Here is a 72,089-nt window from a genome sequence, read left to right as displayed (position 1 = left end):
CAAAATTAAAACTGATCCTGATTCCAAACCAGTTGCCGATCTTCAACAAAGATTAAATCCTAAGATGAAAGAGGTGGTAAGAAAAGAAATACAAAAGCTCCTGGAAGCTGGTATTATCTATCCTGTTGCTCATAGTGATTGGGTAAGTCCTGTGCATTGCGTCCCTAAGAAGGGAGGTATTACCGTTGTCCCTAATGATAAAGATGAATTGATCCCACAGAGAATTGTTACTGGCTATATGATGGTAATTGAGTTTAGGAAATTAAATAAAGCCACTAGGAAAGATCATTACCCTTTGCCTTTTATTGACCAAATGCTAGAAAGATTGTCAAAACACACACACTTTTGCTTTCTAAATGGTTATTCTGGTTTCTCCCAAATACCTGTTGCACAATCTGATCAGGAGAAAACCACTTTTACCTGCCCTTTCGGTACCTTTGCTTATAGACGTATGCCTTTTGGTTTATGTAATGCACTTGCTACCTTTCAAAGATGTATGATGGCTATATTCTCTGACTTCGTGAAAAGATTGTTGAGGTTTTCATGGATGATTTCTCCGTTTATGGGTCTTCTTTTGATGATTGCTTGAGCAACCTTGATCGAGTTTTGCAGAGATGTAAAGATACAAACCTTGTCTTGAATTGGGAGAAGTGCCACTTTATGGTTAATGAAGGCATCGTCTCAGGACATAAAATTTCTGAAAGAGGTATTGAAGTTGATAAGGCTAAAGTTGATGCGATCGAGAAAATGCAATGCCCTATAGACATTAAAGGTATAAGAAATTTCTAAGCCTCTTACCAATCTCTTGCAAAAAGATATTCCATTTGTTTTTGATGATGATTGTGAATAAGCATTTGAAATACTTAAGAAGGCCTTGATAAGTGCACCTATTGTTAAACCACCTGATTGGAACCTACCTTTTGAAATTATGTGTGATGCTAGTGATTATGTTGTTGGTGCTGTTCTAGGACAAAGAGTTGATAAGAAATTGAATGTTATTCATTATGCTAGTAAAAGTCTAGACAGTGCCCAAAGAAACTATGCTACTACTGAAAAAGAATTTTTAGCAGTCATGTTTGCATGTGATAATTTCAGATCTTATATTGTCGATTCCAAAGTTACTATTCACACTGATCATGCTGCTATTAGATATCTCATGGAAAAGAAAGATGCTAAACCTAGACTTATTAGATGGGTTCTCTTGCAACAAGAATTTGATTTGCATGTTGTTGATAGGAAGGGTGCTGAGAATCACGTAGCAGATAACTTGTCTAGGTTGGAGAATGTTCTTGATGAACCACAACCTATTGATGATAGCTTTCCTGATGAACAACTGAATGTCATCAATGCTTCACGTAGTACACCTTGGTATGCTGATTATGCGAATTGTATTGTTGCTAAATATATACCACCTAGTTTCACATACCAACAAAAGAAGAAAATCTTCTTTGATTTGAGACATTACTTTTGGGATGATCCTCACCTTTATAAAGAAGGAGTAGATGGTGTTATTAGACGTTGTGTACCCGAGAATGAACAGGGACAGGTCCTACAGAAGTGTCACTCCGAGGCTTACGGAGGACACCATGCGGGAGATAGAACTGCACACAAGGTATTGCAATCCGGTATTTATTGGCCTACTCTCTTCAAGGATGATCGTAAGTTTGTCTTGTCTTGTGATGAATGTCAAAGAATAGGTAATATCAGTAAACGTCGAGAAATGCCTATGAACTATTCACTTGTCATTGAACCATTTGATGTTTGGGGTTTTGATTATATGGGACCTTTTCCAAAGTCCAACAAGTATACTCATATCCTAGTTGCTCTTGATTACGTTACTAAGTGGGTAGAAGCTATCCCAACTAGTAGTGATGATAATAACACCTCTATTAGGATGCTTAAAGAAGTTATTTTCCCTAGATTTGGAGTCCCTAGATATTTAATGATTGGTGGTGGTTCACATTTTATTCATGGTGCTTTCCGTAAAACGGTTGCTAACTATGATGTCAACCATAGAATTGCATCTCCTTATCATCCTCAGTCTAGTGGTCAAGTAGAGTTAAGTAATAGAGAAATTAAACTAATTCTGCAAAAGGCTGTTAATAGGTCTAGAAAGAATTGGTCTAAGAAACTTGATGATGCATTGTGGGCTTATAGAACTGCTTATAAGAATCCCATGGGCATGTCTTCGTACAAAATGGTTTACGGTAAAGCATGTCATTTACCTCTTGAGCTAGAGCATAAAGCTTATTGGGCAATCAAAGAGCTCAACTTTGATTTCAAACTTGCTGGTGAGAAGAGGTTATTTGATATTAGCTCACTTGATGAATGGAGAACTCAGGCATATGAAAATGCCAAGTTGTTTAAAGAAAAAGTTAAGAGGTGGCATGATAAAAGGATACAAAAACGTGAGTTCAATGTAGGTGATTATGTCTTGCTAGACAATTCTCGTTTAAGATTTTTTTGCACGCAAGATTCTCTCTAAATGGGAAGGTCCTTACATTGTCAAGGAAGTATATCGTTCCGGTGCCATCAAAATCAACAACGCGGAAGGTAATTTTCCGAGAGTTGTGAATGGGCAAAGAATCTAGCATTATATCTCAGGTACTCCCATAAATGTCGAAAGCAATATAATTAATACCATAACTCTGGAGGAGTACATAAGGGATATTTACCAGCTTATTTCAGACTCCAAAAACGAAGAGGTATGTGATTCGGTAAGTAAACCGACTCCAAAACTTTTCCAATAGCAGTTTTTCTCCGTTTTGGAATATTTAGAAAAAAAAGAAAAAATTAAAGTAGTCCGAAAATCACACGAGATTTCCCGTTCTTCTTTTGCTTGTTGGGAGCTTTCCCGTGTAAATAGTTTTCTTTTTTCTTTGGGTCAAGGTAGAAGACCATGATTAAAATGATTAGTGGCTCTCATATGCATTTTTATTTATCTATCAGAGAGCCCTTATTACTTTGTCTTCTCCTCTGAGTTTGCTTGCAGATTCCAGCTTAGTCCAATGCACGAACAATCTTATTATTATTCACATCATTTGGTCGTGCAAGTGAAAGGCCATAATGACGATATATGATGAAGTGACTGAGCTTGGAAAAGCTGGTATGAACTTGACCTATTTTGTTTTTGTAAATATGACTAGCTGATCGTTCCTAATTCAGCATTGTTAAGAGAGAAACATGTTTGCAATGACAACTTAGAGATCATAGTTTCTGATGCCATGCTTAATTAGCTAGGAGCTTATAATGGTTTGTCTTGGATGCCAACATGAATTTCAAAATGATTATAATGTAGTATGATAGGATGATATCCTCCTTTGACTGATTCAAGTGGCTTGACTTGGCACATGTTCATGCATGTAGTTGAAACAAAATCAACATAGTCTCTATGATATTCATGTTTGTGCCGATTTATATCCTACTCATGCTTGCACTCAACATTGTTTAATTTCAATGCATATTGATGACTGTTGTCGCTCTCTAGTTGGTCGCTTCCCAGTCTTTTGCTAGCCTTCACTTGTACTAAGCGGGAATACTGTTTGTGCATCCACTTCCATTAACCCAAAGTTGTTCCGTATGAGTCCATCATACCTACCTATATGTGGTATCTACCTGCCGTTCCAAGTAAATTTGCATGTGCCACTCTCTAAATCTTCAAATAATAATCTATTTTTTATGCCCGAATCGCTCATGTGGTGACAAGGGGCGGTCAATATCTTCCATGCTAGGCGTGTTATCCTTGATACATGTTTATTCACTATAACTCACGAGAAAGGGGCTGGTAATCGGAATGCCCAGTTCCATGCTCCAATCAAATCAAAAATATAATTGCAAACAAAACTACCCCTGGATTGTTGTTGGTATGGACGGCACCCGAGGATTCAGTTAGTCGTGGAGTGTGATTGATCGGTGGTGGGGGAGTCAAAACTTCACTTTTCTGTTTGGGAATCGCCTATAATATGTGTAGCATGGAAGATGGTGAAAACTCTTGGTCATCGCGTTGACAATCAAAGCATACCACCCAAAATTATTTATCTCTGTTTTAAAAGCTTGACCTCTGGCACCTCTACAAATCAATGCTTCCCTCTGCGAAGGGCCTATCTATTTGCATTACTGTTGAGTCATCCTCTTCTTATAAAAGGCAACAATTAGAGAGCACCTCCATCATATTTATGCTTTGATATTAATTGATATTGAGTATGACTGCGACTGGATCTTCTTTGCCATGAATTACAATGTTCAGTTAGCCCTTGGTGTTTGAAGGTGCTCTGCATTTATGTTTTGCGGTCTTAGAAAGGGCTAGCGAGATACCATATGTTCATATTGTATCATGATTGTTTTGATTGAAGTGTTGACGTTTGAAACTTATCATTATTGCTTGCTAGTTGATTATGCCATTGATATGAGTACACCATGAGACCTAAATGTTATTGCTTATGTGGTTAGCTTATGATATTGCTGAAAATCCGAATATGAGTTAGACATAATTACAACAACAACATCAAACAAAGTTCGTAAAAGTTTTTCTTTTGTCTCTTTCAGTTTGTCAACTGAATTGCTTGAGGACAAGCAAGGCTTTAAGATTGGGGGAGTTGATACGTCTCCATCTTATCTACTTTTCCAAACTCTTTTGCCCTTGTTTTGGACTCTAATTTGCATGATTTGAATGGAACTAACCCGTACTGACGCTGTTTTTAGCAGAATTGCCATGGTGTTGTTTTTGTGCAAAAATATAAGTTCTCAGAATGACCTGGAAACTTACGAGAATTTTTTGTGGAATATATGAAAAATACTAGAACAAGAATTACCAGAAGACACGGAGCCACGAGCCCACAAGCCCAGGAGGCGCGGCTCCCCTAGGACGCGCCTGGCAGGCTTGTGGGGCCCACGTGGCTCCGCAGCCACCAACTCCAACTCTATATAGTCTCTGTCATCCCAGAAAAATCACGGGAGAGCTTTTGGGAAGAAATGCCCCAGCCACGAGGCGGAACTTGAGCAAAACCAATCTAGAGCTCCGGTAGGGCCGTCCTGCCGAGGAAACTTCCCTCGCAGAGGGGGAAATCGTCGCCATCGTCATCACCAACACTCCTCTCATCGGAGGGGACTCATCTCCATCAACATCTTCGTCAGCACCATCTCATCTGTAAACCCTAGTTCATGTCTTGTAACCAATCTCCATCTCGCGACTCCGGTTGGTACTTGTAAGGTTGCTAGTAGTGTTAATCACTCCTTCTAGTTGATGCTAGTTGGATTACTCGGTGGAAGATCATATGTTCAGATCCTTAATTTTATTCAATACCTCTCTGATCATGAACATAATTATGCTTTGTGACTAGTCACTTTAGTTCCTGAAGACATGGGATAAGTCTTGCTATAAGTAGTCATGTGAATTTTGTATTCGTTCGATATTTTGAAGCGTTGTATGTTGTCTTTACTCTAGTGGTGTTATGTGAACGTCGACTACATAACACTTCACCATTATTTGGGCGTAGAGGAAGGCATTGGGAAGTAATAAGTAGATGATGGGTTGCTAGAGTGACAGAAGCTTAAACCCTAGTTTATGCGTTGCTTCGTAAGGGTCTGATTTGGATCCACTAGTTTAATGCTATGGTTAGACTTTGTCTTAATTCTTCTTTCGTAGTTGCGGATGCTTGCGAGAGGGGTTAATCATAAGTGAGATGTTTTTCCAAGTAAGGACAGCACCCAAGCACCGGTCCACCAACATATCAAAATATCAAAGTAGCGAACGCGAATCATATGAACATGATGAAAACTAGCTTGACAGAAATTCCCATGTGTCCTCGGGAACGCTTTACATTATATAAGAGTTCGTCCAGGATTGTCCCTTGCTACAAAAGGGATTGTTCATCTTGCTGCACCTTTGTTACTATTTTTACTTGCTACGCTCTACGAATTATCTTATCACACAACTATCTGTTACCTATAATTTCAGTGCATGCAGAGAATACCTTGCTGAAAACCACTTGTCATTTCCTTCTGCTCCTTGTTGGGTTCGACACTCTTACTTATCGAAAGGACTACGATAGATCTCCTACACTTGTGGGTCATCAATCATCATCAGCATCATCCATTTATTCATCTTCTCCAGGAATGACATAGTCAACTCCGAAGGGAACAATCATGTATGATGGTGCTACATTCAGAGGGGTAGCATCCACCGGGGCTGATGAAGAATGTGACTGAGTAATCTTCAGGCATTTAGCCTATGAGGTTTCTGAGGCCATTGAAGCTTTTCTCTTTTTGGCTTCTTTCTCTTCCGATTTGGTCTTCTTCACATCTAATGCAGACAAAATCACTTTCTTCACTTTCGAGGGTTGTGGTGAAGGAAAAATTTCATCGGACACTGATTCAGTGTCAGGCCTGACAGTTTCATTAGTTGGAGTATCTTGAGAAATTTCCTCAGTAGCTCGTTCATCAGTTTCATCTTCCGCAGGCAGCTGAACAGTGTAGCTAGACTGAGGTGGTGTTTGTTGCTTTGGAGGAGCAGTTCTCTTGTTGTATTGATCAACAGCAGCTGTTGCAGCCTAGATGAATTTCACCTTGATGCCTTGACGATCAGAGTGAAGACTTGTATACTTGTTTGTCAGGGTTTTGAGTTCATCCTGAGTAGATACAAATCCTTTAGGCGTCAGCTTCAGGAGATTCTACTTGAGGAATTTCTCCTTTTTAACTTTGGCAGCCCTTGCTTTCTTGGCTTGCTGCTCTTTCCTCTTAGCTTCATTGATAAATGTAGCCACCATAGGGCTGACACCAGGGGGAAGCTTTAAGTCATCAATCGGTGTATTTGGATCTTCGTACCTGAGGTCAATGAAGTCCAGCAAAACCTTCGGGTCCATATCTAGAGGAATGGAGCTGCCAAAGGCTTGTGCAACCCGTTCCTGTTTGTTTCTGATGATTGCTTGGAGTGTTTCCTCGTAAAATTCTTCACTTCCTTCTGATGCAAAAGGAACATTGATGACTTTTCTAGGACTTGGCCTGATGCCTCTCCCAACAATCATTTTAGTCTTCACAAGAGTGGGTGAAGACTTTGCAGCAGAGCTAGTGGCATATGGTAGTGAGGAACTTGATTAAGCAGGTTGAAGCTTACTCAGCTACTTATGTTGTGGGGGTGAAGACTGTGGTGCTGTTGAAGATTTTGCTCCCTTTGCAGCCTTCTGAGGAAATTGCTCTTTTAGCACTGTTGTTGAGGTTTTGGGTTTCTTCAACAAGGTCTTCTTCTGAGGAATTATTGTAGCAGAGGCCTGAGTAGCTGAAGAAGTGGCAGCAGTGGCTGCAGTAGCAGATTCCAAATTGAATTTCTTCACAGCTGCTTCTGCCTTCTTTTGTAACTTAGACAAATATTTGGCTCTCTCATCTGGGTAATCCTCAATAGTTTCAACACTTGAGGGATGAGCGACTTTTTTATCACCCTGAGGAGACCTCTTGCAAGGTGGCTTGAGAGCGAATTTCTTCGCATATTTTGGAGTCACATATTTGTGCTCCTTCCACTCCTTAGGCCATCTACGCTAAATTTTCTGAAGCCTTATCTTGTGCTGCGTCGTGGTCACTATACCATGAATTTCCTCATCCGGAGTACAATAGTCAGCATATATATACTAAGGTATTTCAAATGTTGTGTCCTGTTCAAGCTTGTTTCCTCCTTTCCGCTTTCAATCATCCTCCATTTTCTTCATTTGAGGCTTTTGCTGAGGAATCTGAACACTTCATGATTCCGAAGACACAGGTAAAGTTTCTCCGAGGAATGCTACAAATGAGTTAAGTTGATGAGAACCTAAAGATTTTCTACCTGTGAACACGGTATAGGTGCGAAGAATTTGGAGAGGTTATATGCGTTCTCAAATTTGAAGAAATTGACTTTTTTTCAAAAGTTGAGGAATTTGACTAAGCATTCTGAACTTGGGTTCCAGAGTTGTGCAGATTCGTAAATTTGCACAATTGAGGAATCTCATGAAGAATTTTAGTGGCTTAGTGAAATTCATGAAGTGTTTGAGGAATGAGTGTGCATGGCTGATAGACTTTCTAAGAAAAACAGATTTCTCGAGCCTAAAGTGAATTGAAAATCAATAGAGGCAGTAAAATAGGATTTTATTTACCGTGTGCGAAGAAAACGAAGAACAAGAGGAGTAAAAGAGAGAACTTCCTCGGTTTAGATCTTCAGCGCCCTAACTTGGCAACTGAAATCGGCTACGACGGCGGCGGAAGATGATTTTCCAGAGTCGACGTGAGTCCGACGATGGCGAGGGCGAGGCAGTGAAGCTTTTCCTCACCGGCAACGAGGATGCTAGCGGTGGCGCTAGGGTTGAGCTTGAGCGTAGAAGACGAGAGGACGAAGAGTTTTGACTCACGGGGGTAAGGGCCTATTTATAGCTCAGGTGAAAAACTGTTCGGCCAAAACTTTCGGACCAAACTTCCCTTGCCCATTCATCTCCGCATGACACGTGGTGCCCATAACTGAAGCGGCGGAGTTCGTGGTTATCCGATCGTGAGAAGTGGGTCCAGTTACTGTGTAACGTTATAAAAACAATTTTTGATTTTTTTGGATTTTCTTGGAAAGTCCTCAGCTGACAAGGACTCGATGAGGATTTTGAACAAGTGTAAAATAGAACGCATATGAAGAAATGAGAATAGACTAGGTTGAGCTTAGCATAGAGGGGAGTCGGGTCTGATCACATTCACTTAGATGAAATATCAAATTGAGGACTGAGCTATAAGTGAATGTTGTTGAGGACATTGAAATCTCACTCTATATATATAGTGAAATGAAAACCATCAAACTTTTTCAAGAATTTGAAGTTTTTGAAGATTTGAAAATTTGAGGATTTTGTGACACAGTGTGAGATTGATGAATTTCAACTTTGAACAAAAACAACTTGAAGAATTTCAAACTTGGGTGGTGGCGTGGCCCACCGTATGAGAATGATGATTTCAGTTGCCGCGTACAATTGTCGTAGGGCCCTGAGAACCAAATTCTTTATTAATTTCTTCACACTAAGAGTGATATTCTTCATTGAATGAAGAAAATCGATTCTTCATGTGTTGCACATCTAAGTCCTCAATTTTGCATAAGTGTTTGGATGTGTGCATGTTTTCACAAAACATTTGAAGACTCTAAGATATTTAGCTCACACCGCAACTTACAAAACCTTCTCTCATCCAAGGGTTAGTTAAAATATCTGCTAGTTGATTGTCAGTCTTCACATGGTCGATGATGATATTGCCCTTGAGGACATGGTCCCAAAGAAAATGATGATGAATCTGGATGTGCTTAGTCTTCGAGTGTTGTACTCGGTTGTAGGCGATCTTGATTGCACTCGCATTGTCGCAGTAGAGGGGCACATTCTTCACGTTGATGCCGCAGTCTCTAAGGGTTTGCTTCATCCATAGGAGTTGAGCACAGCAGGATCCAGTAGCAATGTACTCAGCTTCCGCAGTGGAGAGAGAAACACAGTTCTGCATCTTTAAGGACCAGCAGACTAATGACCTTCCGAGGAAATGGCAAGTGCTTGATGTTGACTTGAGATCCACACGGTCACCAGCATAATTAGAATCAAAATATCCAATGAGGTGAAGATTTGAGACCTTGAGGTACCATAATCCTAGTTTTGGTGTGTGAGCTAAGTATCGAAGAATATGCTTCACAGCCTTATGGTGTGATTCCTTCTGTTTTGCTTGAAAACGTGCACACATGCAAACACTAAGCATTATATCTGGCCTAGATGCACATAGATACAACAAAGAGCCAATCATCGAGTGATATACCTGCTGACCGAAATCTTTACCATTTTTGTCAGTGCAGAGGTGGCCGTTGGTAGGCATAGGAATCTTGACGCCTTTGCATTCATGCATGTCGAATTTCCTCAGAACATCCTTGAGGTATTTCTCCTGTGATATGAAGATGCCATTGCGTTATGGACGAATTTGAAGACCTAAGAAGAATTTCATCTCCCCCATCATAGACATCTGATATTCTTCACTCATCATGTAAGGAAATTCATCACAGTAAAGTTTGTCAGTACAGCCAAAGATAATGTCATCGACATATATTTGGCACACATATAGTCCATTGTCATGAGATTTTGTGAAAAGAGTTGGATCGAGTGAAGCAGGTTTGAAGACTTTCTTCATGAAGAATTCCTTCAGTGTATCATACCACGCCCGAGGGGCTTGCTTGAGGTCATAGAGTACCTTTTTGAGTCTGAAGACTTTGTGTGGATGCTTCGGATCCTCAAAACCTGGGGGCTGAGCAACATATACTTCTTCCTCAAGTTTACCATTGAGGAATGCAATTTTCACATCCATTTGATATAGAGTAATATTATGATGATTAGCATAAGCAAGTAGTAGTCGAATAGCTTCAAGTCTAGGAAAAGGTGCAAAAGTTTCATCGAAATCAATTCCTTCAATCTGTGTATAGCCTTGGGCTACAAGTCATGCCTTATACCTCACCACTTTACCATCCTCATCTTGCTTGTTTTGGAATATCCACTTGGTGCCGATGATATTGTGCTTGCAAGGATCTGGCCGTTTGACGAGTTCCCACACATCATTTAGCTTGAGTTGAAGAAGTTCATCTTGCATGGCTTGAATCCACTCAGGTTCCATGAAGGCTTCAGCAACTTTTGAGGGTTGTGTGATAGACACATAAGAGGAATGCCCACAAAAGTTAACTAAAAGTGAAGCTTTTGAGCGAGTGAGAGGACCTGGCGCATTGATGTCATCGATGATTTTGTCAAGTTCTACTTCATTTGCAATCCATGGATGAGCTGGTTGAAGATTTTGTCTTGGCTAAGGAATTTGATCTGGAGCAATTTCCTCAGGTGCACCTGCCTGAATTTCATCAGTGTTGGGGACTACTTCTTCACCAATTTCTTCAGTACGAACGATGTCTTCAGTAGCTTTGAACTTGATAGCTTCCTCACGAGATAATTTGTCTCGCACAGGAGGCAGTTGCTCCGAGCCATTAGTTTCATCGAACCACACATCAACAGTTTCAACAACCTTGTTGAGATAGGTGTTGAAGACTCTGTAGGTGTGCGAGTCCTTTCCATAACCAAGCATAAAACCTTCATGTTCTTTAGGTGCAAATTTTGAGCTATGGTGAGGAATCTAATCCAACATTTTGCACCGAAGACTTTGAGATAACTTATATTGGGTTTCTTGTTAGTGAGGAGTTCATATGAGGTTTTCTCGAGGAATTTGTGAAGATATACCCTATTGATGATGTGGCAAGCAGTGTTTATTGCTTCAGGCCAGAAATGTCGAGGAGTCTGATAATCTTCAAGCATGGTCCGAGCCATTTCAATCAGAGTCCTATTCTTGTGTTCAACGACGCCATTCTGTTGAAGAGTATAAGGAGCAGATAATTCGTGATTAATACCAAGTTCATTAAGATAATCATCAAGACCAGTGTTTTTGAATTCTATCCCATTGTCATTTCTGATGTGTTTGATCTTGACGCTGAAGTTCGTCGAGGCCCTTGAGGAAAATCGTTTGAATACTTCCCGCACTTCAGTTTTATACATAATGATATGTACCCAAGTGTATCGAGAATAGTCATGAATGATGACAAAGCCATATAAAGATGTTGCATTGGTTACAGTGGCATAATGAGTAGGCCCAAACAGATCCATGTGAAGCAATTCGAACGGACGAGTAGTAGTCATGATAGTCTTCAAGGGGTGTTTGGATCTGGTCATTTTCCCACACTCACAAGCACCGCAAAGGTGGTCCTTGAGGAATTTGACTGATTAGATGCCAATGACATGCTTCTTCTCCGCCAGCGTGTGCAAATTCCTCATGCGTGCATGACCAAGTGTTCGATGCCATAGCCAGCGTTCTGAGGTTTTTGCTAGTAAGCATGTGGCTGGTTGAGGACCCGTGGAAAAATCAACAATGTACAAATCTCCTCTCCTAAAGCCTTCGAAGACTTTGGATCTATCAAATTCCATGATGACTACAAATCTGTATTTTCCAAAGATAACAACCATATCAAGATCACAAAGCATTGAGACTGACATGAGGTTAAACCCAAGGGATTCGACAAGCATGACTTTGTCCATATGCGTGTCCTTCGAAATAGCCACTTTGCCAAGTCCCAATACCTTGATTTTACCTTTGTCAGCATAAGTGATTTGCTTCAGTGGTGATGGAGTTAGTGGCATATTCATCAGCAAGCTTTTATCACCAGTCATATGGTTTGTGCAACCACTGTCAAGAACCCACTCGGTGTTCTTGGGTTTGTCATCCTGCAGATGAATTAGTACAACTTACCATCTCATATGCTTCAGACTTGAAGAATATCATTTCAATTTCATCAGACAGGAATTTCATCATAAACAGTAAATTTGAGGACGTGTGAAATGTTATCATTTCATCAATTTTAGCTTGCGTCCAATCAAGAATTTTCCTCTCGTCTCCAGAAAATTCTTCAGTTGATGGTTGCTACGGCGACAGAGATCTTCTGTCATCTCTTGAGCTTGCGTTGGTTTTTCCTTGAAGAGAAAAGGGTGATGCAGAACAGGAGTAGTAAGTATTTCCCTTAGTTTGAGAACCAAGGTATCAATCCAGTAGGAGAATCTCGTCAAGTCTAGAGTAACTGCACAAACACAAAAGAGCTTGCACCCAACGCTATAAAGGGGTTGCCAATCCCTTCAAGATTGATTGCAAAGTGAGATCTGAAGGCGGAAAGTGCAACGAAGAAAAAGTGTAAGGATGAAAATATGGTGTGAAGTAGACCCGGGGGCCATAGTGTTCACTAGAGGCTTCTCTCAAAATAGCAAATATTACGGTGAGTGAACAAATTACTGTCAAGCAATTGATAGAACCGCGCAAAGTCATGATGATCATACATATAGGCGTCACGTCCGAGACAAGTAGACCGATACTTTCTGCATCTACTACAATTACTCCACACATCGACCGCTATCCAGCATGCATCTAGTGTATTGTTCATGACGAAAAGAGTAACGGCTTAAGCAAGATGACATGATGTAGAGGGATAAACTCAAACCAATGATGAAAAACCCATCTTTTTACCCTTGATGGCAACAACATGATGCGTGCCTCGCTACCAATTTTGTCACTGGGTGAGGTCACCGCACGGTATGAACCCAAAACTAAGCACTTCTCCCATTGCAAGAATCATAGATCAAGCTGGCCAAACAAAACAGACAACTCGAAGAGAATTACAAGGATATGAAATCATGCATAAGAGAGATCAGAAGAAACTCAAATAAGATTCATAGATAATTTGATCATAAATCCACAATTCATGGGATCTCAACAAACACACCGCAAAATAAGATTACATCGGATAGATCTCCATGAAGATCATGGAGAACTTTGTATTGAAGATCCAAGAGAGAGAGGAAGCAATCTAGTTACTAGCTATGGACCCGTAGGTCTATGGTGAACTACTCACGCATCATCAGAGAGGTCATGGTGTTGAAGAAGAAGCCCTCAGTATCCGAATACCCCCTCCGGCAGGGCACCACAACATGCCCCAGATGGGATCTTGCGGAGACAGAAGCTTGCGGTGGCGGAAAAGTACTTTCGATGATCTCCTGATTTTTTCTGGAATTATTGGGAATATATAGGCGAAAGACCTAGGGCAGAGGTGGCCCAGGGAGCCCACAAGCCTGGGAGGCGCGGCCCCCCTGGCCGCGGCTAGGGGGCTTGCGGGGTCCCTGGTGGCCCCCTGCCTTGGTTCTCAAGCTTCCCGATCTTCTTCTGTTTCAGAAAAAAAAAAATTTGGAAGTTTCGTTCCGTTTGGACTCCGTTTAAAATCCTCCTTTGAAAGGGGTCAAAAACACGGAAAAAACAGGAACTGGCACTTGGCACTGAGTTAATAAGTTAGTCCCAAAAAGATATAAAAGGCATACAAAACATCCAAAGTTTGACAGGATAATAGCATGAAACCATAAAAAATTATAGATATATTGGAGACGTATCAAGCATCCCCAATCTTAACTCCTGCTCGTCCTCGAGTAGGAAAGTGATAAAGACTGAATTTTTGATGTGGAATGCTACCTAGCATAGTTGTCCTTTGCAACTTATTTCGTGTGACATGAATGTTCAGATCCGTATGATTCAAAACAATAGTTTGCTATTGACATGAAATCAATAATACTTCAAGCAAACTAGCAAGGTAATCTTGAACTTTCGAAATAACAAGGCCAAACAAAGTTATCCCTACAAAATCATATAGTCTGGCTATGCTCCATCATCCCCACACAACTTATTTAAATCATGCACAACCCCGGTATTGGCCAAGTAATTGTTTTCGCACTCTTACTTTCTCGAACCTTTTATAACTATCACGCAATACATGAGCGTGAGCCATGGATATAGCACTATAAGTGGAATAGAGTGTGGTGGTGGTTGTGAGACAAAAAGGGAGGAGATGGTCACATTGACTCGGCGTATCATAGGGCTATGGAGATGCCCATTAATAGATATCATTGTGAATGAGTAGGGATTGCCATACAAAGGATGCACTAGAGCTATCAGTATGTGAAAGCTCAAAAGGAGAACTAGTGGGTGTGCATCCAACTTGCTTGCTCACGAGGACCTAGGGAAATTTTGAGGAAGCCCATCATTGGAATATACAAGCCAAGTTATATAATGAAGATTCCCACTAGCATACGGTGGTGACGAAACGACATGCTCTCAATCATGAAGAACATGGTGCTATTATGAAGCACAAGTGTGGAAAAAGATAGTAGCATTGTCCCTTCTCTCTTTTTCTCTCTTTTTTGGGCTCTTGGGCCTCTTTTTTTTCTCTCTTTTTTTATTTGGGATCTTTGGCCTCTTTATTTTCCTCACATGGGACATTGCTCTAATAATGATGATCATCACACTTTTATTTACTCACAGCTCAAAGCTCAGAATGATGATGACTCTATAGGAAATGCCTCCGGCAATGTACCGGGATGTGCAACGATCTAGCTTGGCGTATGACGTTGAAACATCTCGCTAGCCATCTTACGATCATGCAATGGCAATATGAAAGTGGCGGCACAAGTCATGAGACGGAACGGTGGGAGTTGCATGGCAATATATCTCGAAATGGCTATGAAAATGCCATAGTAGATAAGTATGGTGGCTGTTTTGAGGAAGGCATATGGTGGGTTTGTGCACCGACGAGAATTGCGCGGCACTAGAGAGGCTAGCAATGGTGGAAGGTGAAAGTGCATACATACCATGGACTCACATTAGTCATGAAGAACTCACATACTTGTTGCGGAAGTTTTTATTAGTAATCGAAACAAAGTGCTAAACGCATACTCCTAGGGGAAGGGTTGGTAGGTGTTAACCATCGCGAGATCCCGACCGCAACACAAAGGATGAAAATCAATAGATCAATTATGCGCCTACTTCCTAACATAGCGGTTCACCATACGTGCATGCTACGGGAATTACTAAATTCGACACAAGTATTTCTAGATTCACAACACCCTACTAACATAACTCTCAATATTACTGAGTCCACGTCTCAAAACTAACTGAGAGGAATCAAAACTTCTCTTTCTACTCAATGCACATGAAGATGGAATTTTTTGTATCTTCTTTGGGTACCTATGACCTTTGGGGACTACTTTCATAGCACAAGCTAACTACCATGTCACGCACCGCCGTGCTCTACAAGATCTAAGTGAAGCACATAGAGCGAAATTATCTAGCTCAAAAGATATAAGTGAAGCACTATGAGCATTCTAGCAAAATCATGATGAGTGCGTGTCTCTCCAAAAAGTGTGCATAAAGGATGATTGTGACACAACAAAAAGAAAAGGCTCCTAGGATACAAGACGCTCCAAGCAAAACACATATAATGTGGTGAATAAAAATATAGCTCCAAGTAATGTTACCGATGGATTGAAGACGAAAGAGGGGATGCCTTCTCGGGGCATCCCCAAGCTTAGGTTTTTTGGTGTCCTTGAATTTGGCTTGGGATGCCTTGGGCATCCCCAAGCTTGAGCTCTTTCCACTCCTTATCTCTTTGTCCATGAGAACATCACCCGAAACTTGAAAACTTCACAACACAAAACTTAAACAGAAACTCGTGATAACATTAGCACAAGAAAACAAACTACCACCTCTTTAGGTACTGTAGCAATCTTGATTTCTATTTATATTGGTGTTAGATTACTATATTCTCACTTTTCCATGGCTAGTACCCCCCCCCCCCCGATACTATCCATAGTTTCATCAAAACAAGCAACCCACTCAACAAAACCAGAATCTGTCAAAAACACATCAGTCTGTAGCAATCTGTATACTTCGTATACTTATGGTACCTCAAAAACTATGACAAATTACGACTGCCCGGGAAAAAGGCATATCAACCAGTAGCAAAAAGAATCAACTCAAAACATCTTTCTGAATAAAAAAGAAAAATAATCTCGTGAGCGAAAAGTTTCTGTCTTTTTCCAGCAGGATCAAACAACCATCACCAAGACTAGTCATAAATGTTTTTCTTGGCTCAAACACAAAAAGAAACACAAAATACACAATCACAACAAAATTATGATGGTGTGGACGTAATGAAACAGAAAGAAAAATATAAATTCATTGGGTTGCCTCCCAACAAGCGCTATTGTTTAACGCCCTTAGCTAGGCATTGATAATTCAATGATGCTCACACAAAAGACAAGAATTGAAGCTCAACGAGAGCATCATAAAGCATGTGAACATCACATCTAAGTCTAACATACTTCCTATGCCTAGGTATTTTATAGGAAAAATTATCAAGACAAGCAATAACTGCCATATGCAAGGAAGAAGAAAGAGACAAGAGCAATCTCAACATAACGGGAGGTGATTTGGTAACATGGAAGTTTCTACCACAATATTTTCCTCTCTCATAGCAATTACATGTGGGATCATAATAAAATTCAACAATGTAGCTATCACAAAGGATATTCTTTTCATGATCCACATGCATGCAAAGTTGACGCTGTTCAAAAATAGTGGGATTATCATCAACTAAAGTCATGACTTCTCCAATCCCACTTTCAATCTTATTGCAAACATCATAATCATGATCATTGCAACAAGTAGTGGACATAGAAAAACTAGCATCCCCAAACTTAGGGTTTTACATATTTTTAGCATGATTGACACTAATAGGATTTATAATGAAACCATTGCAATCATGCTTTTCATTCAATCAGCCCTCGTGAATCACTTCATAAATTTCTTCATCACGATTTTCAGATTCACGCATCTCAAGCAAAACTCCATAGAGAAAGTCAAGTGCACTAAACTCACTAGCAATTGGTTCCACATAAGTGGATCTCTTAAAGAGATTAGCAAGTGGGTGAGGATCCATATCACTAGATTTTCAGCAAGCGAAGATGCAAGCATATTGAAGGCACATAGCACACAAGCAAAGGAAAGACAAACAAAAAAGGCAAACGAAGAAAAGGGCAAATATTTTTGTAAATTTTTGCTTTTCAGAAGTGGGGGAGAGGAAAACGAGAGGCAAAAAAGTAAATGCAAGAGATGAGTTTGCGACACTTACTTGTATGAGTTCTTGACTTGATCCTACCCGGCAATGGCTCCAGAAATTCTTCTGCTACTGCGACAAAAATCTTCTGTCGTCTCTTGAGCTTGCGTTGGTTTTTCCCTTGAAGAGGAAAGGGCGATGCAGCACAGGAGCACTAAGTATTTCCCTCAGTTTGAGAAACAAGGTATCAATCCAGTAGGAGAATCTCGTCAAGTCTAGAGTACCTGCACAAACACAAAAGAGCTTGCACCCAACGCTATAAAGGGGTTGTCAATCCCTTCAAGATTGATTGCAAAGTGAGATCTGAAGGCAGAAAGTGCAAAGAAGAAAAAGTTTAAGGCTGAAAATATGGTGTGAAGTAGACCCGGGGGCCATAGTTTTCACTAGAGGCTTCTCTCAAAATAGCAAATATTATGGTGGGTGAACAAATTACTGTCGAGCAATTGATAGAACCGCCCAAAAGTCATGACGATATCTAAGGCAATGATCATACATATAGGCATCACGTCCGAGACAAGTAGACCGATACTTTCTGCATCTACTACTATTACTCCACACATCGACCGCTATCCAGCATGCATCTAGTGTATTGAGTTCATGACGAACAGAGTAACACCTTAAGCAAGATGACATGATGTAGAGGGATAAACTCAAACCAATGATGAAAACCCCATCTTTTTACCATTGATGGAAACAACATGATGTGTGCCTCACTACACCTTCTGTCATTGGGTGAGGTCACCACACGGTATGAACCCAAAACCAAGCACTTATCCCATTGCAAGAATCATAGATCAAGCTGGCCAAACAAAACCAACAACTCGAAGAGAATTACGAGGATATGAAATCATGCATAAGAGATCAGAAGAAACTCAAATAAGATTCATAGATAATCTGATCATAAATCCATAATTCATCGGATCTCGACAAACACACCGCGAAAGAAGATTACATCGGATAGATCTCCATGAAGATCATGGATAACTTTGTATTGAAGATCCAAGAGAGAGAAGAACAATCTAGTTACTAGCTATGGACCCCTAGGTCTATGGTCAACTACTCACGCATCATCAGAGAGGTCATGGTGTTGATGAAGAAGCCCTACGTATCCGAATACCCCCTCCGGCAGGGCACCAGAACGTGCCCCAGATGGGATCTTGTAGAGATAGAAGCTTGCGGCGGCGGATAAGTAATTTCGATGATCTCCTGATTTTTTCTGGAATTATTGGGAATATATAGACGAAAGACCTAGGGCAGAGGTGTCCCAGGGAGCCCACAACCCTGGGAGGCGCGGGCCCCCCTGCCCGCGGCTAGGAGGCTAGTGGGGTCCCTGGTGGCCCCCTGCCTTGGTTCTCAAGCTTCCCGATCTTCTTCTGTTTCGGAAAAAATCTTTTTGGAAGTTTCGTCCCGTTTGGACTCCGTTTAAAATCCTCCTCTGAAAGGGGTCAAAAACATGGAAAAAACAGGAACTGGAACTCGGCACTGAGTTAATAACTTAGTCCCAAAAAGATATAAAATGCATACAAAACATCCAAAGTTTGACAGGATAATAGCATGAAACCATAAAAAAATTTAAATACGTTCGAGACGTATCAGAACCTCAAGGTGAGCAGCAATGATATCACAGCGATCGCGGGACGGCTCATTGAGTTCAAGGCCTCCCACAGGCTGCTGCCCTCGGATCTGGTGGCGGCCTTCATCTCGTGCCGGGTGCTGCAGCTGCAGGAACGGCCACACCGGATCTGCGACATGTGCCTGCGCAAGGACCCCTTTCGGATGTCGATCATGGAGCTACTGCCGAACAAGGTCGCCTCCAGGGTGAACGTCATCATCCGTTTCAGGCTGAATGAGCAGGCGTGGTAGTTCCGCATGGAGTCTTTCTATCACGAGAACTGCGTGTTGTAGGTAAGTTGTGTGTGACTGGAGCTGCTCTCGCTTCTTTTTCTTGTGGTGACTAACGCATGGTTCCGCTTTTTCTTCAATTTTTCGCCCGACACATGATGCCGGGTAGTCCAAACCAGCAAACTTTTGAGCCGGACCGTGTGGACTCCGACACCAAGGACTACTAGTAACACGGGGGCGATCCCCACCGGCCCCGAGGACCCGGACGCACTAGAGGTGCAGGACGAGGAGGAGGAGGAGGAGGAGGCCCCGACTAGCGCGAGCACTGGCGGAGCTGGGATGTCAAGCGGTGCCCGCATCAAGGGGACCATGCAGGACTGGATTGACGATGATGACGATGATGATGTGAACATAGTGAAGGAGCCACCTACGACAACGGGGCCGCCCCGGTGCCGCGAACGAGGAGGGATCACGGAGCTCCCGGGTGGGGGCCATCCAGTTACGTGCTAGACGTCCGGGAGCCAGTCCGCCATGGGGCAGCCGGCCCGCCGCAAGTCGGCGGAGGAATGGAGCATAGAGAAAGGGTCGGTCGAGGGACTGGTGTAGGATGGAAAGTTTATCTAGAGGGGGTGATTAGACTACTTGACAAGGTAAAAACTTAGCCTTTTCCCAAATTTTAGTGTGGGCTAGTTTTAGCAATTATGACTAGTCAAGTACAGCCTACACATTGACATCTAAGATTATATAGCAGCGAGAAGTAAAACAGGCAAGTGTAAAGTAAGCAAGGTTAGTGATATCAAACGCATGAGGTTGACACTGAGATTTTTGGCATGGTTCCGATAGCTGGCGCTGTCATACATTGATGTTAGTGCAGTGAGATTCCATGGAGAGCTCAGACCACAAGGGATCCACGAAGAAGCAGCCTTTCCTATTCCACCACCGCTTCCTTTGCACAGGACTAGACTCACTAACGGTAGATCTTCACGAAGTAGGCGATCTCCTTGCCCTTACGAACATCTTGGTTCAACACCACAACACGAAGTAGGAGGCTCCCAACCGACACCTAACCAATCTAGGAGGCACCACCCTCCAAAAGGTACTAGATGTGGTAGAATGATGAACTCTCTCTCAGATTTGGCTGGGGTAGGAGAGAATGATCTTGTAGAAAGCAACTTGGGGAGACTAGAAATCAAGGTTCAAATGGTTGGAATGGAATATCTTGATATCAACACATGGGTAGGTAGCTCTCTCTTAGAAAAATGGATCTGACAAGTGTAAGTGTGTTCTGAGTGCTTCCTCTATGAATGAGAGGAACGTGGAGGGGTATATATAGCCAGCACACAAATTCCAACCGTTACACCATGATTGACCAACTCGGTGACACCAAAGTTACAACCTCGATTGTACTGACTTACTAAAAAGGCAGTAACTTTGAATCTCGATGGAATTGATATACACAACTCGGTGGCACCAAAAATGTGACTAATGGTCAGATGACACAACTCGGTGACACCGATACTCAAACTCAGAAATTCCGATTTTGTGTACCGAGGAAACAAAAAGTTGGTGAACTCGGTAGCACCGATGCAGTTTCGGTTGAACCGAAGTGGTAGGGTTTGGCTAGGATCTATCTAGGTGTAAAATCGGTAGGTCCAAGTAGGAATTGTTCATGGCACCTATTTTGGATATTTGGCTTGGGATAGATATATTTTTTGGAAGAGCGGCTGAGTATTTTAGGTGGCTAACTCTAAGCACTTGAGCAACCAATTCATCGTAATACATCATCCCCTTTTAATAGTATTTTCTTTCCTATGGACTCAAATGTGATTTCTCACAAAGTGTAAAATGGAGAGTCTTCTTGCTTGAAGCTTTAGAAAATGTTATTCCTCCATGAAGGGGCATCTCTACTCAATCCTATAGCCAAAGCATCTTTTGAAGTTTTCAGAAATATACTTGGAAAAACTCATTAGTCCAATGATGCATATGTTGTGATTAATTACCAAAACCACCATAGGGAGCAATTGTGCTTTCATTCTCCCCCTTTTTAGTAATTGATGACAACATATATATCAAACCTTCGAAAAAAAGATATAATCAGTGATTAGCATCAACGCTTTGAGAGGTATTTGAAAAGCAAGAGCTCCCCCCTAAATTTGTGCATTATTTTAAATTTGCGTTTGAATGCAAATTCAAAATCGATTAGGAATATGGGTTACTCTTCCATGTCACATACAACTTGGTGGTGCGCATAAAAGACAAGAATGAATAGCAATGCACATAGCACCAAAAACAAGTGAATGATGATGATGTAGATAGCTCAAAGATAGTAACGTGGTAGCATCAAACAATCAAAGCGTATGATCAAACACACATCTAAGCAGATAATGTCATCCGAAAGAACAGATAAAATTTTGAAAGCCAAACAAGAGCAAAAAAGTCAAAATATTTCCCTCTCTCGAATCCCTATGAGCTATACACTTCTTCCCTTTGGCAACAAGTACCAAAAAGTTCAAAGGTCTAATATAGGTGTCTCTCTGGGCATGATCTCCTCCAATAGAAGATGTTGGAGTCAACAAGAGAGCATCGAAAAATGCTTCGATTGATGTCGCTGCAGTAGGAGCTGGAGGTGTAGACACTCGAGTTGGTGGAGGAGGAGGTGAATCTTGAGCTGATGAAGACTGTCTATCTTCTGGTACTTGCGCGGATGCTGATCTGGTTTGTGTCGAGAAACATGTGGTAGTACGAAGAGGTGAAACATCATCATCTTCATCTGAGCATGGAATCTGCAGTCAGCCAACTTCATGTTGAAGCCGTTTGACTATAGTGGTCAACTCCGTAACCTTCACATCCAGGTCATGTTACTTTGTTTCCAAGATCCTCTCTAGGCTCTTCTGGTTCAGCATGATCTCAGAAATATTCGTCTCCATCGCTTCGATGGTGCTGACCAAGAAAAACATCTCTTTCTCTCTAGTTTTGAGCGGTGGTGTTGGAGTTGGAGCATTCTTACCGATCTTTGCAGCAGCTGCCAATGTAGCTCTCTAGCTGTAGCTAAGTCTGGATGAGTGTCATCCATCACAACTTCATTATCCTTGAACTCTCGCTGTAGTGGAAAATGAGGACGATCAAAATGATATGCATGCTTTCCAATCTTGGCATTGATGAGCATCTCAATGTATGGTGCATATCCGCAAGATCTCTTCTGATCTGTAGAGGTTCTCCTGATAGTCTCAGCAATCAAATCCATGACTTTGGAGCGAGTGTGGGTGTCTAAATGAATCAACATATTGATGGAATAGCCTCTAATCATTTTTTCACCACCTGATTTGGGCATCAAGGTATGCCTCAATATAGTGTTGGTAGTGGTTATTCCAGCTTGCAAGAAATAGACAGACCCAAGCTTGTGAGATGGAAGGAAGTGATTGGCACTGTTTTGTACATATTGTCCATGGAGTTGTGATTTTTCTTTGGTTTTGAATACACATCCAAGTCCTCTGCTAGTGACTTTGGAGCACCAATGATATTAGCCCATTCTTCAACTATGGCTTCATATCTATGGCCATCAGTCATCCACACAATTGTGCCATCTGAATAGAAATGAACTGTGGCATAGAATTGCATAATCATTTCGTCATTCCATGCAGTCATCTCTCTGCCAACAAACTCTTTAATGTCAGCAAGATTGAAGTTCTCTCTCACATGAGAAAAGAAATCTTCATTGGCTTTGATATAATTCCAGTTAACATATCTCATGTCACTAACAGTTGGACATTTGTCATACAAAACTGCCTCATAAAAGTATGGTTGTTCTTTTGTATGAAATCTGGGATCAACTGCAGTTCTTCTCCTTGCATCATATGGATCAATAGCTCTCCACTTCCTCAGACCGACATCTCTTCTCTTTTGCATGTATTCAGCTATTGGATGAGGCTCATTGTGAAGTTGAAAGTGAGGCCTTAACTTCCTGAGAATTGGTGCATTCTCAACATCTTCCTCTGCGGAAAAGGCTCTGGAAGCTGTGCCTTTCTCTTTAGCAGTTGCACATATGTTCTTTGTAGTCCTCTTGGGAGCTACAAGCTTCTTTGGAGCAGAAGGCTTTATAGCATCTGCCATAAGCTTCCTTTTATTCTTTGGAGGAGGGGCTTAGCTGGTACTTCCTCTTCCTTAACAGAAGCAGTTTTAGCTGGGTCTTCATACATGGAATTTTGTCTACCAATGACTTGAATAGTCCTTTTCCCGACTCTCTTCACACCAGAGGATTCTCAAGGGAAAGTGTCATCCCTTGCCTTGCAGACTCTAGAGCTCTCATGTCATCAGGTTTTCAGTACACCTTCCTGAGAGTTTTCTTGACAACATGCTTCTCTTTTTGCTTTTGGAGAGCAGACTCAACAGGAACAAAGTATGAGTCTTCTTCATCAGAATTCAGTTTCCTTCTTGTCCTTGTATCTGCCTTGGGAAATCTATGGGAACTACGGGTGCCTGGATCATAAGGGGACCTCTCAGGACTTGTGCTTGAGTCCATATCAACACTATCCTCAGTGAAGTTGTTTTGGCTATCATCAGATCCTGACATCTTGCATACCAAGCAAACAGGCAGACCAGCAAATCAGCACACAAGCAACCATGTGAAATAGATATAGAGGAGCAGAAGGGTTGAGCATCACAAAACACACAAAATTCAAAATATGAATTCAGAAACTTTGGGTGTGATCTACTTCATAAAGAATGTTGGTAGCACCAGGTTGAGTTTTTTGGAGTCACCGAGACTAACCACTTGCTAAACAGAAACTAGGGCATTATTTTTGGTGTAATCGAAAAGAGCTACTTGGTATCGCCGAAGCGGTTCTGAGAAACCCTAAAACATAAATCGGTGGAACCAATTTTTCCAACTCGGTATCACCAAGATGCATGCTGCGGGAAATCAGATCCAAGATTCCTTCATTCTCTAATCTATGGAGTTTTCTTGTGGAATAGGAAGGTTGCATATTGTTTATTCGATGGGAAAGAACCTGATGCACGAGATTCAAATTAAGGAGCGCAAGTGGGTTCAAATTCGTACCCTAATTCGGTGATGAACTCGATAGACGCTGACGGTGGCGAGGATTCTATCGGCGGCGGAAAATAAAAATGGTGGAGGCGCTTGGCGATGCAAAGGCGATGACCTCGGGTCCTTGTGACGACAGCTTAGGGTTGGGGACAAAATGTTCGGGGAGTAATTTCAAAACGTCAGGTCCGCCAGAATATATACCCGTCACTGTTGGTATCATCGAGATTAAGATTTCGCTGCCACCAAATTTCTTTATTGTGAGTTGACATGGGAACTGAATGAAACCGAGATAGTGGTTTCGGTTGTACCGAGATTAAAAACCCAGATCAACTTTGGAATTCGGTGGAAGCAATATTGTGGGGTTAGTTACACCGAGATTCACAAAAAGGTTTTGGAGTGCAAACTTTGTAGATACGGAACTCCGAGTGCTCCTTCACACAGAGGGATCGAGAAGTGCTTGTTTAAGTTTGTTGATGAAGCATGAATAGAACTTGAAACGAGAAAGCATAGATAGCTAGAGAGTGGCCCTAGGCATAATTGTCTATCCAATTGGGAGAAGATAAATCAAAAGCCAAATAGCAACAATTGGATATCCTCGAATGAGAAAAGATATACAGACCAACATGCGCACACAATAAGATGTCAAATATAATCATGATGAACATGCACAAACATCCTAGCATCTATCAAGTAGTTTGGTGACGACGAAGTCATCTATATATGAGTATATTGAGTTAGGAGTCAAGTAAGAATACTTGATCATAGGTCATACTCAGCGTTTAAGCACAAGTGGGGTTACCACTTTTACATAAAGCATTAATGTGTTCATAACTTTAGGAAATGCTTATACTCAATGATTTTGAGTGAAGTTCCCCCTTGATATGACATCACCCCTAAGAGGTACAGACTAACCATGGGCTTGGTCATAGAAGACTTAAAGTAGGTGAAGTATTGGTGGATGCTCAATGTTGATGAAGACCATCTTGAGTTGGGAGCAATCCTTGTTGTTTCTTACTCTTCTCACCTACATGGGTTAGTCCCAATGCAAAAGTAACAAACACAAAGATATCTATGGACATGGAGTGAAATTCATGGGAGTTGATGTCCAAACATGTTTTAATTACGTTTTCCCTAGCTCACCTTTGAGGGAAGTTGCGACTCCTTGAACCAATGCATATGGTTGAGGTTAATTGCATATAGTTCTTGCCAAAATGAATGGGTGTGAATTTCGTTGGCGGAGTCACCCCTCAAAAACTTTCTAGTTCTTCCTCTTGGGGACCCACATCACTTTGATGGGAATCTTTCGAGTTGTGGTAGTACTAGATGAGGTAGTACTAGAAGTGTACTTGGGAACCACTCAACCTTGGCTTGGGGCTCTTCTTAAAATGAGTCAATGTCCTCTTGAAGCTTTCCCTTGCCCTTGTGATCTTGTGGTAGAAGGCCATCTTGTGAGCTTGTTCCCTTGGGAGGAGTAGGATCATACTTCTCCTCTTGAGGAACAAACTTGGGAATGGGATATGGACCTTCTTCGCAAACATCTCCATTGACATTGAAGTAGCGAACACCTTGCTTCTTCCGATGTCCTCCTTGCTTGCGCACAATTTCCTCAAATTGCTTACTTCTGACAAGACTCTTGAAGACATCTCTCTCTATAATACCTTTGAATAAAATGTTTTCTTGCTCAAGTGTAACTTCTCTAAGAGAATCATTAGTGGAGTCAAGAGAGCTACTAGCTACAACATCATTTGATTTAGCTTTAGCATTGTTGTTACTAGAAGAAGAAATTTTCTTGCCTTTGTTAATAGTGTTCTTAGGTTTAACTTGTGGAACAAAAGTAGACAAGAGTAATCGTTTGGCTAGATAAGAGGATCTCTTCTTTCGAGGACCATCATTGATTGCTTTTAGGAAATCATGATCTTGCTCTATATTTGTCTTCTCGAAGCATAGGTTCTCATGAGTTCTTGCAAGATCTCTATGATCTTCTAGAGTAGTTTCATGAGCGAACTTAAGAGTGTTTAATTATTTAGTTAGTCGTTCAATTTCTCTCTTATCATCGTCGTTTGATTTCTCTTGACTAGCATGAAAATTAGCAAGATCATTTTCAACATTATCACTAGTCTTACCAAGAAGCAATTCATCTTCTCCTAACAAGTCATCTTCATGATTATCAAAGTCAAAATATTCAGGGTATGATACCTTGGGGCCTTTTGCCATGAAGCTGTTTCCAAGCCCTTCATTTGGTTAATCAAATATGTCGTGGGAGTTGGAGGAAACAAGTGCAATGCCGGTAACACCTTCATCTTGACTATGGTCAGAGTTCAAGTGGTAGCATCTCTCGGATTGCTTGTCAAACTTGGATCCAGAAACCCATTCACCAACATGAGCTTGATGTCTTCTTCTAGAGCTACTCTTGGTGTATTTGTCCTTCTTCTTCGTTCCTTGCCTCCTCGAGAGTGTCTTCGTTCATAATGATCTTCTCTACTCCTTCTCTCTTTGCGAGGTGACTTGTCTCTTGAGATTTTTCTTCGAGGTGACTCTTCTCTTCATTTGTACGGAGCCGAGCACACATTAGAGTAGTGCCGGGGCTTACCACAGTTGTAGCAGTTTCGATCACGACTGGATGAACGCTTCTGATCATGTCTTAAGCTTGAGCTTCTTTCTTTGGTTCTATTCTTCTAGAACTTGTTGAATTTTCTGACCATGAGGCTTATATATTCATTGGTTACAAGGTTTTCACTTGAAGTAGCGGGAGCATTGAATGAAGCTTTGTAAGCACTGCTTGATTTGTTGTGCAACTCATATTTATATTTTAGAGACATTTCGTGAGCAACAATCCTTCCAATGACTTTAGTAGGCTTGAGATCTTTGTAGGTGGGCATCATTTGGATTAATGTGCACACGGTGTCGTATCTTCCATCCAAAGCTCTAAGTATATTCTTAATGATGAATTTGTCAGTCAACTCTTGGCTTCCTAATCCGGTAGTCTCATTTGTGACGAGAGCTACCCTAGAGTACATTTCAGCGACTCCTTCACTATACTTCATCTTGAACTTGTCAAGCTCACTATGAAGCACATCCAACTTAGATTCTCTGATAGAATCATTACCTTCGTGCATATCACCAAAGTATCCCAAATATCCTTTGCATTCTCAAGGCGACTGATTTTGTTGAATTCTTCGGGGCATAGGCAGTTGCATATGATGCCATGGGCTTGTGCATTGAATTGCAACATCTTCAATTCTTCCGTTGTTGCATCACGATCTGGTTCTCGCCCTTCTCCGAAGAAATCACCTTGCACACCAACACGAATAATGCCCCATACGACAAGATTATAACCAAGAGGATGCATTTTCATCTTATGCTTCCAACCAGCAAAATTAGTTTCATCGAAGTATGGACGTCTATAGTGACAACTTCCCTTACTAGACACCATACTCTCTTAGGTTGTGAAACCAATGCAATGGACACCAAAGCTCTGATACCACTTGTAGGATCGAAAGTTTCTCTAGAGGGGATGATTAGACTACTTGACAAGATCAAAAATTAGCCATTTCCCATATTGTAGTGTGGGTTAGTTTTATCAGTTATGACTAGTCAAGTAGAACCTACACATGAACATCTAATAGTATATAGCAGCGGAAAGTAAAACATGCAAGTGTGAAGTAAGGACAGGCAAGGAGATCAAACGCATGAGGTTGACACGACAATTTTTGGCATGGTTCCAATAGGTGGCGGTATCATACGTCCATGTTAGTGGAGACTTCAACCCATGGAGGGTAACAGTTGTGGGAGTCTAGGGAGGGCTCCACCCACAAGGGGTCCATGAAGAAGCGGCCTTGTCTATTCCACCACGGCTTCCATCCACATAGGACTAGCCTCACTCACGGTAGATCTTCACGAAATAGGTGATCTCCTTGCCCTTACAAACATCTTGGTTCAACTCCACAACACGAAGTAGGAGGCATCCAAGCGACACCTAACCAATCTAGGAGGCACCACCCTACAAAAGGTAATAGATGTGGTAGAACGATGAACTCCTTAGTCTTGTGCTTCTAAAGATAGTCTCCTCAACACTCAATCACTCTCTCTCAGATTTGGTAGCTGTAGGAGAGATTGATCTTGTGGAAATCATCTTGGGGGGCGCGAAATGAAGGTTCAAATGGTTGGAATGGAATCTCTTGATCTCAACACATGAGTAGGTAGGTCTCTCTTAGAAAAATGGATCTGGTAAGTGTAAGTGTGTTCTGAGTGCTTCCTCTACGAATGTGAGGTAGGTGGAGTGGTATATGTAGACAACACACAAAATCCAACCGTTACACCATCATTGACCAACTCGGTGACACCAGAGTTACAAACTCGATGGTACCGACTTTCTCAAAAGGAACTAACTTTGAATCTTGGTGGAATTGATATACACTACTCGGTGGCACCAAAAAGTTGACTAATGGTCAGATGACACAACTCGGTGACAACGATACTCAAACTCGGAAATTCTGATTTTGTGTACCGAGGCAACACACAGTTGGTCACATGAACTCGGTAGCATGGATGCAGTTTCGGTTGCACCTAAGTGGTAGCGTTTGGCTACGATCTGTGTATGTCTAAAATTGGTAGGGCCGAGTTGGAATTGTTGGTGGCACCGATTTTGGATATTAGGCTTGGGGTAGATATATTTCATGGAAGAGTGGCTGAGTATTTTTGGTGTCTAACTCTAAGCACTTGAGCAACCAATTCATCATAATACCTCATCCCTTTGAATAGTATTGGCTTCCCTATTGACTCAACTGTGATTTCTCACAAAGTGTAAAATAAGAGTCTTCTTGCTTGAATCTTAAGCCAATCTTATTCCTCCTTCATCAAGGGGCATCTCCACTCCATCCTATAGACGAAGCATGTTTTGAACTTCTCTAAAATATACTTGGAAAAACTCATTAGTCCAATGACGCCTATGTTGTGATTAATTACCAAAACCACCTTACGGAGCAATTGTGTGTTCAACCGGTCATTGCCCCGGCCGCCAAGAAGGCTCGGGCGGCTGTGCTAGCGTCGGGCGCTAGTCCACTGGCGAGGAGGACGCTGAGGCAGGGTGGCCGCCAGATTCCCCTCGGTTCAGGGTAACTTTTCTTCGGAGCTCATGCCCCGTTCTTTCTTTCATCATTGCCACATGGCACTGAGATCGTGCCCTTTATTTTTGGTAGCAAGGCCATTGAACTTCCGCCGCCGGCCTCGTGGGCCCTCGGGGGCGACGGCGTCACATAGGTGGTGGTCAAGCACGCGGTGACGATGCGTCTCGAGCAGGAGCACGCCCTCCAGGTGCATGCGGCCAAGGCGACGGCCGTGGCGGCTGTGACGTCCAGCTCGGGTGGCCCTTTTGCCAAGGCGATGAGTGGCAAGACAACACAGGAAACCACGGTGTCTCATGCCGTAGAGGCCTCACCAGCGCGTGTTGGTACGCACCAGGAGCCAGCCGCCGAGGTGGAGGTGCCTCACATTGTGGAGCTGGCGACTGAGGAGGTGTTGAGTCTGAAGTCTTACCACGGGCACCGGACGGGTCCAAGGCTAGGGGCGATGATGACACGGCCCTGGGTGTCTTCCAAGCGGCACCGGGGATGGCCGGCGGGTCCGGCCAGATGAACCGATAGATGTTTGCCATCATGGTGGAGTGGGCGACGTGATGGCACGGTACCATGTGGGCATAGCTTCCATCGCCCAGTCGGCAGTCAAAACTTCACGCTCGTGGACGAGGAGGTTCAGGTAAGCCGCGTGCAAAAAAAAATATTCACCTATTTTCTAGTGGGGGCGCGCAACCGCACCCACTGTGTGTAATCGGCGAGATTCGCGCCAGCTGTGCGGTGCATGGTAGCCGGGCCAAATTTTGTTCTTCTGGTCCTTTTCTTGCATTATTTTCTCAGGATGACACGGCGAAGCGCGACGCACTCTTCAAGGAGGCAACCACGATGTAACGCTAGACCAAGATCTCGTACCTCAAGGTCCCAAAAGAACTCGAGATGTAGGCAACCAAGTTGCAGAAAGTGCTAGGTAAGCCCTTGGATTGGTGGGTGCGTGTGAGCGCACACACTCGGTGTAGTCCCCGAGATTCAAGCAGGCTACGCGGCAGCATGGCAGTCGGGCCAAATAATTTTTTCCTTGGTGCTTCTCATGGAGCCGAATGTTGACCCCGAACTTCTTTGTAGAGGGGGACATTTCTAAGGCCGAGGTGGTAGAGCTGCGTCGTTCCCTTGGCGACCTCTATAGAAACTGTGACGAGGTTGCTGCCGACCGACCGGCTGGGGAGGGATTTGGAGGTCGAGCGGGCGGCTACGGGGCAGCTGAAGACGGAGGTGGAGCGGCTCACCGAGGTTCTTTAGTAGGAGATGGCGACCAAAGAGGCGACATCGTAGGCGATCCGTCACCAACGGGGTGGAGGCGGTAGCCGTTAGGGGCCGAGGTTGCTTGGCTCGAGGAGGAAGCTCGTCGGGCGACGATGACAAAGATGAGGGCGGAGCAGGAGGTGTCCGCCGCACTTCAAGTTTTCCATGAGGTGGATGAGCTCTTTTTCGGTGAGTTCCTTGTCCTGTTTCGTTGTATGTCGCCGGTTCTTTCTCTTATCATTTTTCTCCAGGCCAGCTCACTTCCGGAGACCCAGGCGCAGGCACAGCGGGCCATGGAGGTCCACCGGGAGGAGCTACACCGATGCCGACTGGGGGATGGAGGAGGTGGTCCATGCCTGCGAGACCTGACTGGCCTTCGTGCGGGTTCTCTATGACCGGCTTCACATGGCTGGCGGGAACTTCGTCCAGGACCTTTGGCCCGACTGAGCAGCGAGGATTCTCGTCAACCGAATCGCGGGGTGGCTCGAGTACGTCGTGGATCGGTTTGATGCGTGGAGGACGTCGACGGCGACGGGCGGTGCCCGGATGGCGCTAACCTTCGCCTTCTCCTGGTACTCGGGTATCAACCTAGATAAGTTGGCCAACATGTGGGTGGAGGCGTAGGTGGACCCAAAGCGACATGACGAGGCCATTGGCTTTCAGGCCAACGAGCTCGCCAGCTACACCTCGCTGGACACGTACTACCCCGAGCAGGGGGAGGACGGTGAACCCATCCCGGAGGACGAGTTCAGCACCCCGATCACCACCAGCGAGGAGGAGGTCGTGTCTAGATCGGAGGCGCTGCCGACGAGGCCGGCTAGGTGGACGCCCAAGGGATTGAGCCGCCTCCAGCGATGTTGAGGCATGCCGGAAGACCCTACCGACTCAAGAAGTGGAGATGCCGCAGCGCGGGACTCCGCCGGCTGGCGACACGGAGGCTAGTCAATAGGTTCCATCGGCCAACGATGCTGAGAAGGGACAGAAGACCCTGCCGGTTGGGGAGAGGGAGGTGGCACCGGAGGTTCTTGCTGTCTAGTTTTTATCTTCCTGCTTTCTTTAATCACGCACTTTGTTATAGACAAGTCCTCCCACTGGGGGTGTAGGTTTGATGTTATGCGGTCTCGGCATGGAGTCGCTCTCTTTATTTATGCGCTGCAGTTTATTTCAACTTGGTTGCCATCTGTCGGTTCTTTCGTCCCTTTTTCTTGCCTTAGTCGTTTTCCCCATGTGCCCATTCCCTTTGCTTTTTCTTGTCGGCCAGCTGGCTTGCAGACCGTGTTCCGGCGAGGAGTGGGCTGATGGAGCTGGGGTGTCGGTACTTTTGGCTCTTGCAAGTTGGGTTTTGAACGAGCCGAGTAGCATGGCTGGACCCGACCCACCCCTTGTCGTTTTTTCCTATCCACTCCGCCCCTTTGCTTGTGCGCCCACCGGCCAGACAGCTAGGTTGTGGACATTAGCTGGCAAGGGTTAGTCTGCCGGGTAGGAGGTGTAGTACTTTGACGAGTCGGGGGGGGGGGATTGGGTTGGCCGGCAGTCCCCGGCCCGGCTGAGCCAGTTCGGGGTAGCCGATAAAAGAAAATAACTAAGCCATAGATGGGAATGGAAAAGCAGTCCCGAATTCCTGCTCGAGGGCACCGACTGTTCATTGATTTGAAGGGAAGAGTACATACATACACTTCAACTAAAAAACAGGCGGACGAGCTCCGCGTTCCACGGGTGCTCCATCTCGGAGCCGAAGGCGTCCTTCTTGTTCTTTCTTGGATTTTGGGCATCAATCAAGTAGTAGGCATTGTTGCTCAATGCTTTGGTGATGATGAAGGGGCCCTCCCATGGGGCGAACAACTTGTGCTTGCTGGCTATCCGTTGGATCAGCTGGAGCACAAGGTCGCCCTCTCGAAACGGGAGGGGCTTGACCCCGCGACTGTGATAGCAGCATGGGCCCTGTCGATAGATGGCTGTTCTGGACAGCGCCAGCTCGCGTGCCTCCTCGAGGAGGTTGACACTGTCTTATCGGGCTTCTTTCGAGTCAGCCTCTGTGTAGATGGTGAGTCGTGGCGAGTTAAACTCGACATTGGTGGGGATGATTATTTCGGCCCTCTATACGAGGAAGAAGGGGGTCAAACCGGTCGACCGGTTGGACGTGGTTCGCAGACTCCATATCACAGTCAGCTGTTCCTTGACCTAGGAGCCAGACAAGCGCTCGAGCGGCTCGACCAAACTGGGCTTTAGGCCAGCCAGGATGAGGACCTTGGCATGCTCCGCCTGGCCGTTTGACTGTGGGTGGGCTACGGACATGAGGTCCAGCCGAATTCCTTGCTCACTGCAGTAGCGGGCAAGCACGCCCTTGGCGAAATTGGTGCCGTTGTCAGTGATGATGCTCTTGAGGAGGCCATAGCGACCGGTGATGTCCTTGATGAACGTCACGATCGTCGGACCATTAAGTTTCTCGATTGGCCTGTCCTCGATCCACTTTATGAATTTGTCGATGGGCACCAGGAGGTGAGTCCTGCCGCCTCGGGTGATTTTGAACAGGCCCACCATGTCCAGGCACATACGGCGAAAGGTCATGTTAGCGAGATGGTTTGCAGGGTTGTGGCTGGCTGGTGACTGTGCGCTTTGAAGCACTAGCATCCATTGCACTTGTCGACCAGCTCTTTGGCGTCTTTTAGGGTAGACGGCTAGTAGAATCTGGGGCGGAACACCTTGGCTCAGGGAGCGCAAGGCGGCATGGTGGCCACACTCGCCTTGGTGGATGTCGAGGAGGATCTCGCTGCCCTTGTCCGCCTCGACGAAGAGCTGGAACACGCCACACACGTTGCGCTTTACGAGCTCGTTGTTGATGATCATGTAGGACACAGAACATTGTTGGATCTGTCGGGCCTTAACCTCGTCGGCACGGAGTTGGCCATTTTTTATGTAGTTGAGGAAGGGTTTTGCCTAGGACGGGGTGGTGAACAATGTTAGCACAGCCGCCGGAAGTAGACTTGTTGGGACGGGGCCGATAGCCGGCAGGCCGGCTGCCGCTGCCCCGAGGTCGGGTGGGAGTGGCCCCGAGGGAGGATCGGTAGCCCTCGGGATGGGGGAAACAGTCCTCAGGCCGGCAGGAGCGGTCGGCAGCTTGGCGAGGGCCGAAGCTAGGGGGGCGGCTGGGGTAGCCCCCGATTAGGACAGGCAGTCCCTGAGTGGGTGGCGGCAGCCCCCGGGCTGCTGGTTCAGCCCCCGAGTCGGCTACGGCGGCCCCCAGGGCTGGTAGATCAGCCCCCGAGTCTGTCGGGGTGAAGATGGACTCGGACTCCGGAGATGGCGTGATGGAGGGTTTACATAGATTCTCCAGGGATATGCTGGCTGGGTTCAGCTGCCGGGTGGAGCTGATCTTTGCGAGTGCGTTGACGGCCTCGTTGCCGGCTCGAAGGATGTGGTGGAACTCGCAGCCTGTGAAGCCGCCGGTCAGCTTTTGGACAAGGAAGCGATAGATGGCCATGTTTGCGTCCCTGGAGTCCCACTTGCTAGTGACTTGTTGCACTACCAGGTCAGAGTTGCCGAAACAAATGATGCATCAAACACCAATCTCCCTAGCCTGCCGGAGGCCGTGGGTGAGTGCTTCGTAATCCACCATTTTGTTCAACACGGCAAAGTGGTTCTGCAGGACGTACTGAAGTCGATCCCCTTTGATGAGGAGAGGACGATGTCGGCCCAAAGGTCGGTGTGCATCTTCGACCTGTCGAAGTGCATGCGCCAATGGGTGGATTCGGGAGGCGGCGGCAGGTACTCCGGTTCCGCCCAGTCGATGAGGAAATCCACCAAGGCCTGGGACTTGACGGCTGTCCGGGACTCGTAGGTGATGTGGTGGTCTGCCATTTGGATGGCCCACTTGGCGATTTGGTCGGCCGCGTCCCAGTTGCCCATGATTTGTCCCAGGGGAGCGGTGCTCACCCCCGTGATCATGTGCTCCTGGAAGTAGGGCTTGCACTTCCAGGGCACTAGGAACATGCCATAACACATCTTCTGGTAGTGCGGGTAGTTTTGCTTGGATGCGGAGAACACCTGGCTCAGAGAGTAGACCGGTTGTTAGACCGGCTGGGCTCGGCCCAGCTCGGAGCACTCGACGGCCATGACGAGGCCGGCCACGCGGCTGGTCGTGGCGATGTAGAGCAGCATCGTATCCTAGTCTGTAGTGGCGGCCAGCACGGGTGTGGTGGTCAGCGCACGCTTGAGATCACGCATGGCCTCATCCGCCTGGTCGCTCCAGACAAAGTCGTCTGCCTTTTTCAGCAAGCAGCAGAGGGGGAGGGCCTTTTCTCCCAGCCGGCTGACAAAACGGCTGAGTGAAGTGAGGTAGGCGGTGATCTTCTGGAAGCCAGGCAGGTTTGTCGGCCGAGCCATCCGCTCGATGGCCCGGATCTTCTTCAGATTGTTGTGGATTCCTTGTTCAGAAACAAGGAAACCGATAAGCTGGCCTGTTGGGACGCCAAACACGCACTTCTCTGGGTTCAGCCAGAATTCGAACTTGCGCATGCTCGCAAACATTTCTTTGAGATCGTTTAGGAGCGTGGGGCTTTATTTGGTCTTGACCACAACATCGTCCATGTAAATGTGTATGTTGCGGCCAAGCTGCCAATAGAGGCATTACTGCATGCAGTGCTAGAACATGGCACCAGCGTTTTTTCAGCGCGAATGTCATCATGATATAACACCGTGAAGGGTGTTAGGATAGCTGTTTTGATCCGATCGGCTGGATTAAGCTTGATCTGGTGGTAGGCTGAATAGGCGTCCAAGAAGAAAAATAGCTCGCAGCCGACCATTTTGTCGATCAGTTGATCGATACGGGGTAGATTGAAAGGATCATTGGGGCATGCCTTGTTTAGGCTCGTGTAGTCGATACACATGCGCCAAGTCTTGTTCTTCTTCAGCACCAGGACCGGGTTCGCTAAAAAGTCCGGGTGGAAGACTTCCATGATGTACCCGGCTGCGAGCAGGTGGGAGAATTCTTCACCGATGGTCTTTTCCTTCTCCTCACAGAAGCGACAAGGCGGTTGCTTGACCGGCTTTGCATCCGGTCGGATGTGCAGGATGTGCTCGGCGTACTTCCTCGGGACTCTTGGAGTGTCCTTTGGGGTCGATGCGAGGATATCCCGATTCTCACGGAGGAAGTTGACAAGATCGCTTTCCTATTTTCGCTGAGGTCGACCTCCACCACGATGTACTTGCCAGAGGGGTCAGTCGGGTATAGGGGGACCCTCTTGGTGTCCTTTCCGGCGGCCGTGTGGAACTCGGCTTCCGTAGTCGGCTGCTTCAACTTTGAATCGAACGCATCCATCGGCTCGCAGGCGAGGGCCATGAGTTGGTCGATCTGTCACCGCTCCTCGGCGATGACGAGGGACTCGACCCACTTGGATCCGGCCAGAGCGCACTCGATCGACTTCTTGTAGTTGCCGGCGATTGTGAGGATTCTGTGCAGACCCAATAGCCTCATCTTCAGATAGGCGTAGTGGGGGACCGCCATGAACTTGGCGAGGGCAGGCCGGCCCAAGATTGGCTGGTAGGAGCTGGAGAGGTTGATGACCTCGAACGAGATTGGCTCATGGCGAAAGTTCTTCGACGAGCCAAATAGCACGTCCAGCCTGACCTGGTCGATCGCGGAGCAAGAGTGGCAGGGAACGATGCCATGGAGAACCGCCCTAGTCGGCTGGAGCTCGGACTCTAGGATGCCGAGTTTGTCCATGGTGTCACCATAGAGGATGTTGAGTCTGCTATCGCCATTGATGAGCACCTGCATAAAGCGGCAGGTTCTCCATTGGGAGATGAAGGTGGGGTCGAGGACCAGCGCGTAGCCGCCTATCATCCCCATCACGGATGGGTGATCCTCGCACCCCCACGTGATCGGCTTGTCCGACCAGTGCATGTATTAAGGGACTGGTGGGACGACGACATTGACTTCCGGCGCATGCCTGCATTGGCTAAGCATGTCTACGTCCTTGGTGGTGAAGACCATGTAGGTCGCGTACTACTGGGGGTAGTTGCCACTGGCGCCGCCCGCTCCGAGAGCGGGAGGCGGTGGTGGCACTGGTGGCAGCGCGTCACCCCGCACGATTTTTGTGAACCTGCTGCATTGGCGGGCTGTGTGTGTAGCCGTCTTGGCCCCGCTATGGAACTTGCAGGGCCCATCAAGCATAGCCTCAAAGGTGTACATGGCCTACCAGGGCTGCTTGCCGTCATTGTTGCGCTCGCACCAGCTGGAGCCCTGGTCGTCGGCCATCCGTCCATCCTCGATGGTCACGACTTGTCAGCTGCCTTGATAGTCATCCAGCTGGTCGATCTTGCATTTGCCCTGATCTGACTGAGATCGACCAGTTGCCGGGGTGGGAGCCGGCTTGGCCACGGTTGGCTTGTCGACGGTGTTGACGAGGCATCAGGAGCTTCATGGATGACTCAGCCCATGGTGTACTCGTCGAAGAAGGCCATAAGTTGGGCGAGGGTCCCCAGCTCCCAGCGCATGAGCCTGTGCTTGAAGAGGGTGTCGTCCCGGGAACCGTCGATAAAGTATTGGATCGCATGCACTTCATGGATGCCCTCGCAGGAGTTCTGAAGCTCGGTCCACCACGTGAGGTAGTCGTGGAGGAGCTCGGTCGGGCCTTGTACGCACAGGGCAAGCTGGCGGGCCTGGCCAGGATGCTTGTACGTGCTGGTGAAGTTGTGCATGAACGCCACCTGGAAGTCCAGCCAACCATTGACGCTACCAGCTGGCACACAGTTAAGCCAATGACCGAGCCGAGCAGCATGAGGTGCACATAGCATACTGCCACGCACTTGTTGCCTTCGGCGATGCCGACGGCGGTGGTGTAGTCGGTCAACCAACCCTCAGGCTTGGTCGAGCCGCTGTACTTGCACGTGTCGCATGCCAAGGTGAAGCCCTTGGGAAACGGCTCCTCCAGGATGCGTGGCCTGAAGTAAGGTGGGCCGGCAGTGTTCTCCTCCTTAGCGGCCTAAGATTCCACAAGGCGCTCCAGGCGGAAGAGAGCATCCTGGTCGCCCAGTTGACGAGGGCCGACGCGTTTGGACACCTGAAGGCAAGGCGGCGGCTGCACGGCCGTCCTGTCGTGATCCTTGTAGTGGCTGCTTCGTAACGGCTTGTGGTTGCCCTGGTTGGCCAGCTCCTTCGCACGACTATTGACAACCGATGGGCTGTGGTCTTGCCGACTGCGGCTGCCCGTGTGCCGGCTGTCGAGGCGATGGTTTGCAACAACATGTGGATATGCATGGTTCGTGTCTCACCGACGAGTTGCGAGTCGGCGAGGGTCGACGGGGTTGTCATTGGTCCTTCAATCCAAGCTCAAGGGGAGGGCCGGGTACGCACGCAAAGGCTACCCCGAGCACGAGCTCATGCTCGGTGGGAGCATGGTGGACATGGTGATGGCATGGGGTTGGCTATCCTTACCTAGCGGCGACGAGAGCATGAAAAGGGAGGAATGGGACGAGGGAGGCTAGGGCTACTTCGGGGACAGTCTTTATAGGAGGCTTGGGGCACCAATGACCTTCAAATCGACAAGGTCGGGGATATGGCACTCGTGGATGGACGTTGTACAAACGATGACGATGGCACGGGCACGCGGGGCATGCTCAGTCGCGCGCGCTGGGTTGCTCGTTGTCGCTGCGCTGCCACTGTGTTGGGCCTGCGGTGGAGCCAAAGGCCTAGGAGCCCTCTCTCCTATGGGAAAACCCTATGCTTTTTATTTAAAATAGAACTTCCAAACGCCTCTCATAAAAATAGAGAAAGGTTTTGGACAAAATAAAAATAAGTTTTCAGCTCACAAAAATAACACCTATTTAACAAAATTGGTTGGATATTTCTTAGAGACTATCGTTGTATTTCCGCGGCAGATGCTAGGGGGTTGCTTAGATCGTGGTTTGGGGCCGAGTGGCGCCGGCGACGTCTCGGAATGGGTGTAGGCGCAAGACACAGGATGCCGATCTACCCATATTCAGGTCCCTCCAATGAGGTAAAACCCCTAGTCCTACCGGTGTGAGTATAGGTGATCACAATACAATGGTGCTCGTCGAGCTGTATGTGAGGGAGGAGAAGGATCTCTCGCTGCCTGCCTTGCTGCCTCTCTAGTGTGCTATGTGGGGGGTTCTATGGATCAAGTGTTTTTCGAGCACCTCTCTCGGGGGGCTGGGGTTTGGCTTTACAGTATAGTCAGAATTGTAAAGTAATGGGGAAAACATTGGGCGGGGCCCGGATGTCAGCCTCTCTGGCTGGCGAAGGGGCCCGCCGAGTGTCAAGTCTTGTCCGCCACGGGGCCCGCCGGCCGAATGCAAAAATGGTTCACTACAGGAATCACCTACTTTGCCGTCTGCCATCACAGACGGCAAAGACAAAAACCCGGACGGCAAAGACAGTACCACAGACGGCAAAGATTGTCACGGCCGGCAAATTTTCTGCGTCAGCCTACGACGGCATAGGACATTCTTTGCCGTCTGCCCCCCCAAAGCGGACGGCAAAGCTCTTTGCGGTCAACTTTCCTGAGGAGCAGTCGGCAAAGAGCTTGAGACGGCAGCCGAGAGGCGTTGCCTCCGTTAGGGGTTAATGGAGGCTCTTTGCCGTCGGCCTGCTGGTCAATCTTTGCCGTCTGCCCTATTGAATATCTTTGCCGTCTGCCCTATTGAATATCTTTGCCGTCTGCCTGCTGGTCAATCTTTGCCGTCTGCCGTGTCCTCCCCTCCCCCTCTCTCCACTCCTGCCCCTCCTCTGTGCCCTCTTCTTTGCCGTCAGCCCCCCAGCAGGCAGACGACAAAGAGCCTATATGGCCAGCTGCTACTGCCCAGGAAGCACAGCTGGGTGCCATGTGGCACCTTTGCCGTCTGCTGGCTGATGGCAAAGGCCTTTGCCATCAGCTGGCAGACGGCAAAGAGCCCATATTGTCACTGTTTTGTTTATTTTATGTTATTTCACAGCAATATTATATATAATTCATAGCAACATATACAAAGTTTGTTCATCAATGGACATCCATATATCGAAAGAACCAACATATACAAAGTTTCATCCATATATATATACATATAGTTCCACATATATTGTTCATCAACACATTGTTCATCAACACATACAAAGAACCAACACATTGTTCATCAACTCAAATAAAAAAGGAAACTAAAGCACTCCAACGCCAGCTTCCATGCATGTAGTACATCCAATCTGCAAAATGGGAATAAGAAAGTAAGTAGAAGAAGAACAACAACATATATGACAAATAAGCTAAATTGAAGAAGAAAGAGAAGAAGCAATAAGAGAACAAGGAGAAGAAAAACAAGAAGGAGGAGGAGGAGGAGGAGGAGGAGGGGAAGGGGAAGGAGAAGGATAAGGAGGAGGAGAAGAAGAAAAAAGAAGAGAAGAAGAAGGAGAAGAAGGAGGAGAAGAAGGAGAGAAGAAGAAGGAGAAGAAGGAGGGCTCCTTCTCCTTCTCCTTCTTCTTCTCCTCCTTCCTTCTCCTTCTTCTCTTCTTCTCCTCCTCCTTCTTCTTCTCCTCCTCCTCCTCCTTCTTCTTCTCCTTCTCCTTCTATTCTTCTTCTCTTCTTCCTCTTCTTCTTCCTTCTCCTTCTTTTTGAGCTAAATATTCCAATTATGTCATTTTAGAGGAAAAGAAGCTAAGTATATAATATTCATGAGCTAACCAAGGTTCTTATGCCATTTTGAGCTTATTACGGTATTTTGGAGCTAAATGGGCTAACTATGTCATTTTTGGGTTAACTAAAGCAAGGATAATATGAAAGAGGATAAGAAATAGGAGGAGGAGGAGAAGAAGAAGAAATCAAGAAGAAGGAGGAGGAGGAGGAGGAGAAGGAGGAGGAGGAGAAGGATAGAAGGTCCTTGGCCTTCTCCTCCTCCTCCTCCTCCCTTCTCCTCCTCCTCCTCCTCCTCCTCCTCCTCCTCCTTCTCCTTCTTCTCTTCTTCTTCATCTCTTCTTCTTCTTTCTTTTCATTTTGAGCTTATTATGGTAGAAGAAGAAGAAGAAAGAGGAGGAGAAGAAGAAGAAAGAGGAGGAAGAGGAGAAGAAGAAGAAATCAAGAAGAAGGAGGAGGAGGAGGAGGAGGAGGAGAAGGCCAGGGGCCTTCTCCTCCTCCTCCTCCTCCTCCTCCTCCTTCTTCTCTTCTTCTTCATCTCTTCTTCTTCTTTCTTTTCATTTTGCCTACTTCTTCTCCTCTTATCCTCTTGTTGGAGCTAAATTACCTAATTATGTCTTTTTTGAGCTAAATATTCCAATTATGTCATTTTAGAGGAAAAGAAGCTAAGTATATAATATTCATGAGCTAACCAAGGTTGTTATGCCATTTTGAGCTTATTACGGTATTTTGGAGCTAAATGGGCTAACTATGTCATTGTTGGGTTAATTAAAGCAAGGATAATATGAAAGAGGAGAAGAAAGAGGAGGAGGAGGAGGAGAAGAATAAGAAATCAAGAAGAAGGAGGAGGAGGAGGAGGAGAAGGAGGAGGAGGAGAAGGATAGAAGGTCCTTGGCCTTCTCCTCCTCCTCCTCCTCCTCCTTCTCCTTCTTCTCTTCTTCTTCATCTCTTCTTCTTCTTTCTTTTCATTTTGAGCTTATTATGGTAGAAGAAGAATAAGAAAGAGGAGGAGAAGAAGAAGAAAGAGGAGGAAGAGGAGAAGAAGAAGAAATCAATAAGAAGGAGGAGGAGGAGGAGGAGGAGGAGAAGGCCCCTGGCCTTCTCCTCCTCCTTCTCCTCCTCCTCCTTCTTCTCTTCTTCTTCATCTCTTCTTCTTCTTTCTTTTCATTTTGCCTATTTCTTCTCCTCTTCTCCTCTTGTTGGAGCTAAATTACCTAATTATGTGTTTTTTGAGCTAAATATTCCAATTATTTCATTTTATAGGAAAAGAAGCTAAGTATATAATATTCATGAGCTAACCAAGGTTCTTATGCCATATTGTGCTTATTACGGTATTTTGGAGCTAAATGGGCTAACTATGTCACTGTTGGGTTAATTAATGCAAGGATAATATGAAAGAGGAGAAGAAAGAGGAGGAGGAGGAGGAGAAGAAGAAGAAATCAAGAGGAAGGAGGAGGAGGAGGAGGAGAAGGATATAAGGTCCTTGGCCTTCTCCTCCTCCTCCTCCTCCTCCTCCTCCTCCTTCTCCTTCTTCTCTTCTTCTTCATCTCTTCTTCTTCTTTCTTTTCATTTCGAGCTTATTATGGTAGAAGAAGAAGAAGAAAGAGGAGGAGAAGAAGAACAAAGAGGAGGTAGAGGAGAAGAAGAAGAAATCAAGAAGAAGAAGGAGGAGGAGGAGGAGGAGAAGGCCAGGGGCCTTCTCCTCCTCCTCCTCCTCCCCCTCCTCCTCCTCCTCCTTCTTCTCTTCTTCTTCATCTCTTCTTCTTCTTTCTTTTCATTTTGCCTATTTCTTCGCCTCTTCTCCTCTTGTTGGAGCTAAATTACCTAATTATGTCTTTTTTGAGCTAAATATTCCAATTATGTCATTTTAGAGGAAAAGAAGCTAAGTATATAATATTCATGAGCTAACCAAGGTTCTTATGCCATTTTGAGCTTATTACGGTATTTTGGAGCTAAATGGGCTAACTATGTCATTGTTGGGTTAATTAAAGCAAGGATAATATGAAAGAGGAGAAGAAAGAGGAGGAGGAGGAGAAGAAGAAGAAATAAAGAAGAAGGAGGAGGAGGAGGAGGAGGAGGAGGCCAAGGACCAGAAGGTCCTTGGCCTCCTCCTCCTCCTCCTCCTCCTTCTCTTCTTCTTCTTCTTTCATTTCATTTATCCTATTTCTTCTCCTCTTGTTGGAGCTAAATTACCTAATTATGTCTTCTTGGAGCTAAATTGGCTAATTATCTCATTTTAGAGGAAAACAAGCTAAGTTTGGAGGACAAACTTACCGTAGTGGTCATCAAGGAGGAGAAACACCACGGTTGCTCGCGCCGGCTTCGTCTGGAGACGGTTGCCCTGGAGAAGGGTCGTGCGATGCCGCTCGGGAGTTATTCTGCAGAAAAGATATTTTGCAATGTCTCAGTTAGCATGATGACACTCAATTATTAATACTAGTTTATAATGGAACTCACCGTGCCAATCGAAGAGAAGACGGGCATCGGCGGAGGGACTTGACCGCTCTTCTCGCACAGACCCTGAAGAGTGGGTCGTATTAGTTAGTATTGAAACAGACATTACACACATGATTTGGCTAATGTGAAAAAAAACATACCACAAAAAGCTCGTACAGGGCCCGTTGACCCGCCTCATTCCGGGCCCTCTCCTCCTCAAGCAATCGTGCCGTGCTCTAGTCCCTCTCATCAAGAGCAGCCTGAAGAGCAGCCTGACTTGCCAATCTCTCTTTCTCAAGAGCAGCCTGGTTTGCCGCTCTCTCTTTCTCAAGAGCAGCCTGAAAAACCATTCCTCGTTACCACAGTAATGATCTATGCTGACACACATAATGAAATGGATGAAAGTGTTCTTAGTCCGTACAACTAACCTCGATGGCAAGTTTGACTGGCCGTGGACGACGCGTTATCTCAGGACAGTTGCTCGACTGGCGCGCCTTGATCTCCGGAAGAGTGAGTGGACAACGTATTATCCCATCTCCAATGGCTATCGAGCCATGGGGCCTCCCGCCACCAGATATCATCACCAGCTCTGGATCCAAAGGTTCCTCGCTAGGGTTAAAGTCATCCCCTTTCGTAGCCTTCCCCGCGTCCCTGTATGCCACGAGCTTCTGGTGGGATGATATGTTGGTGAAGTTACTGGGATCATCCAGGTCAGACTCAGAGAATGCCTTCGCCTTCTTGTACGAGGAAGTATGGGCCATGCCATAAACGTCGTACAAGTGTGGCATCTCAGTCTTATTGTGATGCGCCTAAAAGAGAGGAACAAAATATTAGCATAAGAATGAATTGCATGAATCATGAAGCAAATCACATACCCAGTTTCATCCAAACTGAAGTAAGTTGGCGCTGCCTTGATGGTGTGGCACACCAACCATTTGGCTACGCCGATCCTTCACATTATCGTGGACGGCTCGCCAGCTGCCTGTGCACCACTCATCAACCAACGCCTCCCAACAATCCATCTTATCCGCACACCATCTCGGGGGCACCTGTAAGTTATTACAAAGAATTTTTAGCGCTACGCCTATGAATGAAATCAAGAAAACTACGTAGAAGGACTTAAGAATAGGTAATTACCTTCATGTATTGCTCCTTCTTCAGAAACTTTCCGCGGCAATCCTTCTTCTCCTTCTTAATACCACGCGTGGCGTAGTAATCTCGAATGGCCTGCGGCCGAGCCTCGTTGCGCAAGTTCTGTAGTAACCGCCTACACTCGACCTCGAGAACCCTGGCCGCCGCCTCCTCATATCCATCCTCACACCTATAGAAGGTCTGCAATGAAACGTGAAAACACCGATTAGTAGAATAATTAGGTATATTGTTAATTTTAGATTCTGTAAAAGGATAATTTACCCAAAAGCTGTTGATCACCATCTCGGCCCTCGTGTGGCACAAGACACCATCTATAATCTCCTCCGGCAGGGCCTGCGCAGCCTGGTAGTGCTCCCAAGTAAATCCTAGTGTAGGAACCTGAACCTCACCAGGCAACGTGACAAACCCCGGGAAATTTGTCCGGCAAAGCACACCAAGGACGGAGTTCGGCCTGCGGACTCAAAGAGGTTGTACCCATCCCCTGCAGTATGATAAGCTTAGCGCATTAGATATTTGAACAAACTTGAAGGCAAAAGCTAAAAAAATGGTAAATGTACTTACCTATCTCCTTCAGGTTTAATCACCGGCCTCTGCTCGCGGGTAGCCGGGGCGACCGGGAGACGTGTACTACCACGCTTGTACACGGTAGCCGGGGCCCTGTCCACCTGCACATCGCCCTCGCTATCCGTAAGCTCATCCCCGCCATCCCCGCTCCCTGAGCCACCCGGGCCCTCGGTCCAATCCGGCAACTCGGTACGATCCGGCCAAGGCTCCCATCCGGACCTCTCCACGTCGGGTGAAGCCTCCGGAACCGTAGTCTCCTCCGGCTGCTCCTGGGCCGAGTGCACTTCGACCCGAGGCTGCTCCTGGACCGGAGTCTCATGGGACGAATGCCCGTGAACACCAGGCTCCTGGACCGGAGTCCCCGTAGCCTCCTCCGCAAACGGGTCGACCATACTAGTCCTATGCTCGGGTGAATGAGCTGGTGGTGGTGGCGAGGATGGCTCAACAGTCCTCCTGGATCTTCCGCGGCCACCACCTCTCCCTGTACCCTTCCCCTTCTTCCCTACCCGACCAGCACCTCTACCAGCGGGCAATGCCGCCGACGAAGAAGAACCCCCGGCTGGTGTCGAAAGACTGTCTGCCAAGGCTCTACGGAGAGATAGGGGTGGAAGGGAAGTACCACCCCTCGTGTGGGGCGCCTGGGAAGAACCCGTCGAGCGCTCTGGACCCGCGCCCACCATCTTTCAACACCTGCCATGATAAAGATTAAAAGAAATTAGTACAACATAAAAAAATTGAATGAATGACATGAATAATAATATGTACATGAATAATAAATATTAAAATATATATAATTTGAGTTGTGAATCTTGTCGGGGGTCGAGGGTGAATGTTGTCGGGGGTCGGGGGTCGGGGGTCGAGGGTCAGTGGCGTCGGGTGTTGGGGGTCAGTGGCGTCGGGGGTCGGGGTAGGGGGTCGGTGGTCGAGGGTGAGTGTTGTCGGGGGTCGGGGGTCGGGGGTCGAGGTTACCTATAAAACTTTCTAGGTTACCTATAAAACTTTCTAGGTTACCTATAAAACTTTCCAGGTTACCTATACTACTTTATAAAACTTTCCAGGTTCCATAAAAAAATATTTCATGCCGGGGTGTCGTCGAGATGTCGTGTCAGGGCGTCGTGTCGGGGTTTCGGGGCATCGTGTCGGGTGTCAGGGGTGTCGTCGAGATGTCGTGTCGGGGCGTCGTGTCGGGGTTTCGGGGCATTGTGACGGGTGTCAGGGGTGTCGTCGAGATGTCGTGCCGGTGCGACAACTACTATTGCGAGCTGTTGTAATATCCTCGGTGTTGAAGTGGAATATCACCGGTGCCTAAAGGGGGTGGTCCCAACAGTAATGTTTCTGCACCGACCTGCATGGGGGTGGTTGCAGCAGCATCGTTGTTGCAGCACGTGAGCTCGGTGGCATCGTAGCCATGGCAGGTGCGTGACAAGCTCACCGACGTTCCCCAACGTTGTGGCTAGTGCAAGCATAGGCGGCGACCGGAGGGCTCTACACGGGCAACTACTAACCTAACAACTAACCTAAAACACAGTAGGTAATTAACAACTAACCTAACAACTAACCTAGCTCGAGGGGTAATACCACTAACAACTAACCTAATTACCACTAACAACTAACAAGTAACCTAACTAACCTAATTACCAGTACGTAACCACTAACAACTAACCTAACTAACCTAACTAACAATAGGTAATTAACAACTAACCTAACTAACCTAATTAATGAATTAAACGAAAAAAGGAAAAAAGGACTCACCGAGCTCCGGCGGTGGAGGAGAGGGCGATGGAGGAGAGGGCGGTGGTGGCGGAGGGGCGGTGGTGGAGAAGGGGCGAGCTCCGGCGGCGGTGCTGGAGGAGGAGGTCCTGGGGAGGAGGAGGGGCGTGGTGGAGGAGGGGCGGGGGCAGGGAGGAGGAGGGTGCGGTGGTGGCGCCGGGAGGAGGAGGGCGCGGCAGCGCAGGGAGGAGGAGGGCGTGGCGGCGGCGCAGGGTGCGGTGGTGGCGTGGAGGCGCGGCGGCGGTGCTGGTTTCGGGAGGGGGTGGGGGCAGGGAGGAGGAGGGTGCGGTGGTGGCGCCGGGAGGAGGAGGGCGCGGCAGCGCAGGGAGGAGGAGGGCGTGGCGGCGGCGCGGCGGTGCTGGTTTCGGGAGGGGGCGGGGGGTGAGAGAGAGAGGGGTGTGGGGCGCGACCGTTAGGGGAGATGAGAGGCACCCTCTTTGCCGTCTGCCGCCGATGGCACAGATGAGAAAAGCAGACGGCAAAGAGGGAGGCCGTTAGGGGGGGGAGAGAGGGAGTGCAGGGTGGGCCACCCAAACTCTTTGCCGTCTGCCTGAATGAGATTTGTCGTCAGCCAGCTGACGGCAAAGAGGTGGCTGATGGCAAACAATACCTTTGCCATCAGCCTTCTCTTTGCCGTCTGGTTTCTGGTAGCTGATGGCAAAGAGTGTCTTTGCCATCAGCCAGCAGACGGCAAAGAAGCAGCAGACGGCAAAATCTCTGATTCCAGTAGTGGTTGGCATGCCAGCCGTCTGTCCGTCGGTAGGGTAAGCATGGCTAGAGTGCTGCTTTGCCCGATCAATCTCGGGAGCAACAGGTAGCCCCATAGCCTCGATAACCTTGCATCATTACGTCCGTCGCCATGTCGGGCCTGTCAGTGTGCATTGTGGCCACGAGCGCCTCTACGTCGAGCTTCTGGTCTTGTCATCATACACTCGTACGGATGGATGGGCCAGCTACCGACAGCCGGCCCAGGGGGCCATCCGGACACCAAATGTCTTGGAGAAGGGTTTCCTCTGCTTTGGTATACCTAGGGGCCATTACTCGATCACACGCAGAAAATTAAATGCCTTTTTCGAACAACTGGCGGTGATTCGCAAGTTCTAAAACAGCAAAAGAAATAGAACAAGCCTGGGAATTATCTCTAAATTACCAACATAAATTTTTACAAAATTTGCAACATTTTAAGAAGGTGTTTGCCAAACAAGATTTCACCACATCACGATATTTTTAATTAAAGAAAGATGGGGTTTTTTCAAAGCATTTGAAGGAAGGTGGTTTCCCCCATGAATCAATACTCTTTCAAGCACACAAGATCAGCACAACACACACTCATACACATACACATACCGCATGTTTCAACAAATATAGACTAGATGATATGATGCCATGATGCAAAATGAAAGTCATGAAGCAAACTTTAATATCGCAAACCACATCAGGCACAACATGGAAGGTTCACTCATGAAAATATTACAAAGGTTTGGAACGTGAAATTGGGCTGTTATAGTTGAGGACACAAGAGATTTCATGTATTGGATTGTAGGGTTGTTTGAGAGAGACCATCTTCATCCTACACCTCCCATACATTGATAAACCTTAGTTCATCCACTGAGGGAAATTTGTTTTTGTCCTACAAAACTCTACACTTAGAGGCCCAACAACGTCTACAAGATTAAAGTTGCGTAGGAGACATCAAGCTCTTTTCTAGCGCCGTTGTCGGGGAGGTGAGTGCTCGAAGGTATATCTTTAGATCTTGCAATTAAATCTTTTAGTTTCTTATTTTTCACAGTTTGGTATTATCAAATAAAACTACCAAAAAATGGAGTTTAGGTTGCCTCAATTGCTTCGCCTTTATAATGTCTTTCATGAAAATGATGGTTCAAAAAATTGTGCTCAATTGTTAGAGGAAGAATTTATAGAAATTATTAATGTGAATTCCTTGAATGATAAGTATGATAGAAACATAGTTGGTATGAATTCTCTGAATATCCATGATGCTAATGATATGCAAAGCCACAAGCTTGGGGATGATTACATTTGATGAAGATGATATTTTTAGTCCAAGAAGTTTTGATGAGAAAATTTATTATGATGAAAGCACGCCTCCTATATATGATGATTATATTGATGAAAGTGGGTTTGGAAGAGTGTCAACTCTAGAAAGTAGTGATCACACTTATTTTGGAGGGTGTTGAATCTTTTGGTAATAATAAAATTGGATTTGGAGAGGTCGTGATTTTATTATGTGATGAGTCCACTATTTTGGAAAAGATTTATATTGATTATTACAACAAAATTCTTATCTATGATGATTATTGTGAGGACATTTATGATACAAATAGTAATAAAAACCATGAAACTTGCAATCATGGTTTTAATTTTCAATTGGATTATGCCAATCGATCAAAGTATCGCATGATAGTTATTTTGTTGAGTTTGCTACCACTACTTTGAATGAGAAGAATTTTGCTTGTGTGGATAGTAGTAAATTTTTATGCTTTGTGTCATGGATTTAATGCTTTATGTGATATTTATATTCTTGAATTCCTTCATGGCGCTACTGAGAATTATTATGAGAGAGGAACATATGCTTGTAGGAATTGCAATAATATAAAGTTTCCGCTATATGTGTTCAATGTTTTGAAGTTGCACTTGTTTTTTCCTTCCTATGCAAGTTGATTCTTGCTGCAATAAATTGTTTTCTTGCAGAATCCCTATGCATAGGAAGTGGATTAAACTTAAATGTGGTTGTCATTTGCTTCATGATGCTTCCATTGTGTCTCAATTCTTTTCTTTTATGTGAGCATCATTGAAATCGGCGTGCCTAGCTAAAAGGTACTAGAGAAAAGCACTCGTCGGGGACAACCCAATATTTATAATTCCTCTGTTTGTGAGATCACATGATCAAGATACTGTATTAATCATGTTTCGTGTGTTTCATTTCAATAAGGTGCCAAGTAAAGCCTTTGGGATAGTGTGGATACTTGTTTGTTTGATTCTATGCAAAAGCATGTGCACTGCAGAATTTCTCTAATTTTACTAGAGGTAAGAAAGATTCTGATTTTTTTTAAAAAATTGGTATGCAAATTCTGTGTGTTTTCTATGTTTTTACAATTTTTAGAGTTAGGGGAGTATGTTGTTTGTTCAGATCTTCACATACTATGCTGTTTTTGGCAGATTCTATTTTACATGCATAATTTTCTTGTTTTAGTAATTACACAGCTTTTATTTAGTGATATAAATTATGGGAATGATAGAATACAGTTTTTTATAATAAGTATGAGTCTTTTCTTGGCAATACCTAAGTGAATGATTTATATTTATCATACTAACCTATCTCACGAAGTTTCGTTAAGTTTTGTGTTATTGAAGTTCTCAAGTTTTGGGTGAGATACCAATATGAGGTGAATAAGGAGCAGCAAGACCCTAAGCTTGGGGATTCTAAATTCACCTCAAAGTAGTACCTAAGGAATACTCAAGCATCTAACCTTGGGGGTGCCCCGGAAGGCATCCCCTCTTTTGTCTCCAACATTATTCGTATATCTTACTTGGAGCTATATTTTTATTCGTCACGTGACATGTGTATTTCTTGGAGCATCATTTTATTTTTGTTTACTCTATTATATGTTCTTTATAATCTTGTTTTTCAATGAAAAGTTCCAATAATTTCATTTAGAACACTTGAATTGCATATGTGATGTGTACGATACAAAAATAGAAACTTTTGGTCTAGTATTTGAATTATAAGATTTTACTGGAACGTGGAAAGTTTGTGAAATTTTTACACAGTACTCTCATACAATTTATTTATCTTGTCCTAAATTTTCATAAGTTTTTGAGGTACATAGGTAAACTTTTTGAATTAATTACTAGAGATTATCTTGTTTGGACAGACTGTTGTCATAGTTTTGTTATGTACTTATCCTATGGTTTCCAAAGCCTGTATTGGAAGATATAGATTGTGGAAGTGATGTTAAACAGTGGATAATGTTTGAAAATTATCATGCAACTTTTCTTGGCAGTACATAAAGTTCTTATTTATTCTTATATGCAGTAACCTATATCATGAGTTCTTTTCAAGTTTTGTGTGGATGAAGTATTTGAAACAGGTGAACCCGGGATATGAGAGGATTGGAAGAGAAAAAAAAAGCTCGAGATTGGGATTCCCAAGGCACCCCAAGTAACTATTATAAGAATTATCAAGCATCTAAGCTTGGGGAAGTTACACATCCCACCTATCTTCATCTACAACTATCGGTTAGCCTATGTTGATCCTAAGTTTTTATTTATCTACATGATATGTGCTATTGTTGTAGTGTGTTTTGTATTCTTTGATGCTAGAATAAAATACTCATATCAGAAAATCTTTATTAAGATATAGTTCTCACATAGCTATTGAATTATTTAACTACTCAATGATTCTCACTTATATCTTTTGAGAGTATTTTGATGTTTACTCTTGTGCTTCACTTATATCCTAAGGGTAAATTGTGAATGAACGAAATATCATAAAAATGAAATTATGAATGCAATATATTCTTAGTAGTAGTTTCACATTTGGTTTAGAAAGAAAAATCTCCTCAAGTTTGACAACGATAATATTTGTCATACAAGCAATGCATGAGTGATTAGTATAAGAAAGAGAACTTTCACATATAAATATATTATCTTGAACATCTTTTATGATTGTGAATATCCATTAATTATTTTCAAACTTGATCAAATAGTTGAAGTTAGAAAAGGAAGACAATGTAATGGTTATGTTTGTGTATATTTGCATAGAAGTTATATTGTTATGTATCCTCCAATGTCTGGTGCTTGTTAAGAACCTTTTGTGAGTCAAAACTTCATAGTAAGTAGAAATACTACTTGTGCATACAAATCCTTGAGACAAGTTTCTTCCATCAGAGTCCACTATACCTACCTATATATGGTATTTCACTGCCATTCCAATTAAATTTGCATGTGACACCTCTAAAACCTTCAAATAAACATCCATTTTGTGTTCTCGTATCGCTCATGGAGCGAAAGGGCGGTCATTATCTTCCATGCTAAGCGAGTTATTCTCAAGGTGAGTGTTTACTCACTTGGCATTGCATGAGAGAGGATGGTAAAAAGGATTTCCAGTCCTGCAAATTATGAAAATAAATAAAAAACAACTCCCCCTAGAAAGTTGATTTTTTGGAGGTCACCCATGTATATGACTAGCTATGGAATTTGTTTGAATGGTGGAAGGCGAGTAAAATTTCAATTCTGTTTGGGAACCGCCAATAATGTGATTAGCATGGAAGATATTGAAATCTCGTGTTGTAACGTTTACAAGAAAGGCACACCACTCAAAAATATATTCATCTCTGTTTTAGAATAATGAGCTCGCATCTGTGCAAATCCCCTCTTCCATTTGCGAAGGGGCAATCTATTTACTTTCATGTTCTTACTTTTCATGTTGAGTCAACTTCTTATTCCAACCTAAATCTATTATTTGGCAAGCACCATGGGTGAGGAAGATCCCAACACATATATCCACTCAAATATATTTGATCATGATTCATTATTTTTGACAATTATCTTTATGATAAGTATGTTGGGAGATGAAACTTTAAGCCCCTATAGTTCTCTCTGTTCGATGTATGTTGTTTGTTCCAAAAAATATGCCTCGAGTATTAGCAATCATAGTAGAATATATGATAATTGAGTATGTGGTTCTCTTACTTAGACATGACGATGCATTGGAGTTGTTTGGTGACTAAGAACATGTGTTGTTAAGTTCAATAGAATGCATTGTTTGAACCATGACATGTGAATTGATTGCTACTATAACATCATAAGTTTTATGAGAAAAGTTGTTGGTTATGATGCTAGAAAAAGTGATTGGAATTAGCATTTATCAAACTTGTATACTATGCTACCATTCTCACTTCATAAATTACTTCTTTTATCATTTACATACTCGAGGACGAGTAGGAACTAAGCTTAGGATGCTGATACGTCTCCAATGTATCAATAATTTATGAAGTATTCTTGCCATATTCACCTATGTTTACAATATTTTCATGTGATTTTGATTGACTTTATATAATTTATTTAGAACTAACCCAGACTGACGCAATTTTTAGTAGAATTGTCGTGGTGTTGTTTTTTGTGCAGAAAATCGAAGTTCTCGGAATCTCCTAAAACATTTTGATGATTTTTATGGAACATATGAGCAATGTTGGAGAAAAGAACTACCAGAGGGGAGACATCTATGGCCACAAGGCAACAGGGCACGGCCACCACCTTGGACGTGCCGTGATACCTTGTGGGGCCCATGTGGCTTCATATAGCGTGATTCGAACGCCAAAATTTTCTAGATATACCAAAACCTTCAGAAAAAACATAGAACTTACGGTCCACCGCCGCAACACTCTGTATCGATGGAAAACCGATCAGGAGCCTTCCAGTACTCTATCGGAGGGGGAAATTATCTCTGGTGTCCATCTTCATCATTACGGCGGAGGCCATGACGAGGAGGGAGTAGTTCCCCCTCAGTGCTAAGGGTATGTACTAGTAGCTATGTATTCAATCTCTCTCTCTCTCTCTCGTGTTCTTAAGATGTCACAGTCTTGATGTATCACGGGCTTTGTTAATATAGTTGGATCATATGGTGTTCTTCCCTTGCTATCTTGTTGTGATGAATTAAATGTTTCTCTTTGATATCTCGTTATGTCGGATTGAACATTGGTGAGAACACTTGATGTATGTCTTGAATGTAGATACTCGTGGGGACAATGAGGTAATCTGTTGATTCACTTGATATATGTTATGCAATCAACTTGCGAATTCCGATGACCTTGGGGATCTATGCATAGGGGTTGATTACAAGTGTTCATGCTATGTTCCCTGATCAAAATCTTGGTGTACTCTTTGAAGTTCTTTGTGTTGGATTGAATATGATAAATCTGAAATTTTTTATGCATGTCGTATAATTAACCCATGGATATTTGAGGTGACATTGGAGTATCTAGATGACATTAGGGTTGACTTATATGTATCATGGGTGTTATTTTAGTATGAACTCAAGAGTTATTTGTGACACTTATATGAATATATCAAAAGAATGATCGGAAAGAATAACTTTGAGGTGGTTCTACTACCTATGCCAATTTCATCTGATGTTCTTTGCTACTTATGAACTTCGGAATGATTCTTTGTTGCACGTTCAGTGGTGATCATAAGATTCTACTATGTAAGCATTGTTGAGAGATTGAACTAGTGAAAGTATGAACCTAGGCCTTGTTTCTAAGCATTAATATACCATTTTCTCACTATTTACAAATTAATACCTTGATGATTTTATTTATTCAGTTTACAAAAACCTATATCTACTATCCATACTACACTTGTATGACCATCTCTTCGTCCAACTAGTGTGCCTATACAATTTTCCATTGTATTGGGTGTGTTGGGGACACAAGAGATTTCTTGTATTTGATTGTAGGGTTGTTTGAGAGAGACCATCTTCATCCTACACCTCCCACAGATTGATAAATAGGTCATCTACTTGAGAGAAATTTGTTGTTGTCGTACAAAACTATGCACTTGGAGGCCCAACAACATCTACAAGAATAAAGTTGTGTAGTAGACATTGTCTCCCATTATTAAGTTGAATGGGATATCTGAGGATTATCAAAGTAGTATATAATGTTTTCCACATAACCAACATCGCGGGTTTTAGGAGGTTCCCCATCTCCATGACTAGGAAGTGCAACTAATTATTTTGGTGTTTCGTGTTCCATATCCATAATTAAAGATATAAAACAACTTATAACAGAAAATAAATTACATTGTGATAAAGCAAACAAACACGAATGATAATATCAACTGCTACGCTATAGCTCCCCGGCAACTGTGTGAGAAAAGGATATTAATAACCCACAAGTGTAGGGGATCATCTGTAGACTTTTTCAATAAGTAACTGAATCCCGCGAGGACCTAATGGTAGAACTAATATTATCTCAAGTTCTATCGACCACCAATACAATCTACGCACGCCAACACTTACTTTACATAGAACAAGAATAAAACTTCTTTGCGGGAATAAAACTAGAAGTACTTTGTAGATAATTTTGCAAGATAATAAAGAACATGGAAATAAAAGCTAGGTGTTGTTTTAATAAAAGAATACTAAAGTAAATACATCGAGTGTGGAAATGTGGTGGTAGGATTTGCAAGAAAGTCCAAGCCAATTGATGACAAGATCAGTAATCATTACTGTAGTTTTATATGAGGGAGGGGCATTAACTAACATACTTTCCGTACTTGGATCATATGAAATTATGATTGGAACTATAGCAAGCATATGCAAATACTAAAGATGAGTAAGGTAAACCCAACTGTAGAATTAACACATCAATTCGTTTTTACTCCCACAACCAACAACCCCTTACTCGGGTGTAAGATTCTGTCACTCTAGCTGCCCACTATAAGAGACGCATGAACGTATTGCAACACCCTATAGCGGGAACCCCCTGTGACATCCCCGGATTAAGTTACAATAATCACACACTAATTCTCCCACATCATCAAATTATCTAAAACAAGTCGTCACTTAATAAAAATAAAAGCAATTATCATATTTAATTTAAAGTCAAACGAGGAAAGTTTTCGAATGCAAAAACAAAAATGTCAGGTGCGTTACAAATATTCCCTAATGATTTATGAAATCGGATCGGATATTTTTAGGAATGAATTAGAGCCTCTAAATAAATAAAACTTAAACTGTTAAAATAAGGTAAAATAATAAGATATAATAAAAAAAGGAAACAACCCACCTCTCCCTTGGGCCTCGGCCCAGCCTGGCCGACCCACGTAGCCAACCGGCTCAGCCCCCATCGCCCCAACCCTAGCGCCCAGGGCTCCTCCTACCGCCGCCACCAGCACGAGGGAACCAGTGCGGTTCCTGCCCCCTCGCCAGCTGCCCCCTCCCACGCTAGGACCCATGATCCCCACCTACCGATCCTACCTGCCCCGCCGCCACTCCCACCCTTCGCCAGATCTGACGAGGGGAGGGAGCCCCTCGTCAACCCCGTCCTCTCCCGTCGCTCCTCTCCCCTGGAGCTCCCATCGCCCCGTGGCTCGCCTGTAGCTCCACGACCGAGCCCCAGATCCCACTGTTGGGGAACGTCGCATGGGAAACAAAAAAATTCCTACGCGCACGAAGACCTATCATGGTGATGTCCATTTATGAGAGGGGATTTCCGATCTACGTACCCTTGTAGATCGCACAGCAGAAGCATTAAGAAAAGCGGTTGATGTAGTGGAACATCCTCACGTCCCTCGATCCGCCCCGCGAACCGTCCCACGAACCGTCCCGCGATCCGTCCCACGATCCGCTCCGATCTAGTGCCGAACGGATGGCACCTCCGCGTTCAGCACACGTACAGCTCGACGATGATCTCGGCCTTCTTGATCCATCAAGAGAGACGGAGAGGTAGATGAGTTCTCCGGCAGCATGATGGCGCTCCGGAGGTTGGTGGTGATCTAATCTCAGCAGGACTCCGTCCGAGCTCCGCAGAAACGCGATCTAGAGGAAAAACCGTGGAGGTATGTGGTCGGGCTGCCGTAGCAAAAGTTGTCTCAAATCAGCCCTAATACCTCATTATATATAGGAGGGAGGGAGGGGAGGAAGCAGCCTCAAACCCTCAAGGTTTGGCCGAAATTTGAGGTGGAGGAGTCCTACTCCAATCCTACTTGGAGTAGGATTCCACCTTCCCACTTGGAAACTCTTTCCACCTTGTGTTTTTCCCTTCTCAAACCTTACGGGCCTTAGTGGGAACTTATTCCAGCCCACTAGGGGCTGGTTTATCTCTTCCCATAGCCCATGAGACCCCTTGGGCGCGTGACACCCCTCTCGATGGTCCCCGTCACCCCTCCCGGCATTCCCGGTACACTACCGATGAGCCCGAAACTTTTCCGGTAATGCCCGGAAACGTTCCGGTAACCAAATGAGGTCATCCTATATATCAATCTTCATCTCTGAACCATTCCGGAAACCATCCTGACGTCCGTGATCCCATCCGGGACTCCGAACAACATTCTGTAACCAACCATATAACTCAAATACGCATAAAACATCGTTGAACCTTAAGTGTGCAGACCCTGCGGGTTCGAGAACTATGTAGACATGACCCGAGTGACTCCTCGGTCAATATCCAATAGTGGGACCTGGATGCCCATATTGGATCCTACATATTTCGAAGATCTTTATCGGTTGAACCTCAGTGCCAAGGATTCATATAATCCCGTATGTCATTCACTTTGTCCTTCGGTATGTTACTTGCCTGAGATTCGATCGTCAGTATCCGCATACCTATTTCAATCTCGTTTACCGGAAAGTCTCTTTACTCGTTCCGTAATACAAGATCCCGCAACTTACAGTAAGTCACATTGCTTACAAGGCTTGTGTGTGATGTTGTATTACCGAGTGGGCCCCGAGATACCTCTCCCTCATACGGAGTGACAAATCCCAGTCTTGATCCATACTAACTCAACGAACACCTTCGGAGATACCTGTAGAGCATCTTTATAGTCACCCAGTTACGTTGCGACGTCTGATACACATAAAGCATTCCTCCGGTGTCAGTGAGTTATATGATCTCATGGTCATAGGAACAAATACTTGACACGCAGAAAACAGTAGCAACAAAATGACACGATCAACATGCTACGTCTATTAGTTTGGGTCTAGTCTATCACATGATTCTCCTAATGATGTGATCCCGTTATCAAGTAACAACACTTGCCTATGGCCAGGAAACCTTGACAATCTTTGATCAACGAGCTAGTCAACTAGAGGCTTACTAGGGACAGTGTTTTGTCTATGTATCCACACAAGTATTGTGTTTCCAATCAATACAATTATAGCATGGATAATATACGATTATCATGAACAAATAAATATAATAATAACTAATTATTATTGCCTCTAGGGCATATTTCCAAGAGTCTCCCACTTGCACTAGAGTTAGTAATCTAGTTCACATCACCATGTGATTTCAACGGATCCAACACCCATATAGTTCTGGGGTCTGATCACGTCTTGCTCGTGAGAGAGGTTTTAGTCAACGGTTCTGAAACTTTCAGATCCGTGCGTTCTTTACAAATCTTTATGTCATCTTATAGATGCTGCTACTACGTGCTATTCGGAAATGCTCCAAATATCTACTCTACTATACGAATCCGTTTCACTACTCATAGTTATTCGGATTAGTGTCAAAGCTTGCATCGACGTAACCCTTTACGACAAACTCTTTAACCACCTCCATAATCGAGAAAAATTCCTTAGTCTATTTAGTTACCAAGGATAACTTTGACCGCTGATCAGTGATTCAATCCTGGATCACTCTGTGTACCTCTTAACAGACTTACTGCAAGGCACACATCAGGTGCGGTACTCAGCATGGCATACTTTAGAGTCTACGGCTAAGGCATAGAAGACGACCTTCGTCTATTGTCTTTATTCTGCCGTGGTCGGGTTTTGAGTCTTACTCAAATTCACACCTTACAACCCAGTCAAGAACTCCTTCTTTGCTGATCTATTTCGAATTCCTTCGAAAACTTGTCAAGGCATGCATCTTGTTGAAACTTCTATTAAGCGTTTTGATCTATCTCCATAGATCTTGATGCTCAACGTTCAAGTAGCTCAATCCAGGTATTCCTTTGAAAAACTCCTTCCAAACAACCTTTTATGCTTCACAGAAATTCTACATTACTTCTGCTCAACAATATGTCAACCACATATACTTATCAGAAATTCTATAGTGCTCCCACTCACTTCTTTGGAAATACAAGTTTCTCATAAACCTTGTACAAACCCAAAATCTTTGATCATATCATCAAAGTGTATATTCCAATTCCGAGATGCTTGCACCAGTACATTGAAGGATCGCTGGAGCTTGCATACTTGTTAGTATCTTTAGGATCGAAAAAACCTTCTGGTTGTATCACATACAATGTTTGCTCAAGGAAACCGTCGAGGAAACAATGTTTTGACATCCTATGTGCAATATTTCAAAAATAATGCAACAACTACTAACATAATTCTAACAGACTTTTAGCATCGCTACGAGTGAGAAAGTCTCACCATAGTCAACTGTTTGATCATGTCGGAAACATCTTTGCGACAAGTCGAGCTTTTCTTAATAGTGACTTCGTCTGTCTTCCTTTTAAAGATCCATCTTTACTCAATAGTCCTATGACCATCAAGTAGTTCTTCCAAAGTCTACACTTTGTTTTCATACATGGATCCTCTCTCGGATTTCATGGTCTCCAGCCATTTGTCGGAATCCGGGCCCACCATTGCTTTCTCCATAACTCGTAGGTTCACTGTTGCTCAACAACATGACCTCCAAGATAGGGTTACCGTACCACTCTGCAGTAGTACTCGACCTTGTCAACCTACGAGGTTTGTAGTAACTTGATCCGATGCTCGATGATCACCATCATCAGCTTTCACTTCAATTGGTGTAGGCGCCACAGGAACAACTTCCTGCGCCCTGCTACACACTGTATGAAGTGATGGTTCAATAACCTCATCAAGTTCTACCACCCTCCCACTCAATTCTTTCGAGAGAAGCCTTTCCTCGAGAAAGGATCCGTTTCTAGAAACAAACACTTTGCTTTTGGATCTGAGATAGGAGATGTACCCAATTGTTTTGGATATCTTATGAAGATGCATTTATCCGCTTTGGGTTCGAGCTTATCAGACTGAAACTTTTTCACATAAGTGTCGAAGCCCCAAACATTCAAGAAACGATAGTTTAGATTTCTCTAAACCTCAGTCTATACTGTGTCATCTCAACGGAAACACACGGTGCCCTATTGAAAGTGAATGCGGTTGTCTCTAATGCATAACCCATAAACGATAGTGGTAATTCGATAAGAGACATCATAGCATGCACCATACCAAATAGTGCGTGGCTATGACGTTCAGACACATCATCACACTATGATGTTCCAGGTGGCATGAACTGGGAAACAATTTCCACATTGTCTTAACTGCATACCAAAACTCGTAACTCAGATATTCATCTCTATGATCATATCGTAGACTGTTTATCCTCTTGTCACGACGATCTTCACTCTAAAATAGTTTGAACTTTTCAACATTTCAGACTTGTGATTCATCAAGTAAATACTCTTGTATCTACTCAAATCGTTAGTGAAGTAAGAACATAATGATATCCACTACGTGCCTTAGCACTTATTGGACTGCACACATAAAAAATGCATTACTCCCAACAAGTTACTCTACTTGTTTCATGTAGCATGTTTTGCATGTCTCAAGTGATTCAAAATCAAGTGAGTCCAAATGATCCATCAGCATGGAGCTTCTTCATGCATTTTACACCAACATGACTCAAGTGGCAGTGCCACAACTAAGTGGTACTATCATTATTACTTTTTATCTTTTGGCACTAATATTATGAACATGTGTAACACTACGATCGAGATTCAGTAAACCATTGAGGGTAATTATTCAAGCAAATAGAATAACTATTATTCTTTTAAATGAATAATCGTATTGCAACAAACACGATCCAATCATGTTCATGCTCAACACAAACACCAAATAACAATTATTTAGGTTTAACACCAATCCCGATGGTAGAGGGAGCGTGCGACGTTTGATCATATCAACCTTGGAAACACTTCCAACACGTATCGTCACCTCGCCTTTAAGTAGTCTCCGTTTATGCCGTAGCTTTCATTTTGTGTTACTAATCACTTATCAACCGAACCGGTATCCAATACCCTCGTGCTACTAGGAGTACTAGTAAAGTACACATCAACATCATGTATATCAAATATACTTCTTTCGACTTTTGCCAACCTTCTTATCTACCAAGTATCTAGAGTTGCTCTGCCTCAGTGACCGTTCCCCTCATAACAGAAGCACTTAGTCCCGGGCTTGGGTTTAATCTGGGGTCTCTTCATTAGTGCAGCAACTGCTTTTCCGTTTCACGAAGTATCCCTTCTAGCCCTTGCCTTTCTCGAAACTTAGTGGTTTTACTAACCATCAACTATTGATGCTCCTTCTTGATTTCTACTTTCGCAGTGTCAAACATCGTGAATCGCTCAAGGTTCATTGTATCTATCCTTGATATGTTATAGTTCATCACGAAGCTCTCACAGCTTGGTGGCAGTGACTTTGGAGAACCATCACTATCTTATCTGGAAGATCAACTCCCACTTGATTCAAGCGATTGTCGTACTCAGATAATCTGAGCACACGCTCAAACGATTGAGCTTTTCTCCTTTACTTCATGGACAAAGAATCTTGTCGGAGGTCTCATACCTCTTAACAAGGGCACAAGCATGAAATCACAATCTCTTTAGAACATCTCTTATGTTCTATGACGTTTCAAAACGTCTTCGGCGCCTTCCTTCTAAGACATTAAGTATTTCGTACTGAACTATCGTGTAGTCATCAGAAACCTGTATGTCGGATGTTAACAACATCTACAGACGACGCTCGAGGTGCAGCACACCGAGTGGTGCATTAAGGACATAAGCCTTCTGCGCAGCAACGAGGACAATCCTCGGTTCTACAGACTCACTCTGCAAAGTTTGCTACTATCAACTTTCAACTAAATTTTCTCTAGGAGCATATAAAAAAAGTAGAGCTATAGCGCAAGCTACATCGTAATTCGCAAAGACCATTAGACTATGTTCATGACAATTAGTTCAATTAATCATATTACTTAAGAAATCCCACTCAAAAAGTACATCTCTCTAGTTATTTGAGTGGTACATGATCCAAATCCACTATCTCAAGTCCGATCATCACGTGAGTCGAGAATAGTTTCAGTGGTAAGCATCTCTATGCTAATCATATCAACTATATGATTCATGCTCGACCTTTCGGTCTCATGTGTTCCGAGGCCATGTCTGCACATGCTAGGCTCGTCAAGCTTAACCCGAGTGTTCCGCGTGTGCAACTGTTTTGCACCCGTTGTATGTGAACGTTGAGTCTATCACACCCGATCATCACGTGGTGTCTCGAAACGAAGAACTGTCGCAACGGTGCACAGTCGGGGAGAACACAATTTCGTCTTGAAATTTTAGTGAGAGATTACCTCATAATGCTACCGTCGTTCTAAGCAAGATAAGGTGCATAAAGGATTAACATCACATGCAATTCATAAGTGATATGATATGGCCATCATCATGTGCTTCTTGATCTCCATCACCAAAGCACCGGCACGATCTTCTTGCCACCCGCGTCACACCATGATCTCCATCATCATGATCTCCATCAACGTGTCGCCATCGGGGTTGTCGTGCTACTCATGCTATTACTACTAAAGCTACATCCTAGCAATATAGTAAACGCATCTGCAAGCACAAACGTTAGTTTAAAGACAACCCTATGGTTCCTGCCGGTTGCCGTACCATCGACGTGCAAGTCGATATTAACTATTACAACATGATCATCTCATACATCCAATATATCACATCACATCGTTGGCCATATCACATCACAAGCATACCCTGCAAAAACAAGTTAGATGTCCTCTAATTGTTGTTGTATGTTTTACATGGTGACCATGGGTATCTAGTAGGATCGCATCTTACTTACGCAAACACCACAACGGAGATATATGAATTGCTATTTAACCTCATCCAAGGACCTCCTCGGTCAAATCCATTTCAACTAAAGTTGGAGAAACCGACACTCGCCGGTCATCTTTGAGCAACGGAGTTACTCGTACGATGAAACCAGTCTCTCGTAAGCGTACGAGTAATGTCTGTCCGAGCCGCTTCGATCCAACAATACAGCAGAATCAAGAAAAGACTAAGGAGGGCAGCAAAACGCACATCACCGCCCACAAAAAAACTTTTGTGTTCTACTCGAGAAGACATCTACGCATGAACCTAGCTCATGATGCCACTGTTGGGGAACGTCGCATGGGAAACAAAAAAATTCCTATGCGCACGAAGACCTATCATGGTGATGTCCATTTACGAGAGGGGATTTCCGATCTACATACCCTTGTAGATCGCACAACAGAAGCGTTAAGAAACGTGGTTGATGTAGTGGAACGTCCTCACGTCCCTCGATCCTCCCCGCGAACCGTCCCACGAACCGTCCCGCGATCCGTCCCACGATCCGCTCCGATCTAGTGCCGAACGGACGGCACCTCCGCGTTCCGCACACGTACAGCTCGACGATGATCTCGGCCTTCTTGATCCAGCAAGAGAGACGGAGAGGTAGATAAGTTCTCCGACAGCGTGATGGCGCTCCGGAGGTTGGTTGTGATCTAATCTTAGCAGGGCTCCGCCCGAGCTCCGCAGAAACGCGATCTAGAGGAAAAACCATGGAGGTATGTGGTCGGGCTGCCATGGCAAAAGTTGTCTCAAATCAGCCCTAATACCTCAATATATATAGGAGGGAGGGAGGGGAGGAGGCAGCCTCAAACTCTCAAGGTTTGGCCCAAATTTGAGGTGGAGGAGTCCTACTCCAATCCTACTTGGAGTAGGATTCCACCTTCCCACTTGGAAACTCTTTCCACCTTGTGTTTTTCCCTTCTCAAACCTTATGGGCCTTAGTGGGAACTTATTCCAGCCCACTAGGGGCTGGTTTATCTCTTCCCATAGCCCATGAGACCCCTTGGGGCGTGACACCCCTCTTGATGGTCCCCGTCACCCGTCCCGGCAGTCCCGGTACACTACCGATGAGCCCGAAACTTTTCCGGTAATGCCCGGAAACTTTCCGGTAACCAAATGAGGTCATCCTATATATCAATCTTCATCTCCGGACCATTCCGGAAACCCTCATGACGTCCGTGATCCCATCCGGGACTCCGAACAACATTCGCTAACCAACCATATAACTCAAATACGCATAAAACATCGTTGAACCTTAAGTGTGCAGACCCTGCGGGTTCGAGAACTATGTAGACATGACCCGAGGGACTCCTCGGTCAATATCCAATAGCGGGACCTGGATGCCCATATTGGATCCTACATATTCCGAAGATCTTTATCGGTTAAACCTCAGTGACAAGGATTCTGATAATCCCGTATGTCATTCCCTTTGTCCTTCGGTATGTTACTTGCCTGAGATTCGATCGTCAGTATCCGCATACCTATTTCAATCTCGTTTACCGGCAAGTCTCTTTACTCATTCTGTAATACAAGATCCCGCAACTTACACTAAGTCACATTGCTTGCAAGGCTTCTGTGTGATGTTGTATTACCGAGTAGGCCCCGAGATACCTCTCTGTCATACGGAGTGACAAATCCCAGTCTTGATCCATACTAACTCAACGAACACATTCGGAGATACCTATAGATCATGTTTATAGTCACCCAGTTACGTTGCGACGTTTGATACACACAAAGCATTCCTCCGGTGTCAGTGAGTTATATGATCTCATGGTCATAGGAACAAATACTTGACACGCAGAAAACAGTAGCAACAAAATGACACGATCAACATGCTACGTCTATTAGTTTGGGTCTAGTCCATCACATGATTCTCCTAATGATGTGATCCCGTTATCAAGTAACAACACTTGCCTATGGCCACGAAACCTTGACCATCTTTGATCAACGAGCTAGTCAACGAGAGGCTTACTAGGGACAAGTATTCTGTTTCCAATCAATACAATTATAGCATCGATAATAAACGATTATCATGAACAAAGAAATATAATATTAAGTAATTATTATTGCCTCTAGGGCATATTTCCAACACCCACCTCTCCCCCTCTCGGTCTCCCTCTCCCACCCGACCTCGCTCTCCTCCCTTCCTCGCCGGCGTCCCCTCCTCCACCGCGCCGGCTTCACTACCTCCCCTCGCAGCGCCTGGCACCGCCTCTCGCCCCGCTCGGCCCCTACACCCCGCCGGCCGGCGCCCCACTCCACCTCGCCGGCCGCCGGCCCGCACCAACCGGCCGGCCCCGGCCCACCTTGTCTCCACCAGCCGCCAGTCCAAATCACGCCAGCCCTCCCTCTACACCGGTGCCCTCGGCCGGTCCTCCTCTGCAACGGGCCGACCCTCCGGCGACCGCCACCGGCCGCACCACTGGCCGGCTCGCTACCACCGCCGGCCTACCCGACGCCACCCCGCATCACCGAGGCCGTCTCCACCACCGGAATCGCACCAACGCTCTCCGACGATCCTCCTCGCGTCTCCTCCGCCCCTCCCCTAGAACTCCGGCTTCACCGGGCCCTCCCGTCAACGCCAGTGAGCCGCTTTTGTCGGGCTCCTCCCACCCTCTCGTTCCTTTCATCGTCTCGGTTCCATTCCGATGATCGGCGCCGCATTCCGATGTTGTTAGACTCCGATAGGAGGAGGTGGAGATAGCCTCCTCTCTCTTTGTGGAGAGTCTTCTATGAAAAAGAGAGAGTTAGCAGAGAGAAGAGTTACATATAAAATAAAATAAAAAGGCATGTATGTATTATGCATTATGTATGTATTGCGTTTGTATGTATCGTGTATGTATTGGGTATGTGTATATGCAAGTATGTACAGTGGATATGTTATTTGTATGAATATGTGTATGGGTGTTTTGTGTGTATGTGGCCTAAGCCACTTACCGGTGGGGCCATACCTCCACACCCACTTACACGGAGGCCCCACACGTTATTAAGAAAAATGAAAATAAAAATATTTTAATAATTAAATAAATAAATATACTATTTAATTAATTAGTTAACTAATTAAATAGGTAATTATAATAATTAGAGTATGACACGTGGGCCCCCCATTAAATTAATTTGATTAATTACAATTTAATCTTAATTAAAAATTAAGTATATGACGTACGGGACCCACTGGTCAGTTGACCAGTCAACTGTTGATGTCATAATAGCATTTAATTAAATTAATTAAGTATGTTTTAATTACTAAATAATTAATAAAACTTAAAAAATTAATATAAAACAATTCGTAAGTTAGATCAAAATATTTTCAACATGAAAGTTGATCAGCAGAACGAGACGAACCCGGATACACGGTCCATTCGTGTGTCACGCGTCCCTAGCATAGCAAACATGGAACTTTTCCATCGTTTTCCGTCTGACCGCTAGTAGCGAGAGACCCGTAAAATAACATCAGATATTGTTCCGACCGGTCTATGACGGATGTTGCTGCGTTAGCTCATCTCTAGCCTGCATCTTGCCCTGACATGCATTGTGTTGCACCGTTGCTATTAATTATTGTTTCTTCCCCCTCTTCTTACCGGTAGACCCCGAGACTGACGCTGCTGCCGGGTACATCTACGACCCTGCCGACCAACCTTTTGCGGCAAAGCAGCAAGGCAAGCAAACCCCCTTGATCATCCCTATATCGCCTATGTCTTTCTTCCTCCTGCTTGCATTAGTATTTTGCTACTGTTGTAGATAACTCCTATATCTGATGCATAGCCTATTTTTGATGAACTGCTACTTTCAGTATTGTACTTTAAATCTACTTAGTATAGGTGGAGCAGTCATCCCTTCTGACCCCGTAGTCCAGTTGCCCCGCTTGTTTTCAAATCTCGATCCCTGATCGACGAGGCAGACCCGACACAACACGTACACGCCCCTTAGTTGTTCGACGCTACAGAGATACTATCGAGTACCGAGGGTGACACCTCGCTAAGTACTCTTGATGATATCTTTGTAGTATACCTAGTCGGTCATGGTTATCGAGGGTGATTCCTCTTTCACCATTCTCGACGATGCCTCTGTCGTGCAACCTCTCAAGTGTGGGACCCCCGAGGGTGATTCCTCTAAGCCCATCTTGACGGATAAATCGTTCGGAATCCAACGAGGGTGATACCTCGAATGCCCCCGATGTTACAACCACACAGTTACTCGACCATGTTACTGGGATCATTGGTGATTAGTTCTCTGATGGGTGGATTCCCGCGAGATTGTGTCGATGGCCTAATTAAAATGATAATGGATTTGGGTATTTGATCTGGGTTGGTTGGAGACCTTTTCGAACTAACCGGCTACGCGAGAAAAATTATGGGTACACGACGTCGCGGTATCAGCCGAAGCTTTTCAGATGTCAGCAATGTAGCGGCGCGCGTCCGAGTGGTCCCGAGATGCATCGCGCTTGTGATTAAGGGATGCTAGGACTGACATCGGCCGCCCACGCATCGTGTAGGAGCGCGAAGGGGAACTAGGCCCATGAACCCTTTGTGCTTAGGAGTTAGACCGGTGGGTTGGCCTCTTTGTTGAGTCTTAGGTGGGGCTGCGACGTGTCGATATTCCGAGGTCGGGCATGACCCATAAAAGTGTGTCCGGCCAGAGTGTTATCGAGCGAGACGGGAAATGTGGTGCACCCCTGCAGGGATGAAATTAACTATTCGGATAGTCGTGTTCACGGTTACTGGACGACTTGGAGTTGTGCCATTATCTTATACAACTACAATTGTTACTTAACAGGAATTAGTTGCCTCGGACCTGCTTCCTCGCAGGGAGTCGAGGGAGGATCTCTGGGTGTGACCTCACTTTAATATTGTTGCAACAATATGACTATTAATTGTGTTACACCTATTATACTCTCGTCTATTGTTGCAAGACCCTGAAGATGCTAGTCTTTTGATAGGACTAGGCCTTCTCTCTCTATTTCTCGCATTGCTGCAGCCCGTCCACATAAAAAACCCCCCCTTTCTTTGATACTGATGCATACTTAGAATAGTTCTGATGTAAGACTTGCGAGTACTTTGGATGAGTACTCACTGTTGCTTTGATCCCCCTTTGTCCCCTTGATCCGTTGCTGCGACCAGATGATGGAGCCCAGGAGATGGGGTTTTCCTGACGACGTCTGCCACCCCGTTGGTGACTTCTTCGTGGAGGCCGCTGAAGACCAGGAGTAGTTTAGGAAGTTCCCACGCAGGAGGCCTCGCCTCGTTCGATTGTTGTATCTTTTGTGCTAGCCTTCTCTAAGGCACCCCATGTTTTATGTTTGTACTCCGATATTGTTGCTTCCGCCGACTCGTGTGTTTATCGAGCTTCCGTATTCTAGCCCTCGAGGCCCCTGGCTTGTAATATGAAGCTCATATTGTTTTATTTGTGTCTAGAGTTGTGTTGTGATATCTTCCTGTGAGTCCTTGGGTTTGATCGTACGCATTTGTGTGTATGATTAGCGTATGATTAAACCGAGGGCATCACAAGTTGGTATCAGAGCCGACGCCTGTAGGTAGCCCCCTTTCCGACTCCTTGGCCGAAGTTGAGTCTAGTGTTTGAAAAACTTTACTAACACTGATGTTGTGGCTTACGGGCCCACATCTCAATTGGGTGGTATTAGTATCTTTTACTCCTTTCCTATACTCTGGGCTCTACTCTCTCTTCTCTTTCGGGATAAAGATTTTGCTAACTCTAACATTAGGTTCTTGTAAATACTTCCTCCCGGAGAGCCTTGTATTACAGACGATGGCTCGATTCCTCAGAAGACTCCGAGGATACTCTCTGATGTTTCTCTCAAGAACTTGTGCCCATCGCTCTTGCGATTTCCCTTCCTCCGTCAACCACTATGGATGACTACATACAAATGTCATTCATACCTTCTTTTCCAATTTCTCTTGTTTTACGAGATGCAATGAATTATCTTATAGGGGATCCGTTTGTCATCAGTTGTCATGGGTTTTGAAAATTCTTCGAACTATTATTCGATCTTTCAGAATCCCCAGTAGCTTATTGCTTTTAACTTTTCTCACCTGCTTGTGTTATGGTTAAATCCATATGTCTAGCAGCACTCACTGAAATCCTTTGTGATTTTCTGTGATCTTATTGATTCTACCGTTGTGTGAATGTGCACAATCATCTGTTGATACTCATAAATTATCTTTTTGGCTCGGACGACCTTCCAGACAGAGTTGGATCTCAACAAATCAACTTTGATTGATTGTCCATCTAAGTCCGTTCAACTTACTTGTTTTTGATCGGAGCATCTAATTATGATACACCCTCTGATTGAGTACCGATACTCACATCAGGTCCTTTGTGGATTGCTAGAACCATTGTTGGGTTATTAACCGATGGCATCCCTTTACATTCAAAAAATTCTTGTGATAGTGTTCCAGTGATACATAATGTCATTAGTAAATTGTGTCTTCTCCCTCTGATAAATTGTACCCTACGCTTTTGTCAGCCATGCCCTTCAAGCATGTGCTAATAACTCTTCGAGTGTATGGTATATGTTCCTAAGATGCCCCGTCGGGTTGAACCTATGCCTACCTAAGTCAATATGACTCGAAAAGTTTTCATGAGTCTTACTCTTCTGGTGTTTTGCCAGATAATCTTTCTAAGCTACAAACTGATCAAAGGCGAGGAGTAAATGGCAGGTGATGCATTGATGAAGTGGGAGTCGACCTTGAACTTGTGTTCATGGCCATGGAAACGACGTTGATCCTATCATAGAAACTTCTCGTATCAATAATCATTCATTTCCTGGTTTAATCTGGTATCTGTGATCTTGTCCTTAGCAATCGTGGTTCCGACCATGTTGTCCTACCTTGATTTGATTCTCAGACGAGTTAAAGTACTTGTCTTCTTCAGACCAATACATTGGTCCAATCCTTAATGTTGATCTACCTTCGAGTATTATTCCTTGTAGCCCGAGGGTATCACGGAGCTATATAACATCTTGTGAGCTCCTCATCAACTATGATATTTTCATTAATTCCAGTTTTCCTCATGTTTTGAATCATTGGACACGCAAGTACATCGATAACTGAATCGAGTACGCATTGCGATTCAACAACTTTTAGTAATCTTCCTTTTTTACGAGTTTGTACTCGATCATGTCATTCCAAGATGTTAAGCTACATCATCATCATCATGTTGGAGCTCAACCATGCTATCTATACCCTTTATCCCTAGAACACAATTCCAACTGTGCGTTAATCTTGCATCGAGCTTTCCACATCATGTTGGTTGTCCTGAAAGGCAATCTCAATTCTAAGCTAGCAGTCTTATCTGTGATTCCGACAACCTCTTGCTTCATCATTTCCTTGCTTGATGTCGTCGCCGAACGATTACATCTTCATGAAATTTCTCAACAAATGTGTTGTGATCACCATCAGCATTCTGAGTTCTTGCAGGGTATCAATCGAATGCATGTTGACATCATTGTTTACCTTCCCTCCAACACAAACATGTTCATGTTTTGTGTTGTCCTGTGTGTTTCTCACTATCCAGCTTATGTTATCTTTTACCTTGGAGTATTACTATCTTTTCTGTCAAGGAGGTTGTCAGCATCATTGCACCTCTTAAGAATTCTTGATATAGTGATACTTCTCGACATCACCATTCATTTCTTGGTCCCGTGTTGTTTCAAACCGGAATACCAACAAGTGAACTCTGATGTGTGATTCCAATACTTCTGGCAACCCTATTGCCTTGAGGTTAACAATTGATTGTTTCATTCTTACTGAGTGGGGTGTTGACTCGTCATTTTTTACATTGGTTGTGCTACTCCGTCCGTATTTCCGAGTGCACCCTTCGACCAATGTTTAATTGTTGTTGTTCCCTCGAGCATACGACATTATACCATTTGATTTGAAAAATGCTATCTCCTTGATATTATAATTTTGGAAATTCATCCCTGTCAAAATCTTGAAGGGTAGTTGCTGAGCCCATCAGCCACACCCTGAACTTCTCCATGTTCCGCGATGAAGCTCTTGGAAGCATTGTTCTTGTGCCTAGCTCATGAAGAATGTGTTTGGTAGCAGAAATGTTTTTCAAAGTTCACGTGCACTCTTTCCGCCTTGGATATGTGAAAGTTTTGTTTCGCTCCTTCTCGGGAAATCGCAAGTCATTCACGCATGTGCGAAGTGTTTTTATATTTTGAAGATTTGTATCTTCACTTCATATAACTTCTCTTAGCAGGCCAAGCCACTGGCTGATTTGATCAAGGGAAAGAAGTTTCTTCTTAAGAGCTAATCGAGGCTTACACAAGGACCTTGATATCCTCGATGATGGTTTCCAAATGAGAACTCAATTGCATTTTGACGTAAGAATCCTATGTGGGCACAAATGTCTTGACATTGTGTTCATATGTCTTACAATCGAACTCATTATTCAAGATTTGCTTGTGTAGCTCATATCATGAGGCTCTTGTATCTTCATCTTTCTTCTCAGGCATCTTGAGTCTGAGGTATCCTAACACCAACGAGATCTGAATCTCGAACGGATATGATAGTTGGAACATTTCCCTATAATTATAACTTTGGTCTTTATGTAACCTCGTACGGTGATGTCTTGTCTGGCACACCGGGCCGAAGGACCTATTGTTATAAATTCTTCCGTATGCAAGATTCTCCATCTTCCATGCGGAAACTATATGACTTATTGCATAAGTCATTCCTCATGGATCCTCTTTGTGTACCCATTGGTCCGACCTTTATCGGATGACCATGTCGGTACTACCTCGAAACCTGGATGCGGTACTTCAATGTCAACAGGAACATTGGAGGCGCAATACTAAATTGTTCCTGGTCAATTATCCCAAACCGTATGGTATGGGTAAACGTCATGATTCTTCTTGCATCCTTGTCTAAGTGGTTATGTACTTGATGACCTATCATGTATACCATACTCTATATTTTCCTCGGAAATGGTGTACTCTAATACTTGTGTGTGTGAACACATTTTTCCTTCCCATTAGTCTGTTTGTCTTTTCTTGTGGCATAGCTTATCTAAGCAGTGATAATTCCCTCCTTAGGTAAAATTCTCGGTATACAACTCTGTCAGTAAGATCCTGTTACTATTGTGGATAACATTCCGGTAGCCGCCGGTGGACGAGAACCATGCCTATTGGTCCGCCTCGTTTCAACGAGCAGGAAAATGGTTCTATTCGCCCCCCGCCCTTGGTACCGATGTTGTTGCCAACATAACTGATAGGCTATTGATACGACTCCAACGTATCTATAATTTTTGATGGTTTCATGCTATTATCTTGTCAAACTTTGGATGTTTTGTATGTCTTTTATATCTTTTTTGGGACTAACTTATTAACTCAGTGCCAAGTGCCATTTCCTGTTTTTTCCGTGTTTTTGACCCTTTCAGAGGAGGATTTTAAACAAAGTCCAAACAGAATAAAACTTCCGAAAAGATTTTTTCCGAAACAGAAGACGATCGGGAGACTTGAGAACCAAGGCAGAGGGTCACCAGGGACCCCACAAGCCCCCTAGCCGCGGCCAGGGGGCCCGCGCCTCCTAGTCTTGTGGGCTCCCTGGGCCTCCTCTTCCTTAGGTATTTCGCCTATATATTCCCTAAAATCCCAGAAAAATCAAAAGAGCCACGAAAGTACTTTTCCACTACCGCAACTTCTGTCTCCGTAAGATACAATCTGGGCATGTTCTGGTGCCCTGCCGGAGGGGGATTCGGATACAGAGGGCTTCTTCATCAACACCATGACCTCTCCGATTATGCGTGAGTAGTTCACCGTAGACCTACGGCCATAGCTAGTAGCTAGATGGCTTCTTCTATGTCTTGGATCTTCAATACAAAGTTCTCCATGATATTCATGGAAATCTATCCGATGTAACCTTCTTTCGCGGTGTGTTTGTCGAGATCCGATGAATTGTGGATTTATGATCAGATCATCTATGAATCTTATTTGAGTTTCTTCTGATCTCTTATATGCATGATTTCATATCCTTGTAATTCTAATCAAGTTGTGGGTTTTGTTTGGCCAACTTGATCTATGATTCTTGCAATGGGAGAAGTGCTTGGTTTTGGGTTCATACCATGCGGTGACCTCACCCAGTGACAAA

This window comes from Hordeum vulgare, chromosome 5H (genome assembly GCF_904849725.1).
Source record: "Hordeum vulgare subsp. vulgare chromosome 5H, MorexV3_pseudomolecules_assembly, whole genome shotgun sequence".
Lineage (NCBI taxonomy): Eukaryota > Viridiplantae > Streptophyta > Magnoliopsida > Poales > Poaceae > Hordeum > Hordeum vulgare.
This window is presented reverse-complemented; position numbering follows the sequence as displayed.